This window comes from Coregonus lavaretus (assembly GCF_964263955.1).
Source record: "Coregonus lavaretus genome assembly, chromosome: 26".
NCBI classification, from domain to species: domain Eukaryota; kingdom Metazoa; phylum Chordata; class Actinopteri; order Salmoniformes; family Salmonidae; genus Coregonus; species Coregonus lavaretus.
In genome coordinates, this window is record NC_140013.1 from 12,478,686 (window position 1) to 12,550,774 (window position 72,089).

Consider the following 72,089-nt stretch of genomic DNA (forward strand, 5'->3'; position numbering starts at 1 on the left):
GGTCAATTTGACATATTGTTCTGAGGATTTTACAGTCTTTACTCTGCAGCTGACTAAATATTGAGTAAAAAATGGCTGCTTTATGTTTGGGTAATTCCAAATACTCAGCTATTGGGTTCTTTCCTGGATTTTGTTGATAGCCGGTTAACAAACATTCTCTCAAACATGAAGTTTTTATGTTATTGACACATTTATTATCAACAGTTGCCACATAATTTTTGCATTGCATATACTGTAGGTGTCGCAAATATACTGTCGGTGTCACTTTAATAGAGACATTTCTTATCAGTTGTGGCTTCATGGGCTTCAATTTCACATACATATTAGCCTGGTATTTCATTTACAGGAGCTATATTTTTACTACTTTTATGAAACACATTAGAATAAGTAGCCATGTAATTACTCTAGAAATTGGCCATGCCAAATGTGATACCAGAGCTGACATTTTCCCCAAAAAGCTGGCAAACAAAGATTTTGTCAGCTTCTACGACACCTTTCAGCGCTATACTACAGGCTTCCTAATTTATTTTTGGCAGGGAATTCAGTCGTCTGGTTCTTTCCACTTATCACCCTAGAATGTGTGAAATCCAGGAAAGAACCCAATAGCTGAGTATTTGGAATTACCCAAACATAAAGCAGTCATTTTTTACTCAATAGTTAGTCAGCTGCAGAGTAAAGACTGTAAAAACCTCAGAACAATATGGCAAATTGACCTTAAGTGTGAAATTGAGGTTGATACTGGTTGAAGATCTTGTCCAGCTCAGGGAGGAACATAAGGGAAGCCAGGGGGAAACTTACTCAATAATAGATACTACATAGGTTTTATTGGACCCCAACAAGGCTTCATAAGATGGGTCTGACCATCAATTCTCTGTGTTGGAAATGCCAAAAATACTTTCTGGAAGGATGTTTTGAAATATCTGGAGGAATGGTTGGGGTTAACAAATCCAGTTTCACAGAGAATATGTCTCCTGGGCGATAGAACAGAGTTACCTAATGTAACACGAGGAATCTGCACTGATCACTGTTGGTATCGTTACAGCAGCTAGAGTAATCTTTAGAATTTGGAAGGGTCATTCCACTCCTACTCTGAAACAGTGGATATAATCAATGTTGGAGGTAGCATCTTATGAACAAATGTTTGCTAGGATCACTGGTAGAAACGACAATTCTAGAAGCTGGTTGCAATTTATTTGTCATGTTTCTAAAATTGGGAGGTAATTACTTATGCTTGTGAACCCATTTAGTTCTGTATTTTAGCTTGTGAGATAGTATTTGACTGTGTATGTGTGCTATGTTGGAGGATATGTCTGGATGTCATGCTCAATGTTTTTATGCTGTACAATGTTTTATTTTTTATTTGTTTGTTTGTGGAACAAATGAAAAATTAAATACAACTTTAATAACATTTATATTTTATTTTTTATGAACGTCTTTCAACAGAGTCGGCAGAAGAATACACCCCTGATCACTCGCAAACACAGTTCACTTTCATAGCAGCCACATACAAACAGCATGATCACTTTGCTCGTTGTAATTTCTTCTCGCGTCTATGAACTCTCCTCCTCTCTCACCTTTTCCCTTCGCTTGTTGATTTTAGTGCATAACACATCAGCTGTCTGTGACCAGGCAATTTTTTTTTATATCACAACCGCTAAACCGCTACACAGGCTACTTCGTTGTCACCATGTTATCTAACGTCATAGTCAACATAGCTAATAGAACTAACACATTAGTAAACCTGCTATAATCATGCAGTGCAGTCAGCAAGCAGTTTAACAGTTACACCGGCGGGCCCCGGTGGGAATAAATTAATAAAACCAAAAGCTTACCTTGACTTGGAAGAGTTCCAGTGTTGGATAGCCATAGCCTGCTAGCTAACATAGCATCACTCTCTGTTTGAGCCGGGTCTTTGAGTTGGCTAAACTAGCTAGCTAAGTAAGTGAAAATGAAAAAAAATACTACGAAAGATAGCTAGCTCTCTCTCTCTCTCTTGCTTCTCCTTCATTTTTTAAGAAATGTATTAGTTCAAAACTGTTCAACTATTGTCTTTCTCTTAGTGTCATCTACTCACCACAATTTATGCACTGCAGTGCTAGCTAGCTGTAGCTTATGCTTTCAAAACTAGATTCATTTTCTGATCCTTTGATTGGGTTAACAAAATATCAGCTCATGCTGCAAAAGCTCTGATAGGTTGGAGGACGTCCTCCGGAAGTAGTTGTAATTATTGTGTAAGTCTATGGAAAGGGGTGAGAACCATGTGCCTCAAAGGTTTTGTATTGTAGTCAATGTACCCAGAGGAGTACGGAAACTAGCTTTCCTCTGGCTACACCATGGTGCTACCCTACAGAGTACTGTTGAGGCTACTGTAGAACTTCATTGCAAAACAGTTTATTTTAATCAATTATTTGGTGGTGTGAATATATTTAGTATAGTTTCATAAAAAATGATAGCTGTTTTAATGTTTCACTAACTTCATTTTTATGAAATTCACTGAGGAGGATGGTCCTCCCCTTCCTCCTCTGAGGACACTCCACTGATGTACAGTGTATATTCGGATTAAATTAGTTTTACTCCGATTCAAATCACTTTTTACTGATTTATGTGTTCACCCAATGTTTTCGCATGGAGCACATCTCTATCAACATTCCAGAGAGTGCCAAGGAAGCCCAAAACGTGTCTGTTGCAGAGGGATAAGACAAAAAGCCATACTGTTAGAACGAGTTTTGATCAGTCAGAATGTTGATTTTTGTAAACATATAATGTTGGATCGCCATTTGAAGAAGTTATCAAATAGAGAACAAGCTATTTTCCGACTAGTGCTAGCTAATGTTAGCAATCATGGCTACTTAGCTACAAAACATATAGAGTACCAGTCAAAAGTTTTGCACACCTACTCATTCCAGGGTTTTTATTTATTTATTGTTAAATTGTGGAATTTCTTTCCTTCTTAATGTGTTTGAGCCAATCAGTTGTGTTGGGACAAGGTAGGGGTGGTATACAGAAGATAGCCCTATTTGGTAAAAGACCAAGTCCATATTATGGCAATTTCAAGAACTTTGAAAGCTTCTTCAAGTGCAGTCGTAAAAACCATCAAGTGCTCTCATGAGAACCGCCACAGGAAAGGAAGACCCAGAGTTACCTCTGCTGCAGAGGATAAGTTCATTAGAGTTAACTGCACCTCAGATTGCAGCCCAAATAAATGCTTCACAGAGTTCAAGTAACACATCTCAACATCAACTGTTCAGAGGAGACTGCGTGAATCAGGCATTCATGGTCAAATTGCTGCAAAGAAACCACTACCAAAGGACACCAATAATAAGAAGAGACTTGCTTGGGCCAAGAAACACAACCAATGTCAAAATTGGAGATTTTTGGTTCCAACCGCTGTGTCTTTGTGAGACACAGAGTAGGTGAACGGATGATCTCCGCATGTGTGGTTCCCACCGTGAAGCAATGAGGAGGAGGTGTGATGGTGTGGGGGCGCTTTGCTGGTGACACTGTCTGTGATTTATTTAGAATTCAAGGCACACTTAACCAGCATGGCTACCACAGCATTCTGCAGCGATACGCAAAACACACCTCCAGGCTGTGTAAGGGCTATTTGACCAAGAAGGAGAGTGATGGAGTGCTGCATCAGATGACCTGGCCTCCACAAATCACCCAACCTCAACCCAATTGAGATGGTTTGGGATGAGTTGGACTGAAGAGTGAAGGAAAAGCAGCCAACAAGTGCTCAGCATATGTGGGAACTCCTTCAAGACTGTTGGAAAAGCATTCCTCAAGAAGCATCAAGGTAAAGGGTGGCAACTTTGAAGAATATAAAATATATTTAGATTTGTTTAACACTTTTTTGGTTACTAAATGTGCTATTTCATAGTTTTGATGTCTTCACTATTATTCTAAAATGTAGAAAATAGTAAAAATAAAGAAAAACCCTTGAATGAGTAGGTTTGTCCAAACTTTTGACTGGTACTGTATATATTTTACATATTTGCAGAATAGTTCAATATTAGTTTCGAAATGACGGTTCTGATTCCAATCTTACATGTTGATTGGGGGACAGTGTACGGTGTTACTCTCTCTGACATATGCCTGTTTACTTTTGGTATTGTATCCAGCATGCATACTGATGTTTTTAAAGGTGCATAATGATGATTACTTTTCTCATTATACTTTAAGCAGTGGGAATACTTTCCCAGCATTATAATCTACATGCAGCTGTTTGTAGCTGGTTGTTTATATTTCATATGACTAAATTTGATTCACTGTTTTTAATTAGCTTCCGATACACTTTTGCAGAGGATAGAATGATCTGGTTATTAATTGGTTAACTATATGTTTATTTATAATTGATTAAATTAGCTGCTAATGAATGACTGGGCAAACAACAAATTAAAATAATAATAATACTATTACATTTCTCTGAATTACTCTTAATTCATTGTACCAGGGGAAACACAAGAGCCTTTTATGAATGATAACTTGAGGACAAAACTTTTCTTCTCCTTTTTTTGAAGGGAACTTTTCTGTTTGCCTTCTTGGCAGCTGTTACAGCAGCTTTTGTTTTCTAGGTCACTGAGACACTACAGCAGGATGCCAATCTCTAGTGACATCTCCCATGCACTCTGAAGGTGACCATGCGCATGAAAAATTCCCAAATCTCCACATGACCAAAAACAAACTCTTTCTCTGACAGTGAGTTTAAAGCCAGTGTACAGTATGTTGAAATGAAATGGACAATCAGGAATGCATACAATGAAGAAATCTTGGCAGGAAAAAAGGATATTGTTTAAAAAGCATAGTATGCATTCCTGATTGTCCATGTCACTTCAACACTGACAAAATCTTGGCAGGAAAATACATACTGTTCAAAAAGCAGTGTGGGTTTGAACTGTTTTCATTGTAGCAAATTCTGTGCCTTTCTGATTATTTGAGTACAGGTCACTGAGCTTTGTTATACTGATGCTGTTAAATTCATGGAACGGCTGTTGAATTCTTATAACATGCATACAGTGGGGAGAACAAGTATTTGATACACTGCCGATTTTGCAGGTTTTCCTACTTACAAAGCATGTAGAGGTCTGCAATTTTTATCATAGGTACACTTCAACTGTGAGAGACGGAATCTAAAACAAAAATCCAGAAAATCACATTGTTTGATTTTTAAGTAATTCATTTGCATTTTATTGCATGACATAAGTATTTGATCACCTACCAACCAGTAAGAATTCCGGCTCTCACAGACCTGTTAGTTTTTCTTTAAGAAGCCCTCCTGTTCTCCACTCATTACCTGTATTAACTGCACCTGTTTGAACTCGTTACCTGTATAAAAGACACCTGTCCACACACTCAATCAAACAGACTCCAACCTCTCCACAATGGCCAAGACCAGAGAGCTGTGTAAGGACATCAGGGATAAAATTGTAGACCTGCACAAGGCTGGGATGGACTACAGGACAATAGGCAAGCAGCTTGGTGAGAAGGCAACAACTGTTGGCGCAATTATTAGAAAATGGAAGAAGTTCAAGATGACGGTCAATCACCCTCGGTCTGGGGCTCCATGCAAGATCTAACGTCTTGGGGCATCAATGATCATGAGGAAGGTGAGGGATCAGCCCAGAACTACACGGCAGGACCTGGTCAATGACCTGAAGAGAGCTGGGACCACAGTCTCAAAGAAAACCATTAGTAACACACTACGCCGTCATGGATTAAAATCCTGCAGCGCACGCAAGGTCCCCCTGCTCAAGCCAGTGCATGTCCAGGCCCGTCTGAAGTTTGCCAATGACCATCTGGATGATCCAGAGGAGGAACGGGAGAAGGTCATGTGGTCTGATGAGACAAAAATAGAGCTTTTTGGTCTAAACTCCACTCGCTGTGTTTGGTGGAAGAAGGATGAGTACAACCCTAAGAACACCATCCCACCCGTGAAGCATGGAGGTGGAAACATCATTCTTTGGGGATGCTTTTCTGCAAAGGGGACAGGACGACTGCACCGTATTGAGGGGAGGATGGATGGTGCCATGTATCGCGAGATCTTGGCCAACAACCTCTTTCCCTCAGTAAGAGCATTGAAGATGGGTCGTGGCTGGGTCTTCCAGCATGACAACGACCCGAAACACACAGCCAGGGCAACTAAGGAGTGGCTCCGTAAGAAGCATCTCATGGTCCTGGAGTGGCCTAGCCAGTCTCCAGACCTGAACCCAATAGAACATCTTTGGAGGGAATGAAAGTCTGTATTGCCCAGCGACAGCCCCGAAACCTGAAGGATCTGGAGAAGGTCTGTATGGAGGAGTGGGCCAAAATCCCTGCTGCAGTGTGTGCAAACCTGGTCAAGACCTACAGGAAACGTATGATCTCTGTAATTGCAATCAAAGGTTTCTGTACCAAATATTAATTTCTGCTTTTCTGATGTATCAAATACTTATGTCATGCAATAAAATGCAAATTAATTACTTAAAAATCATAAAATGTGATTTTCTGGATTTTTGTTTTAGATTCCGTCTCTCACAGTTGAAGTGTACCTATGATAAAAACTACAGACTTCTACATGCTTTGTAAGTAGAAAAACCTGCAAAATCGGCAGTGTATCAAATACTCAAAAAAATCCAGTTTTCTGTGTACAAATTCAAGGACGAGGTAGCAAACATGATTTTTCAACATCCACCAATATTTATTTGCATTTATATTTCACTCCCCACTGTACACCACCTACTCCCTATGACAACAGTCTCTATTGAGGTCAGCCTTTATATACATACATTTGATTTGTACATTGACGTGTTCTATCCACGATAAGCTCCACAACACATTGTGAGTAACGATGAGTCATGAGCAGCAGTGGCTGTGGCCCAGTCCCTGGAAAGCAGACACAGTCTTCTAACCATCTTGGCCCCACCACTAGCTGTGTTCTAGTGGTGAGCGAGGACATAATTGCATGCTGGGAACTTGGCATTAAGAGAGTGGGGATATTAAGCTGAATGTGAGACACTGAACAAGTTGTCTGTCCAAAAATGCCTTTGTTCCTCACAGTGTGTCCTTGCTGGGTTGGAGACAGTCACACAAACATACTGCTTGTCATTCCCTAGCTCTGCAGCCAGTACATTTGTGTAGCAGAGGAGACTTGAGGTATTAAAACTAAATGGCTCAGAGAGAATGTGTCTGATGCCACAGAATGTCTGTTGTCTCCTTGACCAACAGATTCACTTTTAGGTGTAGGCCCGTCTAAGTACTTTGCTTGTGGAAAGATTTTGCCTCCCTCAGGGAAAGGCTAATTCTGCTTGTGTCAGCAGGCGGCCATCAGAATACAATTCTAAGTTGTACTGTAGTTAACCAAATTTAATTTACAAATGAATTCATACAGTGGGGGAAAAAAGTATTTAGTCAGCCACCAATTGTGCAAGTTCTCCCACTTAAAAAGATGAGAGAGGCCTGTAATTTTCATCATAGGTACACGTCAACTATGACAGACAAAATTAGAATTTTTTTTCCAGAAAATCACATTGTAAGATTTTTTATGAATTTATTTGCAAATAATGGTGGAAAATAAGTATTTGGTCAATAACAAAAGTTTCTCAATACTTTGTTATATACCCTTTGTTGGCAATGACACAGGTCAAACGTTTTCTGTAAGTCTTCACAAGGTTTTCACACACTGTTGCTGGTATTTTGGCCCATTCCTCCATGCAGATCTCCTCTAGAGCAGTGATGTTTTGGGGCTGTCGCTGGGCAACACAGACTTTCAACTCCCTCCAAATATTTTCTAGGGGGTTGAGATCTGGAGACTGGCTAGGCCACTCCAGGACCTTGAAATGCTTCTTACGAAGCCACTCCTTCGTTGCCCGGGCGGTGTGTTTGGGATCATTGTCATGCTGAAAGACCCAGCCACGTTTTATCTTCAATGCCCTTGCTGATGGAAGGAGGTTTTCACTCAAAATCTCACAATACATGGCCCCATTCATTCTTTCCTTTACACGGATCAGTCGTCCTGGTCCCTTTGCAGAAAAACAGCCCCAAAGCATGATGTTTCCACCCACATGCTTCACAGTAGGTATGGTGTTCTTTGGATGCAAGTCAGCATTCTTTGTCCTCCAAACACGACGAGTTGAGTTTTTACCAAAATGTTATATTTTGGTTTCATCTGACCATATGACATTCTCCCAATCCTCTTCTGGATCATCCAAATGCACTCTAGCAAACTTCAGACGGGCCTGGACATGTACTGGCTTAAGCAGGGGGACACGTCTCGCACTGCAGGATTTGAGTCCCTGGCGGCGTAGTGTGTTACTGATGGTAGGCTTTGTTACTTTGGTCCCAGCTCTCTGCAGGTCATTCACTAGGTCCCCCCGTGTGGTTTTGGGATTTCTGCTCACCGTTCTTGTGATAATTTTGACCCAACGGGGTGAGATCTTGCGTGGAGCTCCAAATGGAGGGAGATTATCAGTGGTCTTGTATGTCTTCCATTTCCTAATAATTGCTCCCACAGTTGATTTCTTCAAACCAAGCTGCTTACCTATTGCAGATTCAGTCTTCCCAGCCTGGTGCTGGTCTACAATTTTGTTTCTGGTGTCCTTTGACAGCTCTTTGGTCTTGGCCATAGTGGAGTTTGGAGTGTGACTGTTTGAGGTTGTGGACAGGTGTCTTTTATACTGATAACAAGTTCAAACAGGTGCCATTAATACAGTTAACAAGTGGAGGACAGAGGAGCCTCTTAAAGAAGAAGTTACAGGTCTGTGAGAGCCAGAAATCTTGCTTGTTTGTAGGTGACCAAATACTTATTTTCCACCATAATTTGCAAATAAATTCATTAAAAATCCTACAATGTGATTTTCTGGAAAAAAAAATCTCAATTTGTCTGTCATAGTTGACGTGTACCTATGATGAAAATTACAGGCCTCTCTCATCTTTTTAAGTGGGAGAACTTGCACAATTGGTGGCTGACTAAATACTTTTTTCCCCCACTGTACATAGGCCTGCAGTATTCTCTGGACCTATAACCAATCAGGTGTCAGACCTGAGCTTTCTCAACAAGTCAAGGCTGTGAAGCCTTTGACCTCCTCATACACTGTAACCTCAGCAGAAGATAGAAATCAGCTGTGTCATTTAAGTCATGGCACCAATGTAACCAAATGGGTATCAAACCTGGGTGTTTATTGCACCTCAAGACGACAGTGTTAGCTTGCTGGTCTAAACCCCTATTGTTGTTGATATTGTTATTGTTGATACTGTTTTGACGTGCAATATGAAGAAAAAAAACTGACTAGAAAAGTCTATTCAAAAGCACCCGATTATTGTGAAGGCACTAAAATTAGATAGCGTAGGGAATGCATCAAGTATAATACATTCATCAATCCAACAGTTCTCTATTTATTTCCTTCTGTTAATCTATAATAAATTAACATTAAATCATGTTGAAGCATAATGGCTGCCGTGGAGCCATATAGAATTCTTCATCTATTGCCAGGACAGGGGATAATAAAGTTGGTTGTTTCCACGAGGAAGCTGCAACAGAACCAGGAAGTCCCTGTAGAGACTGTGATGTCATCACAGAGTGACAGACAGGCTTCTTTTAAACAGGGAGATAAGGGGCAACTGGGCCTGTCCCCAACGCCACCACCTGGCCCCAGGCCTGTGTGACAGACAGAGTTACAGGCGTCTCTCAGCAGCTCGAAGGTGACGGCTAGAGGCCTAATGGTCTCCTATCCTCCATTTTCCTCCACACAGCCTCATCTTGCTGGGGAATACAGACACAGCAACTCAAAGACATGTTGTGCTGTGCAACGCGTGTAACTGCCATGGGTAGGGATTAGGGAATGGGAATGTTTCTAAGATGCATCATTATTACAGTGCATTCCATCTGTATTCGACCCAAGGCCTCATTGCCTGCGTCTGTAATGGGTCCGCGGTCAAACTACCACCCCTCATCACTGTCAAACGCTCCCTAAAACACTTCAGCAAGCAGGCCTTTCTAATTGACCTGGCCCTGGTATCCTGGATGGATATTGACCTCATTCCGTCAGTAGAGGATGCCTGGATGTTCTTCAAATGTGCTTTCCTCTCCATCTTAAATAAGCATGCCCCATTCAAAAAATGCAGAACTAAGAACAGATATAGCCCCTGGTTCACCCCAGACTTGACTGCCCTTGACCAGCACAAAAACATCCTGTGGGTACTGCATTAGCATCAAACAGCCCCCGCGATATGCAACTTTTCAGGGAAGTCAGGAACCAATATACACAATCAGTTAGGAAAGCAAAGGCTAGCTTTTTCAAACAGAAATGTGCATCCTGTAGCACTAACTCCCAAAAGCTTTGGGACACTAAAGTCCATGGAGAATAAAATCACCTCCTCCCAGCCACCCACTGCACTGAGGCTAGGAAACACTGTCACCACCGATAAATCTACGATAATCGAGAATTTCAATAAGCATTTTGCTACGGCTGGCCATGCTTTCCACCTGGCTACCCCTACCCCGGCCACCAGCTCTGCACCCTCCGCTGCAACTTGCCATTGCCCCCCTCCGCTTCTCCTTCACCCAAATTCAGATAGCTGATGTCCTGAAAGAGCTGGACCCCTACAAATCAGCTGGGCTAGACAATCTGGACCCTTTCTTTCTAAAATTAGCTGCCGAAATTGTCGCAACCCCTATTACTAGCCTGTTCAAACTCTCTTTCGTATCGTCTGAGATCCCCAGAGATTGGAAAGCTGCCGCGGTCATCCCCCTCTTCAAAGGGGGTGACACTCTAGATCCAAACTGTTACAGACCTATATCCATCCTGCCCTGCCTTTCGATAGTATTTGAAATCCAAGTTAACAAACAGATCACCGACCATTTCCAATCCCACCGTACCTTCTCCGCTATGCAATCTGGTTTCCGAGCTGGTCATGGGTGCACCTCAGCCACACTCAAGGTCCTAAACGATATAATAACCTCAATCGATAAAAGACATTACTGTGCAGCCGTCTTCATCGACCTGGCCAAGGCTTTCGACTCTGTCAATCACCGCATTCTTATTGGCAGACTAAATAGCCTTGGTTTCTCAAATGTCTGCCTCGCCTGTTTCACCATCTACTTCTCAAATAGAGTTCAATGTGTCAAATCGGAGAGCCTGTTGTCTGGACCTCTGGCAGTCTCTATGGGGGTGCCACAGGGTTCAATTCTCGGGCCGACTCTATTCTCTGTGTATATCAATGATGTCGCTCTTGCTGCTGGTGACTCTCAGATCCACCTCTATGCAGACAACACCATTTTGTATACATCTGGCCCTTCATTGGACACTGTTAACAAACCTCCAAAGGAGTTTCAATGCCATACAACACTCCTTCCGTGGCCTCCAACTGCTCTTAAACGCTAGTAAAACTAAATGCATGCTCTTCAATCGAATGCTGCTTGTACTCGCCCGACTAGAATCACTACTCTCGGCGGGTCTGACTTAGAATATGTGGACAACTACAAATACCTAGGTGGCTGGTTAGACCGTAAACTCTCCTTCCAGACTCACATTAAGCATCTCCAATCCAAAGTTAAATCTAGAATCGGCTTCCTATTTCGCAACAAAGCCTCCTTCACTCATGCTGCTAAACATGCCCTTGTAAAACTGACTATCTTATGATCCTTGACTTCGGCGATGTCATTTACAAAATAGCCTCCAACATTCTACTCAGCAAATTGGATGTAGTCTATCACAGTGCCATCCGTTTTGTCACCAAAGCCCCATATACTACCCACCATTGTGAGCTGTACGTTCTCGTTGGCTGGCCCTCACTACATATTCGTTGCCAAACCCACTGGCTCCAGGTCATCTATAAATCACTTCTAGGCAAATCCCCGCCTTATCTTAGCTCATTGGTCACCATAGCAACACCCACCCGTAGTATGCATTCCAGCAGGTATATATCACTGGTCATCCCCAAAGCCAACACCTCCTTTGGCCGCCATTCCTTCCAGTTCTCTGCTGCAAATGACTGGAACGAACTGCAAAAATCTCTGAAGCTGGAGACACTTATCTCCCTTACTAACTTTAAGCATCAGTTGTCAGAGCAGCTTACCGATCACTGCACCTGTACACAGCCCATCTGTAATTAGCCCACCCAACTACCTCATCCACATATTATTTACATCGTTATTTATTTTGCTCATTTGCACTCCAGTATCTCTATTTGCACATCATCTTCTGCACATCTATCACTCCAGTGTAATACTAAATTGTAATTATTTTTGCACTATGGCCTATTTATTGCCTTACCTCCATAACTTACTACATTTGCACACACTGTATATAGATGTTCTACTGTGTTATTGACTAAGTTTTTGTTTATTCAATATGTAACTGTGTTGTTGTTTTTATCGCACTACTTTGCTTTATCTTGGCCAGGTCGCAGTTGTAAATGAGAACTTGTTTTCAACTGGCTTACCTGGTTAAATAAAGGTGAAATAAAAATAAAAAGGCAGTGCTTTGATTTGATATTGGCCTCAGTGGTTTGGATGAGAGCAGATTTTGTATTTGCCTTTTGACTGATATTTTCCCATTGCAATCTAAATTGTATTTCCCAATTTAGATTGCATAATGCACTGACAGCTCTGCATTGATCAGTCTTTTGTGCTGACGTCCACAGTCAAGAAATTCAATGTAGTCTACAAATCTGAGCCCATAATGTTCACCAAGTGAGTAAAACATTAAAAACACAAGTCCCAATGGAATTGAGAAGTCTAATTTGCCACTCAGACTGACCTGAATGGTATCACTGTTAGACAACTAATAACTGAACATGTCTGCCCCTCTCTTTTCTGTTCCCCTCTTCAACGCGTAACCACACATTCTGATTAGGTGCAATGAACGATTATATATATATTTTTTTATTGCATAAAATGGTGCATTTAGTTATTTGTGATAGAAGGAAGATCAGCTTGTGTTAATTAAGTCCCGATTATTGTTTATCATTACCATTAGATATGTAAATCGGCAAGCTTATTAATGGCCCTTCAAATTACACAGCACGGCTAAATCCATCACATGAAAAAGGAAAGGGATCTCAAATGAGCAGCGCTTTAATTTGATTGTAATGGTTTTAATTGAGAGAATCTTAATAACCCCCTTCTACCTCTCGCTGCATCGGGAGGCTAAATTAGAAATTGTGCTGTTGTTGGAGGAAGACAAATCTGAGTGTTTAATTGTTGCAGGGAGAGAGTGGTACCTGCCTGAGACCCACAGCTAATTTACAAGACATGAGGAACACTACAGCTCCCAGAGTCTCTCCCAATCTGCCGGCTGGGGCTGGGAGGCAGAAGACAATCGTTTGTGTCAAGCTGTCTTTGGCTTGCAACTGTTTTTTCAGGCGAACGTGTGTGGAACCTACACATGTACATCTCCTTGATGCTCCTGAAGTTAGACGGTTAATTCCCCAACTTGGAGATGTCGGAGCTAGGGCTGCTTAAAGATGCTAACAGTGTTAGCACTGTTTGTATTTCAAAAGTGTCCAGCATTGATTGCTAACGTATTAGGTGTTGTAATACAACTTTTGAAAGACATACAACTCAAACAGCATTGATAAGTGTTGTGTAAGGTAAATTATAGGAGGGTACTAATGTGTAGCCTATATTTAGTGTGTATATTTCTGGATTGCCAAATGAATCGTAACCGTAGAAAGCTTAATCTATATTTAATGCAGTTAGATGCCTCTGCACTGTCATGGCTATAGTAAATCACCCGAAACGTGGCCTTTTGGCCCTCCAGCATAGCGTTCATGACTTATTTGTATTCCTTTTGGGCTGACATAATCGTGTTGCCTATAGCATTTGCATCAACACACTTGTTGTTATTGAGTAATCCTGATGAATTACTACAATCCATCTCTTCATTACCCAGATAGGGCCTCTCCAATATGGCCGACCATCGCCCTGGCTCTCATTCTCATATTCAAAGGGAAATAATTTTTTCATTCAACTCAAGCGGAATTATGTATCTTCATTAGCATTTATAAGTGAAGCATCTGTATTTTAATATACTTCCATGGCCTTTCAAAAATGTCATTATAGCGTATTATTCTCCCTTGAAATGATTGCCCTTATAAAGATATTAGCTTCGGTGATTAAAGTGGTTTGGTAAGGGGTGATGTTCTCTCTGGATTTGTAAAGAAGTTGTGTTATTCCCAGCTCCAGACTTGGGTGTTTGTGTCTCATGGTTCAAGCCTAAATTGTTTCACCATTGATTATTGTTGCAGATAGCATATGAAAATTGTTCAGTTCTTACATTATCATCACACCAGCATGCTAACTTAATTAGTTTAATGAAAAGAGGTGGAGACGTAATCTCTCATGAGCCCTTTTCTAACCAGAAAGATTTATATTGACCAAAGATGGCTCTTTATAATTGGAAACCCTAGAAGAGTATTATTCCTAAAGCAACACATTCATTGCTATGCTTATTTTCATGGGTCCATAACTTTGCATTCCACACCTTTTGTTAGCATAAAGTAAAGTAATTGGACTGAATTAAATCACTATTTTAGTTTACATGCTCTGCATCATTTCTGTTGCGATAGTATTTGCCAATGTGGTGAATAAAGAAATCAAACACTGTTTGCAACAATTATAAGTGCCTCATGAAAACATTTATCTTGCAGACGTTCCCAATCAATACACTCAATAGAGGTCATTTGTATTTAGAGCAGAAAACCTATCACATGCACTTTCTCTCCACAATGGGATTTTCAACAGAAGCTCAGGTGTATAAAGTGCAATCATTGTAACACTAGGGAATTATATTTTTAAACCACTGATTTCAAACTACAGCTCTGCTACTCTCAAAAAAAGGTTTCAGAAATCCTTGTCAGTAGTAATCCTTTAGATGTTCAAAGAACATGCTGAAAGAGTCGCACTGTTCTCTTAAAAGGCCAGGGTGCATTTTGGCATACAGTACATTTGCAGTTTGATGATTTAATACAATAAAACCTTTTACCATTTAATAGTATCATAAACCAAAACCAAAAACTCTTTGTAGATGAGAAAGACACAGATCTCCTTCAGTTTCAATAAACACAAAGATATAATACAGTATAGGCTAACCATGGTCCATTGGAAAAGGCCTGAGAAACTAAGATGGCCTCTGGCTCTAGTGAGCAAATCATGAAAATAAGAAAAGAAATGCAAACTGTCTGGTAACACAGAAAAATACATTAATTGTATAGTTTTGTATTCCTTTTATAACATCAGCTCAATCAAATGTAACTTCTTAGTGGGAGTCAGTCGAGGTATGGTAAATGGCCATCTGACTAGCGAGGATAGCTCTTTGGCTCTTCAGATGGGGATATGGCTGAAATTGCCTCTGGGAAATATTTCAGTGTAGATGTACTGGAAAGGTACTCGAGCATAAAAAGACATGATGGAAGAATCTATTCAATCATTATACCTCCTCTGTGCATATTCTGTTCAAATGCATTCACATAATGGTTCCTACAAAAACATATTCATGTTATGTATTTGTGTTTTATGACACACCCAGCATTCTCACATATAATACAGTAGCCCACTATTCCATTCACATTTCTGCCCACTCAAGCTCACTTTGTTGTTGTATATTCAAATACATTTTAAAGCATAATACAGCATTCATTTATTTCTGACATTTGTCAAAAAACACAGTTCCTACTGTAAGACTTTTATATCCAAACAAGAAGAAGTTAAATTAAACCCGTTTCTATGTACCCATTCTGAAGTGCATTTCAGTCCATAGTTTATGTCTCTCAGACTTATCTGTTGAGGTCAAAATTCCTTCAACCCACACATCTAGTTCTGACAAACACAGAGTGCCCCTCTCCTCTCTCACACACATTACAAATATACACACACACACACACACACACACACACAGTGGACGGCCCCTGCACCTCGCGCCTTGACACTAAATGTTTCTTCCCAGGAGTTGACCTCCTAAAAAACATGTCCTGTCTCATAGCTGTCTGATTTTTAATCCCAGAGGACACGTTGTCATTTCGTCAGTTTAGTGGGCAAGGGGTGATAGCCACTCAAGCCCAAATGTCTGTTGCCTCCATCATGGAAAGTAATGGTTGCCAGCGTGATCTGGATTAAAGCACGAATTACACGAGGCGTTTGCTTACATTTGTGCATTCAGGGCCTGCTAAAATAATAGGGTCCTTTCTAATACATATGAATTGGAGCCAAAGTACTCAGCCTGGCTTCTAAGATTCAAATTGGTTGAATTCTGCGAAAATACACCTGCAACGAGGTCACGCCTGATGTCATTACTTTTTCTATGTGATCAGTACATCAAAGAACAGTTGGTGATTAAGATAGAGAAACAAGTGCTTAAATCAATCACATTGAGGTTTTAAAGAGATACAGCCCTACTGTATTATAACTTAAGTGGTGGATGAGAATACACTCCGTGTTTAGAAGAATGCATGTATGAAAGGATGACATTTACCTCATTAAGTTTGCTACACAGAGCAATTAGCAGAAAACCCACAGGATCAGTCTGAAATACATATTGCACATGAAATGTTTGAGATGACAACGTTTCTAAATAATTGTCCTCTGTGTTCCACAGTCTATGTTGAGGGGGTCTAATGACTGTCAAATTTTACGGGAATAATTTTTTTTTAAATACATTTTTGTTTCTGTTTTTTTGTGTGCATTAATAGACATTAATTGGAGCCAAAGTACTCAGCCTTGCTTCTAAGATTGAAATGGATTGGATTCTGTGAAAATATACAGTACCAGTCAAAGGTTTGGACACACCTACTCATTCTAGGGTTTGTCTTTATTTTTACTATGTTCTACATTGTAGAATAATAGTGAAGACATCAAAACTATGAAATAACACATGGAATCATGTAGTAACCAAAAAAGTGTTTAAAAAATTGAAATATATTTTATATTTGAGATTCTTCAAATAGCCACCCTTTGCCTTGATGACAGCTTTGCACACTCTTGGCATTATTAGGATATTAGGATATTTCTTCAAATTACTATTAGGATATTTCTTCAAATTATAAGCGCAGCAATGCGCACATGGCAGTAGGCTATAAGCATGAATGTTCCATTAGCAGGAAAACACCATTCTCAAAAGTGACCACAAATGTGATTATGCATTTAATGCTTTTATTAAAAAGGTGCTTTTATGGTGAAAATTATCTTCCCTAAACTTGACACTCACGCGCTGTGTATGTATGCCAGTTAGGCTCTACACCCGTTATAAAGCAGATTAATGTGCTTCATTTTAAGAAGTTATTTGGCCACTTTTATTCTAACATATAGGCCTATGGGCTAGGCTACATGAGGTGTGCGACTATGATTTGAAAAAGTCGCAAAAAAAGTAATGCGCTGTTTCTTGCCTTAAGCTGGGCATCATTCACAAGTGATAAGCTATTATCTTGTCACCCATCACACTATTCTTGATTTAATCTTGTCTTTACATATACTAAATCATATTTGTGTGAAATTTGATTTGATTTAGAATGGACCATTATCATGCACCTGTCTCGAAAATGTCATCTATGCACTTAAATAGCAAATGGAGGATGCTTTTTCCCTGGTTCATTTTCATGCCAGCCAGGTAGGCTATACACCTGTTGTGAAGAGAAGCAATGTGCTTAATATTATGAAAGTTGAGAAATAAATATAGTAGGCCTAGCCTATAGAAAGCTGATGGGATCCTCCTCTTTTTAGTAGAGGCCATCACTCTGTTCTCGCGTAATTGCATAGCCTATAGAAATGTTGCGCAACATGAGCTCATGGGCTCTCATGAAGTGTTTGATTAGATTTTCGATTACATTGCATTGATGTCAGAGTGATTAGAGGGACAATAAAGTGCTGAGTACCAGGCAGTTCGCAAGTTTGGTAGGCTACTAATGACCATCAGCAGCATCAGAGCTTGGAGAAGCCTAATTAATGTGACTAAACGGTCACATGGAATTTGACTGCCATCATGACTCATGACCGCTGGTGTGGCGGTAATACGGTCCCCGCAACAGCCCTAATCATGCCTGATGTCAACATTACGTATTCTATGTGATCAGTACATCAAAGAGCAGAAGGTGATTAAGATAGAGAAACAAGTGCTTAAATCAATCACATTGAGGTTTTAAAGAGATACAGCCCTACTGTATTATAACTTAAGTGGTGGATGAGAATACACTCCGTGTTTAGAAGAATGCATGTATGAAAGGACGACATTTACCTCATTAAGTTTGCTACACAGAGCAATTAGCAGCAGTGGTGAGCGCATGTAGGCCCTCTCAGGCAGGGAGTCTGTATTACTTTCTCTTTGAAAACCTGTATAAAGCCTACAGAGAGCTCAGAGATCGACTTAATGGGCTCTGGTCAGAAAACCCACAGGATCAGTCTGGAAGACATATTGCACATGGAATGTTTGAGATTACAATGTTTCTGAATAATTGTTGTCTGTGTTCTGCAGTCTATGTTGAGGGGTCAATGCCCCCCTTCTAATGACTGTCATATTTTACGTATGTTTGTTTCTGTCTTTTTTTGTTGCATTTCTTAGATCAAATGGGGCCTCAGTAGCCTGAAGCTAAGTTGAAGAGGAGTGATGTATCTTAGACACAGTATTATGAAATGCACTTTGAAAGGGACTTGTCATTCTCTAGCCATGTGCTGTACTGAGACAAAGACCTACCGACTAGAGATGTAAAACAGAACAGCAAAATGAACAGTCGTTTGTAGCTTGGCAGGTGTCTGTAGTAACGACAATGTCAACAAACAACCCATTTTCTTTCCTAATGTACTGTATTCCTCTGTGACATCACTCCTCGATATATTATTTATTCTACTGTGAATTCTATTTTATTTGTTACAATACTATGTTTAAAATGGAATCTAGGCTTTGAGGACCCACACCAAGTTGATCAGGAATAGAGCTACAGTCGAAACCCCTCCAACCTTACCATACCAAATAATTGCATATTGAAGTGCACTTTCTTCTTCATAGTGCACCGGTCTCTATGGCAGCAGCCGTGTAGTTTAGAGCCGAGCTATGGCCTCTTTTTCAGACGGAGGTCCAACTCTACGAATTACGTGCAGAAGGAGGATCTGCTGCTTTCGGCTTTCAAACAGCTCTACTCTAGTCCTGGGTATCTAGACAGACTTCAGTATTATTAGGTGTGCAGGGTTGGATAGACCATCTGGATAAGGCATGTTGGACAATCAGTGCTGAGAGAAGGGCTGAGTGGTTAGAACTGGATCTTACTGTATGGTATCCAGATGTATAATATGTCCTAGTATAGTATGGTAGGGCCTATAGTCTGTGCATAATGAAAGCATCCAGTGTCTGACTAATCTTGCATAAGAAAAGCAATTGTGTTTATTTCAATAGGAAATGGGTGGACATGTTACCCCAGATCTAGTCCTCTTCTCCTCTACCAGGGCAGTCATACTCTAAGTAAACTTGGGGAGGCCACTGCTGCTTTCTGAAGTTAAGAGTGATGTATTAGGGCTGTTATAGGCTTAGTTAAATGATGGAATTCTCTATTCCACCCAGTTGCATCTGAATAGCAATTAGCTGAAGTTCATTGAATAACGTAAGGGGTGTTTATCATCTCAATTGGTTACGTAAGGATTAATCTAGGCGGGTTCATAGAATTTGACGGTGCAATGGTTAAATTCTGCTCTCTTACACAAACATGCCAGTATCCAGTTCTGTGAATGTTTATAATAACAGGTTGATAATGCAATCAAATGCTAATAGCCGTGTTCAATTGCAGCTGAATAATTGTCATAAATTTGAGATATTTAATTATTGGTACGGACCCGATAATGGCCGTTTGATGAAAAGCCACTCGGTGGGGCTACGACAGGAAGCGATTCAGAGCATCGGTGATTGATCATTCTGGCCAATGGAATAAAAGCAGGAGTTGGTATTTGGGATTGCCGAGGGTAAATGTGTGGGGAGAAGCACCTGATTCAGCATGGAGAGAGAACGTGTGTCTGAAATGGCACCCTATTCCATACATAGTGCTCGACTTTTTACCAGGGGCCATAGAGATCTGGCCAAAATTAGTGCACTATATAGGGAATAGGGTGCCATTTCAGACACAGCCAGAGAGAGTGAGGCCTGGTACAGGAGTGCGCCTTATCCATCACTGCCATACGGTGTAGCTTCGTCTCTGCAATGCCTGGAAGTGACTGTGCTTCCAATCAATAGCCCTCCTAAAAGTGACGATTACTCCATCACAGCGCTCCCGGACGCTTCATAGATTCACATATTATGTGTCAGTCCATGACCTGCCACTCACCTGTCCGTTTTACAGACTCCTGACTCACAGCTCTCTCTCTCTCCATGGAATTGAGGGAGAACTTCAAGTGGAGTGTGTGTGCGTGTTTGTGCGAGTGTGGTGGGGGGTGAAAATGACATGTTTGGAAAGTGAAAATGACAGAGGTGTACTGAAAAGTATTTACAGTATGTATGGGCATACCACAGTTCCCTCATGTTGAAATCCAGATGGTGGTCTTGTCTTGTTAAATTTCCCTCCACTTTATCACCCTCTAAATCCACAGCACACTGAGCGCAATCCTAATGTGAGATCAGCGCCTGATTTATGCCAAGTTCTAATTACACATGCAGTTTTCAAGTTAGGACTTGGCCCATTGTTTGGATTAATTAAAAATGATAAATCCCACACAGTGCTTTCTGGCTCAGCTGGTAGAGCCCGGCGCTTGTAACGCCAAGGTAGTGGGTTCGATCCCCGGGACCACCCATACACAAAAATGTATGCACGCATGACTGTAAGTCGCTTTGGATAAAAGCGTCTGCTAAATGGCATATTATATTATATATTATATTATTATTATTATATTATATTATATATTATATTATATATTATATTATATTATAGCTTGTTATATATATATATATATCTTTTTTGTGTAGTTTGAGGCCACAATGTTGTATGTTTGTGACCTGTCATGGCTTGTTTCCTTACATAACCTACTTTATTTGTGCTCTGAGCTCTGCCTTACTGTGCTGAGTTTATAGAAATAGCACACATAGTATTAGCTAATTACTGTATGTCTGAAACACACTTCCATCACATTATCATGACCATGTAATTACCTTTGAACAGGAGATGAGTATGCATACATCCTCATCCATGGTGGTAAATGGAGGCAGGATGTGCAGAGGTGCCCGTCTCTTCCTCAGTGGTAAAATTGCTTCAACACTTGCTTTCCCTGTCCTTCCAAGTACAGGAGAAGGACTGTATGTCCTGTCCTGAAATTAAAATGTGTCCTTGTGTCCTAATGTATGTCTGGAACACACTTCTTGATCACATGACCAAGACCACCCATATGGCAAGGGACTTCCTAATATGGATGCTGTATACCCACCAAGCTGGCTAACAGAAGGTAGTTCTGAGTTTTGAAAGTGTGCATTGTCTCCAGAAAGGAATGCCACACACTGGTGATCAAAGTCCCTCTTCTCACTAACAGACCACCTAGTAGAAGGGGTCTGCTCTGCATTGTTGAGCAAGGGTGGTGCACTTCACAGGAGTTTAGGATGCTGGAAATAATGTCCCGATTTGAGCTGCAATTACAAAGCCATTATGCCTGCCTGACACAGAACACCTACACTGGGGCTTCGTCTCTGGGAATAGCGGGCCTAAATTAGCATAGTGAATTAATTTAAAGTACAGCTTTAGCCCGTCTCCTCACTCCAAAGCGGCAACTTTCTTTCTTTAATATGTCACCTGATTTCAAAATTAGCATGGACCACAAATCCTTATAGGATGATAATTCATCATGGCATCGTTTTCACACATGATTATTTCATTTAGGCATACTGCATCTTCGGTAGGGCTGGGCGGTAAACCCTATTTTACGATATACCGGTATTGATGCACAGACCGGTTTGGGTTTTTACTATACCTTCTATAACAGTGTTTGGTTTGTTAAATGTGATATGTCTTGTGTAACGTCCATTTTTATAGTTTACTTCACTACTTGAGTCATCTCTATCCGCTCTCTCTCACTCCATGCAGCTTTCCACAGACCTAGCCCTGCACCCTGTCACACAAGAAGCACATTATTATTATTATTGTTCCTCAACCAGGAGACACTTGCGTTCAGTCTGCATGGTCAATGCAGCACATGCAACTATCTTGATGACAACAATGCTGTTTTCACTTTGCTTCTTAATATAAATCCAGTTGTGTTCTATAATAACACTATTAGTTTGTGATTCTTACATCAGCAAACAGCTAGTTTGTCTTTTCTTAGCAAGTTGGGCATAAATCCTGTTAGCCACTAATTGTTAGCCGCTAATGCTAATCGCTAATGCTAATGGCTAATGATAAATCGGTAGCTAGCTAATAAATGTACTGAGTCAGAGCAAACGTAATTAGCTAATCAGCCTAATAATACCAGTATTGGTGTAGACCTAAATCAGCATTGTTCTTTGTGCAACAGTGTCTTCTAAATCAAATAAGAACATTTTGCTACATGAAGTAGCTAAGAGAAAACATTCAATGTAGCTAAAGATTATAGGGTCCTCTAAGAAACTTGTCTTTTTTTTTTTTTTTTTTTTTTTTAACTAGGCAAGTCAGTTAAGAACAAATTCTTATTTACAATGACGGCCTACACTGGGCAAACCCGAACGACGCTGGGCCAATTGTGCACCGCCCTATGGGACTCCCAATCACGGCCGGTTATGATACAGCCTGGAATGGAACCAGGGGGTCTATAGTGACACCTCAAGCACTGAGAAGCAGTGCCTTAGACCGCTGCGCCACTTGGGAGCCACTCGGGAGCACTTTAGTTCCTAGTTTCTATGCTATCACAATAATTCCTGAATGGCATTTTCATTCGTCGTCATGTCAAACAACACTGAATTCAAAGTGCACACTATTATATTCTAACTATAGAATTAGAATAATCCTTCTATTTCCATGATTACAACAGTTCACCCAAGTGTTTTGCTCGGCAATGCATTCGGAAAGTATTCAGACCTCTTGGCTTTTTCCAAGTTTTGTTACGTTACAGCCTTATTCTAAAATGGATTCAATAAACGTTTTTCCTCATCAATCTACAGACAATACCCCATAATGACAAAGAAACAGGTTTAGAAATGTTGGCAAATTTATTAAAAATAAAAAACTAAAATTGTGTTTGTCACATGCACCGAATACAACAGGTACAATCTTACAGTGAAATGCTTACTTACAAGCCCTTAACCAACAATGCAGTTTTAAGAAAAATAAGTGTTATGTAAACAATAGATAAGTAAAAAATAAAAGCAGTAAAAATAACAGTAGCGAGGCTATATACAGGGGGTACCGGTACAGAGTCAATGTGCGGGGGCACCGTTTAGTCGAGGTAATTGAGGTAATATGTACATGTAGGTATAGTTAGTGACTATGCATAGATAATAAACAGAGAGTAGCAGCAGCGTAAAAGAGGGAGGGTTCGGGGGGGGCACACACACACACACACACACACAATGCAAATAGTCCGGGGAGCCATTTGATTAGCTGTTCAGGAGTCTTATGGCTTGGTGGTAGAAGCTGTTAAGAAGCCTTTTGGACTTAGACTTGGTGCTCCGGTACTGCTTGCCGTGCGGTAGCAGAGAGAACAGTCTATGATTAGGGTGGCTGGAGTCTTTGACAATTTATAGGGCTTTCCTCTGACACCGCCTTGTGGTCCTGGATGGCAGGAAGCTTGGTTCAAGTGATGTACTGGGCCGTACGCTTTACCCTCTGTAGTGCCTTGCGGTCGGAGGCTGAGCAGTTGCCATACCAGGCAGTGATGCAACCAGTCAGGATGCTCTCGATGGTGCAGCTGTAGAACTTTTTGAGGATCTGAGGACCCATGCCAAATCTTTTCAGTCTTCTGAGGGGGAATAGGCTTTGTCGTGCCCTCTTCACGACTGTCTTGGTGTGTTTGGACCATGATAGGTTGTTGGTGATGTGGACACCAAGGAACTTGAAGCTCTCAACCTGCTCCACTACAGCCCCGTCGATGAGAATGGGGGCGTGCTCGGCCCTTTTCCTGTAGTCCACGATCATCTCCTTTGTCTTGATTAACGTTGAGGGAGAGGTTGTTATCCTGGCAGAAACTGAGGGGGAGAAGGGCCTTGGTCAGGGAGGTGACCAAGAACCCGATGGTCACTCTGACAGAGCTCCAGAGTTCTTCTGTGGAGATGGAAGAACCTTCCAGAAGGACAACCATCTCTGCAGCACTCCACTGATCAGGGCTTTATGGTAGAGTGGCCAGATGGAAGCCATTCCTCAGTAAAAAGCAAAATACATCCCTCTTGGAGTTTGCCAAAATGCATCTAAAGGACTCTCAGACCATGAGAAACAAGATTCTCTGGTCTGATGAAACCAAGACTGAACTCTTTGGCCTGAATGCCAAGAGTCACACCTGGTGAAACCTTGCACCATTCCTACGGTGAAGCATGGTGGTGGCAGCATCATGCTGTGGGGATGTTTTTCAGCAGCAGGGACTGGGAGACTAGTCAGGATTGAGGGAAAGATGAAGGGAGCAAAGTACAGAGAGATCCTTGATCAAAACCTGCTCCAGAGCGCTCAGGACCTCAGAATGGGGCGAAGGTTCACCTTCCAACAGGACAACGACTCTAAGCACACAGCCAATACAATGCAGGAATGGGTTCGGGACAAGTCTCCTTGAGTGGCCCAGCCAGAGCCTGGACTTAAAGCCGATCGAACAACTCTGGAGAGACCTGAAAATAGCTGTGCAGCAACACTCCCCATCCAACCTGACAGAGCTTGAGAGAATCTGCAGAGAAGAATGGGAGAAACTCCCGAAATACGGGTGTGCCTATCTCTTAGAGTCATAACCAAGAAGACGCAAGGCTGTAATTGCTTTTAAAGGTGTTTCAACAAAGTACTGAGTGAAGGATCTTAATACTTATGTAAATGTGATATTTCCAGTTTTTTTTAGTTTTTTTATACATTAGCAAAAGTGTCTAAAAACCAGTTTTTGGGGTATTGTGTGTAGATTGATGAGGGGGGAAAAACAATTGAATCCATTTTAGAATAAGGCTGTAATGTAACAAAATGTGGAAAAAGTCAAGGGGTCTGAATACTTTCTGAATCGCAATTGCAACATTTGGTTAAAAAAAAGGCCTAGATTGTCAACAAATGCAGAAATGGATGAAAATACAGAATTATTTGGGGATGGAAGTTTAATTGAACAGTATAAAACAATCAGAATGTTTTGAAATCACTTAGAATGTATGTTTTGCCACCCTAGTGTCACGTACTACTCATGAAGAAAATGTTAAACTTGTATTATTCCAAAACATAAAATACTGTCTCATACGTCATTAAAAAAAAATGATATACCGTGATATGCTATTTTCGCCATATCGGCCAGCCCTAATCTTAGGTACAGCATATATATTCAAGCAATTATGCCCATATCCATATGCTTGAATAACCTCAAGGTAAACAGAAGTTAATTGCAGTGTGTATAAGATGGATTTGATGCACCCTCATGGTAATAGACTTGTGAGTTACATACTGTATATCGACTATACTATACCATAGCCTCATACCTCATGGACACAATATTATGTGTTTGTAATGTTATTACTTGTATTACTGGTAAGAAATTACCAGTAAGAAGTCTTCATCTCCTTTTAGTTATACATTATTCAAAATGTATGCATCTGGTATTTAGGTATCGGCAGTATAGGAGTGAGTCAGTGTTTCTGTATGGTGTTTAGAATGTATTGTTTTAGATTAGGACATGTAACATTTACGTCATTTAGCAGACGCTCTTATCCAGAGCAACTTACAGTTAGTGACTGCATAATTTTTTTAATACTGGCCCCCCCGTGGGAATCGAACCCACAATCCTGGCGTTGCAAGTGCCATGCTCTACCAACTGAGCTACAGGAGGCCCTAAAGGACCAAGTGAAAGGGCATCCAAGGAGATTATGAGACCTTGGAGACTTGATTTAGCTTCTGTAACGCTCTCTCTCACAGGCATAGTAATCAGAACACTGTCTCCCCCACTAGTGCAATTATATAATTAACATGTACTTTTTACCCATTGGGATTTTGGCAATGACATTTCTGTACCTCCTATGATATACTGTGTGTTTGTTCATCTTGCAGCCCCACTGTAGTATTTTATTTCATCCACTGAATAATTGAATTTTAAGAAGAACAATAAGATTAACGTTTCATTTTGTTTTTGATGTTACACTCTGATAATGAGCACTTTGCAACGCAGATGATCACAATGTTATAGTTTTTATCAAATACATTTTTGTAATACAGTATTGTCTTCTATTTTAGGATTCGTGTTTTTCACCCCCTTTCTCCTTCATTACTATTACTTTGTTATTAACATTCCTTTGGAAATGTGTGATTTGGATAAGCCAGTGGGTGGATGGCAACCCCATCAGGTTTCAGTCTAACTTTCCACCTACTCAAATCAATTAGGAAACTACCCCTAACAGCTGGTCCAATAATGTTTGCCAGAGCCAAACTGTAACAGAACATATTGTATGCTTCAAAACAGAGCTTTTCTTGGCACAATATACAGTGACTACCTGTTCTATCTCTACAAGTTCACCTCATCTTCTTCGGTTTCCCTGTTTGAACCAAAGTGACATTCAGATTGCGCTCCAGGCTAGAAGATATTAGCTATGTGTTTTGTTTACGAGAACTCAAGGCAAATTCCCCAAAGTGTTCATGTTGTTTGGATATCTGAATTTCTCTTGAGGTCTCTGACCTCATACATAGATTTATTTTACCAGGACAGTTCATTGTTCTTCACACGCTATATAGCTTGTCTATCTTTGCTTGTTTTGTTCCTTAATGAGAATAGAGCATGTACTGTAGAAGGGGTCATATACTTCCAGGATATTTTCCTTGTCTGTGTCTTGCTGCCATTGAAGGTAAGGTCATGGACAAATTTCATTGATTTGTTGTGCAAGAGTGAACTTCTTGTAGAATGTGAGTGAACATGACACCGCTGTCTATGGACTGTGAAGTACTTACAGTATTACCTCTCAAGCCAAGTTCTCCTCCCTCTCCTCTGTTGCCAAGATGAACTTCATGTCATCCCACAAACACTGAAAACAATTATTTCGTAAGATATGAAAACAATTATAATAATAACATTCCACCATTTATAACCCTATTAGATTGTCACTGGTGTATTATAAACAAAATGTCCCTGAGTGCACTTTGAGAAATTAATTTGTGAAATCCTAAAACTATTGTGGAAGAAATTAGGCTTTTTTCACATGATCTCATTACAAAGAGGAAGTGAAATGAAAAGTAGTAAGTCTTTAAAGAACGCTGGGTTCATTTCTCTGTGTTGTGTCTAGATAATCTTTGTATGGCAACTGGCAAGGGCCTTTTGTTCTATGCATGGAGCGCAACGTTTTTTTTCAATGGCAGAGAGATACAAATGCTCTCTCTCCCCCATCCGTCTCAACCCATTTCTACGCTAACTAATTACCACGAGGGTTTCTCATCTTTCTTCTCTCCTTTAAACAAGTTGGCTTACAAAAGACAATCAGAATAAATGAGAAAAGCCTTGACAAATGATTGTGAGCCTGAAGGAAGTAATGAAGGTGTGCATTCATTTATCATCTGAGATACAATAACAGATTTAACTCTGAACCTGGCGCTGGAGCTGTCTAATTTCGTAGGCACATAAATTACCAGGCAGGGGACTTTCACTTTGGAAACGAGAGACGAGAGTTATGCTAATACATCACATGGTCTGCTTGGAGTCCAGCGTGGCAGCATATTGATGATCCCAATACACTTTCCACTGATGTGGGTTAAAGCACTAGGAGCCCTGAATTTATTCTGACTATTGCTAATACTGCTACCTGTAATGCCGTAGTGGGATAAGATTAAATAAACATGACTGGCCCTGAGGACAAAATTGCCTTGTAGGCCTACATACAAGGCTACTATCTCAAAATTATTAATACCTTCAATTAACATTTTACTCACTACATATGTACACCATAGACACCGCAATACAGTCTGTGAATCAGGAGCTTGTTGGTATATTTTTTTATTCATATTCACATTAAAATGTTTGACAAAGGCACAGAATAATGTGTGTATCTGTTCAACAACCTGCTCTTTGAGAGCCATAGTTGCCTAAGGGCATAAGCTAGTTTTCATAATCAAGTGCTCAGAATTGGAGGGGTATGCAATATATAAAAAAAAATTGGAATAGCCTGAAAAGTTGCCCGTAGCAAAAGCTGTCTCATACCCATCAATTTCATTGTGGTTGGTATCAGATGGGCAATTTAAGGTCTTAACTCAACTGAAGTTACCAAGCCAAACAAACATTGCGTCATGTTTACCGTGTCTGCATCTTTACCATGTCTGCAAGTACATTGGAAAGGGTCCAGCAAGTTGTTTACATCTGAACAGAGATCACTCAAGGTAGGTCATAACTATTGAAGTCAGTGCAACAGGTCTACAAGTTTTTCAGGAACCAGTATAATGATGACCTTTTCCATTGGGATGAGACAATACAGTATGTAAATATTCAGACATCTGGTAAAAGGGCACCAGGCATCAGGGTTGTGGCCGTATCTATACTTAAACTTGATTGACATATTTTTTAATCAGTTTCCAATCAACTTCACAGTCATCAGCATGTCAACTGAATTGCAAAGGTTTCAGTGACCATCTGTCGTATCTGCTGGTATGTTCGTGGTATTCATGTTGGTGAATGCTTTCATTGAGTCCCACAGTCTCTGAGTTCATTGTTGGGAAATAAGTCTGCATTCTCTTATGGTGTTTCTTTATTGCAGTATCACCAGGTGAAGGGTTGCAACCGTAAAGTTAACACGAATTTACCAGATGTTTTATTCATAACTAAATCTAGCTACTACTGCTACACCACTGCTGTTACTACAGTATTTACACTTTTAATAATAGTCATAATAATGATGCAGGAAACATATATAATTTATTCCCAACCCAACCTGCTGTAAAGGCTCCCTACTAAGATCATTACAAAGTGCATGTGAGGAGTTGAAATCGGCACTTCTCTCCTCTGCAATGGCAGTTCTGTGTACAGTATAATGGTGGGTTGATGTATTCACCCAAACCGGCTCAGCTTGCCTTCAAGGAAAACTCCACTTAAAAAGTATATTTTGGTATTTGTTTCATTAGTCCATTGTTCATATAGTCCCAAAATGTTTTGTCATGTCAGCAATCAAATTTTTAAGATATGTAACTTTCAAAATACAGAAATTTGGCCCTTATATGATGCATTTTGCATTATATGATCCAAATGCATCATACGGGCCAGAATTCTGTATTTTGAAAGTTACATATCTTGAAAACTTCATTGCTGACAGGCAAAACATTTTGGGACTATGAGTTTTCCTTTAACTGTGTACAACCTCAACAGGGATTTTTCTCCCTCTTCATTAGTTTTCCCCACATGAAGCGTAGATTAGAGTGGAGCTGGCTGGAACAGGGGCTGAGGTCCAGACTACACTACTCTCCTATGGTATGATAAAGAGCCTGTATGGCAAACAGATTACAATAGTCCTAGAATGGGCCCGTGCTAATCTCCAGGAGGTAGATGAGTTGTAGTTCCAGTGTCAGGACTGCATGGCAAAACCATGACAAAATAACGTTTGAGCAGAAGGCGACCACTGGTTATAGAAAATGAACCATAAAGTACAGTAATTATAGAAGGATAGATAACGGCGGACAGAATGGTTGTAATAAAGCCAGTAACAACAGCGCATCTGTCTGTTGGCAGCATACATTTCATGTAGCATATGGACACAAATACTTCGGTATACATATTTCCAGGCAATAGGGCTGATGCCAAGTAAATAAGGTTTATTCAAGCTTTCCGTAAAAATGTGTATGATTAGTCCCCAGGCAATGCAGAGTAGCATGGAAAATGTATTTTTTTTAAAATTGAGAATTAATCAATTGTTGTAAGCTAGTGTGTTGGTCAACATCCATGACTGTTATCAAATGACCAGCCTCTCCTGCATGTAACCAATGAGCCTGCTTTTAATATAATTGGTGAAGTTGCTAATTAATTTATTCACAAAAACTTTTAATAGGGTCCCCTAACAGGCATGCATAAATTATCAATTATTTAGTATTTAATTGCCCAACTGATAGTGGTGTCAACACATCTGCAAAAGCCTTTCAGTGTTGGGACATCAGTGACAGAATAACATTAACATAACAGATTAGTTTGGCTCCATGTTTTCTTGACTGCCTCATTTCTTCAGGTTCTGGATGAGGCGGCTTCCTTTTCTGTGAGCCTTTAAGTTATTTACTCTTGTGAAATACAAGTTAACCCTTTAAGCCAGCCCACCTGGCTATGGGAGTGTGTAATCGATAAGGCTATTACACCAGAAAATAGTACAACGTTATTAAATTAACCAGCTCGATCTGTGTTCTCTTTTCTGGGCCACAGAGCTTTATGTATGGGCTCTGTCCCCTTGCCTTTTCTCTAAATCATAAACTACTCACTTCCCAGGCTCCCTGATGAACACATCCTGGGCGAACGCTGTTTTGCTCAGCAACTCACCAGGAAGTACAAATGTGTCAGCTGCCAAACTCGGGCTCGCATGGGTGACTGAGGTGGCACCATTCTTGTTGAGCAGTCATGTAAGCCATGATGTCTTTGGTCCCATGACCTCAGTCAGTCATGAAACTTGCAGAAGAACATCTTTACCAATGCAGGTGTTGATTCCTTTTGAAATCCTATCAAGCTGGCGGTCGTATTTGCAGCGCTTGCCCCAGATTACCCTATTCGTTCATTTGGTGTGTGTCCTTTATTGTTATTGCAGAAATTAATGTCTCAGAAATGTAGGGATTCACAGGGTCTTGTGCACCACTAAATGTCAGAATGGTTTATAGAGAATAGTGTCAAAATGAATGCAGCTAATGTGATTGTTAATCTCCCAATGCGCCGAGGGCATCAATGTAACGAAGGTAGAAATGTCAGGGAAACCCTGATCACAGGCAGACAGGTTATACACAGTGCATTCGGAAAGTATTCAGACGCCTTCCCTTTATCCACATTGTTACGTTACAGCCTTATTCTAAAATGGATTAAATTAAATGTTTTCCTCATCAATCTACACAGAAGACCCCGTAGTGACAAAGTGAAAACAGGTTTTAAAATAATCTTGCAAATGTATTAAAAAAACAAAAAAAACAGAAATACCTTATTTACATAAGTATTCGGACCTGTTTCTATGAGACTCGAAATTGAGCTCAGATGCATCCTGTTTCCATTGATCATCCTTGAGATGTTTCTACAACTTGATTGGAGTCCACCTCTTGTCAATTCAATTGATTGGACATGATTTGGAAAGAAACACATGTCTATATCAGGTCCCACAGTAGACAGTGCATGTCAGAACAAAAACCAAGGTCGAAGGAATTGTCCATAGAGCTCCAAGACAGGATTGTGTCGAGGCACAGATCTGGGGAAGGGTACCACAACTTTTTTGCAGCATTGAAGGTCCCCAAGAACACAGTGGCCTCCATCATTCTTAAATGGAATAAATTTGGACTCACCAACACTCTGCCTAGAGCTTGCCGCCCGGCCAAACTGAGCAATCAGGGGAGAAGGGCCTTGGTCAGGGAGGTGACCAAGAACCCGATGGTCACTCTGACAGAGCTCCAGTTCCTCTGTGGAGATGGGAGAACCTTCCAGAAGGACAACCATCTCTGCAGCACTCAACCAATTAGGCCTTAATGGGAGAGTGGCCAGACAGAAGCCATTCCTCAGTAAAAAGGCACATGACAGCCCGCTTGGAGTTTGCCAAAAAGCACCTAAAGGACTCTCAGACCATGAGAAAGAAGATTCTCTGGTCTGATGAAACCAAGATTGAACTCTTTGGCCTGAATGCCAAGTGTCAAGTCTGGAGGAAACCTTCCACCATCCCTACGGTGAAGCATGGTGGTGGGTGCATCATGCTGTGGGGAGGTTTTTCAGCGGCAGGGACTGGGAGACTAGTCAGGATCGAGGGAAAGATGAACGGCACAAAGTACAGAGAGATCTTTGATGAAAACCTGCTCCAGAGCGCTCAGGACCTCAGACTTGGGGCGAAGGTTCACCTTTCAACAGGACAACGACCTTAAGCACACAGCCAATACAATTCAGGAGTGGCTTCGGGACAGGTCTCTGAATGCCCTTGAGTTGTCCAGCCAGAGCCCAGTCTTGAACCTGATGTTGACATCTCTGGAGAGACCTGAAAATAGCTGTGCAGAGCTTGAGAGGATCTGCAGAGAAGAATGGGAGAAACTCCCCAAATACAGGTGTGCCATGCTTGTAGCGTCATACCCAAGAAGAATGTAGGCTGTAATCACTGCCAAAGGTGCTTCAACTAAGTACTGAGTAAAGGGTCTGAATACTTATGTAAATGTAATATCACATTAGCTGCATTCTACCTTTTTTAAATGTGGCATTTTTCCACATTCCTTCAAGTACCCTTAAGCCTGTGGATGTAGAGCAATATTGTTTTGAAAATGCATGGTGAGCTATTGTCTTGTGAATTGCAGACGCGTAGGTCTGCACACCTTGATGTATTCTATATGGTGATTTACATGCTGATGGTAGTGTAGTAGGGTTTTTTCACAACTCAGTCTTCAACCGTGTTTCCACAACAATGGTCACGTGAATATATTGTATTTAACCTTTATTTTGACAGGGAGTCATGCTGAGACAGCCCTGTATACATATCAATACACATCAATATACACATCATTGTACACATCAATATTATATCAATATGTGTATTGAAACACAAATGCCTATTTCAGAAGCTGTCAGAAGCCCTCCTGTACTCCCTGTTCACCCACGACTGCGTGGCCAATCACGACTCCAACACCATTATTAAGTTTGCTGACGACACAGCGGTGGTAGACCTGATCACCGACAACGATGAGACAGCCTATAGAGAGGAGGTCAGAGACCTGGCAGTGTGGTGCCAGGACAACAACATCTCCCTCTACGTGAGCAAGACAAAGGAGATGATCGTGGACTACAGGAAAAGGAGGGCCGAAGACACCCCCATTGACAGGGCTGTAGTGGAGCTGGTCGAGAGTTTCAAGTTCCTTGGTGTCCACATCACCAACAAACTATCATGGTATCATGGTGAATTTTTTTGTTGTTATTCTGTCTCTCACTGTTCAAATACACCTACCATTAAAATTATAAACTGATAATTTCTTTGTCAGTGGGAAAACGTACAAAATCAACAGGGGATCAAATACTTTTTTCCCTCACTGTATTTCTATTTCCTATGGTCAGTCCCCTTGGCCTTTTACAGACCCACACTATATAGTCTCATTGCTGGTAAATAGTGTTCATTAAGCTGAAGGAAAAAGAATAGCGCTTTGGGCCCTGTAAACAAATGTTGTTTCCTCCATCTGTCCTAGCCTTCCAAAGACAAGGAATCACAAACCTGCTGCCCTTTTGTAAATTGCTTCCTCCATCTGCAGACTCATTTCCCTATGACTATAAATCAGACCAGTCAGCTCGCCCTATTTACACCAATGGTTAACTAGAAATGTAAAAACAAGTTAGAGCGAATGCAGGGAAGTGAACATCTGAGATCTGTCTGTCAAATAACCTAGCTGCCTGCCTCGTAATTTCACAGTAATTGAATGTCATTGTTTTGAAGAGTTCTCCTCTGATTTCCGTTTGTTAAATGGAAGGGACATTTCCTTTTGAAATACTCTCTCCTCAGCAGAGAATTTCCATTTAAATAGCTCTGCATCACCGTCTGTGATAAACTGTATTTTTAGTATTAGATTATGTCCATGAACAGGCTCACTGTATGGATGTATACATTGACTCAGCCACCTTGACTCTACCCGATCAATACATCAATCTCAATATATAAGGTATGTTGAGATAAACAATGCAGGCTATACTGTTGGAGTAGAGACCATAATGCTAAATCGATTACAATTAGTCAGTCACTTCTTGAAGTAATCTCGTCTCCAAAGAGATATTCAGAGGCTAATTCCTTATTATGATTGGCTGCTTTTAACCTTGTTGACATAACTAGCATCACACAATTTATGAACATTATTATACACAAGCAGGAATCAATACATTACATCAGGGGGGTCAGGTCAACCATGCAAAGTGTTCTTACAGTATAGTAAACATTTCATATCGAACCATTAAAATGCAAAGAAGGGGCCTTCCCACTACAATGAACAGGTGTGCCTTCTTAAAAGTTAATTTGTGGAATTTCGTCCTTCTTAATGCGTTTGAGCCAATCAGTTGTGTTGTGACAAAGTAGGGGGGGGGGTATACAGAAGATAGTCCTATTTGGTAAAAGACCAAGTCCATATTATGGCAAGAACAGCTCAAATAAGCAAAGAGAAACGACAGTCCATCATTACTTTAAGACATAAAGGTCAGTCAATACGGAACATTTCAAGAACTTTGAACGTTTCTTTAAGTGCAGTCGCAAAAACCATCAAGCGCTATGATGAAACTGGCTTTCATGAGGACCACCACAGGAATGGAAGACCCAGAGTGACCTCTGCTGCAGAGGATAAGTTCATTAGAGTTACCAGCCTCAGAAATTGCAGCCCAAATAAATGCTTCACAGAGTTCAAGTCACAGACACATCTCAACATCAACTGTTCAGAGGGGACTGTGTAAATCAGGCCTTCATGGTCGAATTGCTGCAAAGAAACCACTACTAAAGGACACCAATAAGAAGAAGAGACCTGTTTGGGCCAAGAAACACGAGCAATGGACATTAGTCCGGTGGAAATGTGTCCTTTGGTCTGGAGTCCAAATTGGAGATTTTTGGTTCCAACCGCCGTGTCTTTGTGAGATGCGGTGTGGGTGAACGGATGATCTCTGCATGTGTAGTTCCCACTGTAAAGCATGGAGAAGGAGGTGTTATGGTGTGGGGGTGCTTTGCTGGAGACACTGGCTGTGATTTATTTAGAATTCAAGGCACACTTAACCAGCATGGCTACCACAGCATTCTGCAGCAATACGCCATCCCATCTGGTTTGGGCTTAGTGGGACTATCATTTGTTTTTCAACAGGACAATGACCCAACACACCTCCAGGCTGTGTAACAGCTATTTGACCAAGAAGGAGAGTGATGGAGTGTTGCATCAGATGACCTGGTCTCCACAATTCCTCGACCTCAACCCAATTGAGATGGTTTGGGATGAGTTGGATGGCAGAGTGAAGGAAAAGCAGCCAACAAGTGCTCAGCATATGTGGGAACTCCTTCAAGACTGTTGGAAAAGCATTCCAGGTGAAGCTGTTTGAGAGAATGCCAAGAGTGTGCAAAGCTGTCATCAAGGCAAAGGGTGGCTATTTGAAGAATCTCAAATATAAAATATATTTTGATTTATTTAACACTTTTTTGGTTACTACATGATTCCATATGTGTTATTTCATAGTTTTGATGTGTTCACTATTATTCTACAATGTAGAAAATAGTAAAAATAAAGAAAAGCCCTTGAATGAGTAGGTCTGTCCAAACTTTTTACAGGTACTGTATACACTGAGTGTACAAAACATTAGAAACACCTGCTCTTTCCATGACATACAGTAGACTGACCAGGTGAATCCAGGTGAAATGATCCCTTGTTGATATCACCTGTTAAGTCATCTTCAAACAATGTAGATGAAGGGGAGGAGACAGGTTAAAGGAGGATTTTTAAGCCTTCAGACAATTGAGACATAAATTGTGTATGTGTGCCTTTGAACAGGGTATGGTAGTTGGTGCCAGTCGCACCGGTTTGAGTGTGTCAAGAACTTTCACACGCAACAGTTTTCCATGTATATCAAGAATGGTCCACCACCCAAAGGACATCCAGTCAACTTGGCACAACTGTGGGAAGCATTGGAGTCAACATGGGCCAGCATCCCTGTTGGACGCTTTCGACACCTTGTAGAGTCCCTGCCCCGACGAATTGAGGCTGTGTGGAAAAAAGGGGGTGCATCTGTGTTCATAATGGTTTGTACACTCAGTGTATATACCATATATACTCACCGGGTCGGCCCTCCTTTGCTCCAGAACAGCCTGAATTATTTTGGGCATTCTACAAGGTGTCGGAAACGTTCCACAGGGATGTTTGTCCATGCTGACACGATGGCATCTCGCAGTTGCTGCAGATTGGACGGCGGTACATCAATGCTAACAGCCCGTTCCAGCTCATCCCAAAGATGCTCATATGGTTGAGGTCTGGGGACTGAGCAGGCCACTCAAGTAAACTGAATTCACTGTCATGTTCCAGGCAATGTTTTTCCACTCCTCAATTGTCCAGGGTTGGTGATTGCATGCCCACTGGCGCTGCTGCTTCTTGTTTTTAGCTGTTAGGAGTGGAAACAGGTGTGGTCGTCTGCTGCAATAGCACATCCGTAACAAGGATCGACAAGTTGTGCGTTCCGAGATGCCGTTCTGCAAACCATTGTTGTACTGCGCCGTTATTTGTCTGTTTGTGGCGCTCCTGTTATCTTGCACAATTCTTGCCATTCTCCTTCGACCTCTCTCATCAATGAGCTATTTTGGCCCACAGGACTGCCGCTGACTGGATGTTTTTTGTCTGTCGCACTATTCTTGGAAAACACGTAGACACTGTTGTGCGTGAAAACCCAAGTAGGGCGGCCGTTTCTGAGATACTGGATCCGGCGCGCCTGGCACCGACGATCATATCACGTTCAAAGTCGCTTAGGTCACTCGTTTTGCCCATTCTAACGTTCAATCAAACAGTAACTGAATGCCTCAATGCCTGTCTGCCTGATTGATATAGCAACTCACGACCACATGACTCACAGTCTGTAGGAGTGATCCATTTTCGTGAACAGGGAGGTGTATTTTTTAACAATTCCTCATTACAACTCCAACTGCTCATCCAACATACAGTTCAGTGGCCATGGGCTCCTCTAGAATCCAAGCAGACCTCCTGCATTACAGGAACCGCTTTCCATGTAATTGAAAGTGCTACAGTGAAGGGGCAGAAAAATTGCATATTACTTATTTGGAAACTGATGAGGAGTTTGACTTTGGCGGAGCATGACTCAGCTAAAGGAAGTGCGTGTCAGCAAATGGGAATGCTCATTTGATTGGATGGCATATTGTATAGTTGAGTTTTCCTAGTGATGCAGTCTCCACTCATAGGGAAAGAATGGGGAAGCACAGGCAAGCTGGGCACTCAAATCCTCAGTGATCATCATCACTAGCACCTTTGGGAGAGAGAATATATTTAGCTTATTTTGTATTCAGAGGCAGCTAGGTTGTTGAGTAGTACATTTTCTCCGCTCTGCTGACAAGTATTTCTCTCTGCTCATACAGGAGTAATAAAAGCCTTGTGCTCTAATTTGGTCATTTGTAATTTGTGTTTTTACTAAAAAGAAAAAATCTCAGGGGGTGCTGCAGCGCTCTCATCACCCCTACTTCCTGCGGATAGGCTTAACAACTTATTTGAGAGGTCTGTTTGCTCTCTAGGGTGTACTGAATATGACATCGTGCTACATCACTCTCTCACTTCTAAGTTGAAATATTTTTCAATCCGGCATTAACATTTGTAGCATGGCCCCTGAGATACATAATATACGACTCTGCTTTTGTTTGGGTACATTTATGCTATTTTCTGTTATCAAACTTTAAATTGCTGTGGAACTCCTTTGCTTTCTTGATAGGTGGATAATAAGCCACCAAATGCAGCACTTCCAGGTTGTCATTGTTGTGGTCTCATAGAAAATCACAGATCTTAATGGAATATTAAAGTGCAAAATACAAATAGAACATTTCAAATAGAAGGGTTTGTTCTGCCACACGATTTGCATTTGATTTACAGAGGCTTAATTATGTATTCCTGTCAGGAGAAAGGGATCTGTAGTCATGTTGTGAAAAGAGTGCAGTTGGGATATAGTCACTCCACTCAATTTGTTCCCGGCGACCTCATTTACATTTGGCTCCCCATGCTTTGAGTAGAGAGTTTTAATGCATTTCACTGACAGGCTTAAAAAACAGGAGCTTGAGCATGAAGAGGAAGACGGCGCCGAAGAACAAATATATTAATCAGCACAAACTTTGAGGAGGAGCTGGCGTTTTGGCAGCGGATCAGTCTCTGTGTGTTGTTGCTTTTTTACATTCGTTCGGGTTTCGGAAGTGTTTCAGACATCCCAGGTCACTGTCGCCTGTGTGTGTTCCTATTAGCAGTCATTACGTCAACCCTCTTTCTAACAATGGATAGATGAAAATGGAAGGGAGGGAGAAGAAATGTCCAGGATACCTGCCAGCCAAAGTCATTTGAAATCCAAATGAAGGTCAAAAACAAAGATGCCTTCTGGAAATGATTGATTTCTGCCTAAGATTGACAAAGAATCAATGCTGGGTTTGAATAATGGAATGGCTTGAAATGGATAGGGGATGCTCCAGCTCTCTTACAAATGTAGATTATGTCGCTCACATATAGAGGCACTCTCTCATTGAACTCTATAGTCCTCAAAGGACTCCACATACATTTTGGAGGAGAGCTTGGTCAATAGCTTGGGTTTAGAGGCTTGTGTATATCTGAACATACATTATTTGAGTTTCAAAGAGACAATTATCCTATGCTTCCCTTCCTGTTATATTGTAGTTGTTTGGTTTACATTTTTCATCTCCCTGTGTCTGGTGCATCTCCCTCCACAATTCTATTAGATTTGGGGTAGAATTTTGAACAGTATGTGTTCTTCAAACCTACACGCTAGTGTAGTCATGTTATACACATGTGTATGTATTATTTGCGTGTTGTTAAACACTTTTAGACTCTGTCCTCTGTAAGAGCTGCTTGAGGCCAAGGTCCCCAGAAACGTATTGTTTTTAATGGATTACATTCTGGGCTTTTAGCATTTTTCTTGAGATAAAGCTGTTCAATACAGGCACATCTAATCTTAATTAGAATAAAAGCGTTTGTGCCTGAATCAATTTGTCAAAAGGTTTACGGCCTCCTCTGGGGCTCTAATTTATTATAAAGCCCCTCCATGCTGCTGCTTACATGCGACTCTAAATTGGGGGCTATAAATTCATATGGGCTCACTACATTGACAAAAGCATTTTGTAAATGACTGATACCTTTGCTCTCCTACTTTATCTGTGTAAAGGTTACACCTTCAATGGTGTTACTGCTGTACTGCGTATTGGGCTGACTTTATATTGGGCTGACTGATTTCAGGTTGTAAGGTTGACTTTTTGAAGGGGGTTGGCAATATCGGATTAAATATGAAGTATTTTTTCACTCTTTTGTCAACGTGCTTGCCAAACTGCTATTGAAAACCACAGTGACATGTATTCTTTGCCTTTCACTGAAGCAATGAAGGTTAAAGTTGAATTCAATGCCTCAATGTCACACTGTTTTGTAAGTCTTTGAACTTGAAATATACAGGTTTTGTAAGTCGTTGAATACACATACTCTATTTACGAAATGTATATGCAAGTAAATGTATATTATTGGAGAAACAAAATGTGTAGATATATTTTTCTCTTTTAAGTGTCTTTCTAATATTTACTCAGTGAGACCTTCTCCCGTTGTTCAATTGCCTTTTAAATGCACATAACTACTAAATGTACAATGTTATTTTGTTGTATATTCTACTGTAATAAAAACTGTTCGTAGCATTCTGATGTATTTTAACATTTACAACCGGAACACATAATTCAGGTTGATGTTCAGATTACATCCTTGTTTTAAGGTTTTAGTCCTTATTTAGTACAGTGACAACATTTACAGTTCCTAGTATTTCACATTGTAAATTACTGCATCGCCTCCAGTGTACCTATAGTGTGACAAACTCAGATCAGATTTTTCTTTACTACAAATATTTACTTGATTCACTGTTTCAGTGCAGCATCATTTATGTTTCCTACCTTTTTCTTGTTCTAGGTAAGTGGAAGAGCTCTTTAAACCTGTGTGTGTGCCAGAGGGGGAATGGAGGCACATTATCCTCCTGGGTGTTCAGGGACTTCAGCAAAGACACAGTAAGACAACAGCTCCTCACTGTACTCAGCACTCAGCATTACATGATGTTCCTGCTCTTTGATTTCTACTTCTCTCTCCTGTGTACCTCACACAACGAGGAACATTTTCTTTAAGTGTTGCATTTCAAGCTGTTTAATTGGGACTTTGAGTCACATTTGGGAAAATCAAACATGCTATTCATAGTCATGTTTGATGGGGTACTAGGGCCAGAGACTTAGTTTGAGATCCTATTATTGGGAGATTGATGATATGTTACCTTTGATGATAGGGTTAACATTACCTAAAGTGCATATATACAGTACTATAGTTACTCATGCATATTATATCACTCTTAACTTGTAGTTAACTTGAACCAGAAACTTTTAGTTTAAACCAGGACATTTTATTTTGGTCAATGTCCAAGGAGTACTCAAGGCGATTTTATGCAGAGGAGAACCTTTCCTTATTCCAGGCTCTGTGGTGGTCATAGTATGCACGGGATTCCAGAGGATGGCTCACTTTTGCTAAGTAGACCTTCTTTAGCAGGATTGCCTGGGCCTCAGACATCAGGGATTTGTGTTAAATAAAATGGCTCTAGGCCTCGTCTTTGACACCGGTGTCCGCTTCTATGTCACCGTACAAGGATGTAGGACGTGTGGCTCAGGACAATGAGGCTGGCCTCTTTTCCCCAGGAATGTTTGCTAAAAGCAGTTGACACATGGACATGCACTAGCCTCTGAGGCACAGCAGTGACAGGTTGAAGGTAGAGGATGTGACTGAAATGTCAATTCTGAGATGAAGACATACCTCTAGTGACCGAGTAAGGAAACAGTTGTGAAATGGTGCCTGTTAGTTTTCATTGTAACTTAGGCATCATCAATATGTAGCCAACAACAGTCGTAAAGCTGACATAGGCTATAACTAATACATTATGTCAGTCAAGGTGACATACAGTGCTTTCAGAAAGTATTCACACCCCTTGACTTTTTCCACATTTTGTTGTGTTAGAGCCTGAATTTAAAAGGGATTAAATTGAGATATTATGCCACTGGCCTACAAACAATACCGCATAATCTCAAAGTGAAATAATTTTTACAAATTAATTAAAGATGAAAAGCTGAAGTGTCTTGAGTCAATAAGTATTCAACCCTGTTGTTATGGCAAGCATAAATAAGTTCAGGTGTAAAAATGTGCTTAACTAGTCACATAATAAGTTGCATGGACTCACTTTCTGTGCAATAATAGTGTATAACATGATTTTTGAATGACTACCTCATCTCTGTACCCCACAGAACTGTAAGGTCCCTCAGTCAAGTAGTCAATTTCAAACACAGATTCAACCACAAAGACCAGGGAGGTTTTCCAATGCCTCGCAAAGAAGGGAACCTATTGGTAGATGGGTAAAAAAAGAAAAAGCAGACATTGAATATCTCCTTGAGCACTATTAATTACACTGCGGATGGTGTATAAATACACCTAGTCACTGCAAAGATACAGGCGTTCCTCTTAAGTCAGTTGCCGCAGAGTAAGGAAACCGCTCAGGGATTTCACAATGAGGCCAATGGTGACTTTAAAACAGTTACAGAGTTTAATGGCTGTGATAGGAGAAAACTGAGGATGGATCAATTGCATTGTAGTTACTCCACAATACTAACCTAAATTAACAAGTGAAAAGAAGGAAGCCTATACAGAATATAAATATTCCAAAACTTGCATCCTGTTTGCAATAAGGCACTAAAGTAAAACTGCAAAAAATGTGGATAATGAAATAAAATGTATGTCCTGAATACGAAGCGTTATGTTTGGGGCAAATCCAACACAACACATCACTGAGTACCACTCTTCATATTTTCATGGCTGCTTCATGTTATGGGTATGCTTGTCATTGGCAAGGGAGCTTTTTTTTGTAAAAGAAACGGAATAGAGCTAAGCGCAGGCAAAATCTAGAGGAAAACCTGGTTCATTCTGCTTTCCAACACACTAGGAGACAAATTCACCTTTCAGCAGGTCAATAACCTAAAACGCAAGGCCAAATATACACTGGAGTTGCTTACCAAGATGACATTGAATGTTCCTGAGTGGCCTACTTACAGTGTTGACTTAAATCGGCTTGAATATCTATGGCAAGACTTGAAAATGGCTGTCTAGCAATGATCAATAACCAACTTGACAGAGCATGAAGAATTAAATATATAATGTGCAAATATTGTACAATCCAGGTGTGCAAAGCTCTTAGAGACGTGCCCAGAAAGACTCACAGCTGTAATCACTGCCAAAGGTGATTCTAACATATATTGACATAGGGGGTTGAATACTTATCTAATCAAGTTATATTAGTGTTTTATTTTTCATGATTTTTACAAAAGCTAGAATTGTTTATCCACTTTGACATTATAGAGTATTTTGTGTAGATCGTTGACATAAAATTACAATTAATCCCACTTTGTAACACACCAAAATGTGGAAAAAGTCAAGGGGTGTGAATACTTTCTGAAGGCACTGTATAAATGCAATGTTTAAATGTCACTTTTGTCATGTTTTAATGACACCATGTTGCACCACCTAAAGATTACACTAAAACTGCAATGCAATAATGCCCCTGTATGGCCTGTTGTGATGTGTTGCTGTCTGTTGAAACGATCCATGCATTTCATTTGACCCGCTCCCATAAAGCTGGACCAATTACTATACCTAATTTAATCCTTTAGAAGTTACTTAATCCTAAAACTTTAATAAACAAACTGGTACCATGTGACCATCTATCAAAAAAATTATTGATTTGTTTCATATTCATAAGGATGATGACTATATTTATCACTTTGATCAAAGTTCACTTAAAGTTGTTTTGTCAGGTAAATTGTGGTGGGATGGTCAAGTTATCATTCCCTTGGTGACATCTTCTGTTTGCTAAAAATATGTTTCCCAAAATAACGCAATTTGACATAGATAGAAGGGTAATTTATATGAAACAATTTTGTAGGAATACAGCAGCGTGCAGTTGCATTACGTGCATTGCATTCATCCAATGATCCAATGCACCAATTTCATGCAGTTTAATGCAGATCTAAAGTAAACAATTGCTGCCATCTCATGGACTTTATTGCTAAAAAGACAGGTTTCCTGCTGCAAGTATTATACTATGCCTATTTTGTGCAAGTCAGCGGAGTGTAGTGGACGGAAGATGTCACCCCAGCTGTTTAATTCACAGTAAGCATGTAGTTAGGATGAAGGACACTTATTCCTCTAAGGTTTTCCTGGCTGGTGTATTATGGCTCCATGGCTCCCTGTGGCTAGAGTCTCTGAGCCTACTCTTTTTTTTTTCTTTCTTTTTTTCAAAACTGCACATTTTAGAGTGGCCTTTTTTTGTCCCCAGCACAAGGTGCACCTGTGTAATGATCATGCTGTTTTATCAGCTTCTTGATATGCCACACCTGTCAGGTGGATGGATTACCTTGGCAATGGAGAAATGCTCACTAACAGGGATGTAAACAAATTTGTGCACAACATTTGAGAGAAATAAGCTTTTTGTGCATATGGAAAATGTCTGTGATCTTTGGTTTCAGCTCATGAAACATGGGACCAACACTTTACATGTTGCGTTTATATTTTTGTTCAGTATATACAGTATGTTGATTAGGTAACTAAACCTCACCCTGGTTTCCTCTCTGACTAAGTCTGTGTGTTGCCGTCTGTTGTGTGGGAGCTAGCCATCTCATCACACAGAGTGACTGTAAGCCTTGCAGGTGCCCATCAATCTTGGCTGACTGCAGAGCTTGTCCTACTAATCATCCTCCCTCCCTGTGCCTGGTATGACAGTGGGCTATGTGCTGATGGTGCTAGTCTCCCCCACTCTAGACTCCCTCGCTGGGCCTGAGACAGCTGTAGTTTACCACCTGAATCAGAGATGAACCAGCCATACCCATCTGTCGCTAGCGACCCGAGCCCAGCCCTCCCCTACACCACCTGGGGGATTGAGAAGACTAGACAGGGTCCCTGGTTTTCTGGAGGGTTGCCCCACTCAGGCTCCATCTGCAGCGCTCTACGACCTGGCTCACACAATCATATCAAGGGTTGGAGAGGCAGCCCAGCACCTGTCCTCCATGGACCCTAGCTAGCTACAATCCCATGCTGGACAATGGAACGAACATATAACGAAGACTGTTGTGGTCCTAACTCAGCCATGTTAGGACAATCAGAGCGTGTCTCCTCTATTATCAGCTATGGAGAAGGTGACCAGGTGGACGGTGGACTCAGTGCCTGTCAACAAAAAAAAGCTCCATAACAGTAAATGTGTGTTTGGCCCAGACTCTAATTATCCCCCCTGATTTGAAAGAGAAAATACAACCCTGGTGGTGTGAGTCAACAGTTCTCTGAGCAAGGTGGCCACTATAACCTTGTTTAAGCTGGTTTTGCTGATGTGTTTTTATGTTGTTTCATTAATACTCTTATACCGACTCCTGACCAGAGAGAAATCCATGCACCAAAGCCAGAGAAATGTTGTTTCAAGGTGAACTGCTATGTCTATAGCAATTGCTATTCCAAGGTGGACTGTTTTACTTTCTCTAAAGACATGTTGCTTTGTGCGTGTCCTTATCGCTAATGAAATGGATCCCAAGCCACACCAGGTAATTCAATATCTCAAATGATGTTAGTCCCTGTCAGGTCTACAGAGACACAGAGAGAGAGCTTTGGGCAGTAGTCCTCATGAAAATATCAACAGGAAAGGAAATGTCTCATGATGTTCAAATCAAACCAGGGGTACAGGGACAAAGCCATGGGAATACATCTATTCAGTTGTCTGAATAATTTTCATTAATTAACTCTCTATAAATGTATTTTGTGCAGTATATTCATTAGGGTTTAGCTTTAATGTCTGGAGATACTGTAGTTCTGCTTCCAATTTGTCACTGTCAGAATTGAAGTGTCTTAAAGCAAAATAATTGTGTTAGACAAGTTGCAACAATATGTTTTTGAATTACTGTACTTTACTGTTTACCAGGAAATACCCAGTTTAACCATGTAATTGATTATCTAGTTTAGATTTCTCCTTATTATATTCACCTCCAATACTTTGAGATGTTGTTTAAAATTTGATCAACTGGACAAAACTGTGGTGTTGAAAATCTGCTTCGATTGATACTTGGCCTTGCATTATTTAAAAGCTCTTTCAATAATTTACCAACTCAGCAAATGATATATGCACTATACATTAACTTACTTATGAGAGGTGTCCGTTCGATGGCTACCTCAGGATTGATCACTGATTCTGTATTGCAATAGGGTGCAGAAAGCAGTGGGCCTTTTACTGTTGGCAGGGCCGTATTGAATATTCATGAGGGTGAGGCAGTCATCCTCGCTGAGCACTAGCATGAATATTCATGAGGGAAATCATTCGCTGTTCAGATTAAACAATTACATCTTTGAAAATGGGTAACGAATGCATTTTGTAAACTAGAACTCAGGTCCCTATTTATCATATTTGGCAACCGATGCAGATTCTGGTTTTGCTTTTTATGGCGGTACTTTTGTTTTTGAGAACATTTTATGGCTTTTTAATATCACAACATTGAAAATCAAACATGATACTAACATGAAATCAACTCATGTTTTTACAAGCTATTACTGTAGCCTTACTACTTCACTATATGCCACAGTACATTACCAATGTGTTTGATATTCGGTATTCATAGTTGTCCATATTGTTGAAAGTTCAGTGGTACTGTAATATTCAAATGTGTCAACATACTGAATTGTAATTGGTTGCATTCTGCCGTTGTATCATACTGCGCTATGATTGGTTAAGACCACCTAGGTCGTGAGGTCATTTTCAGTTGATCATGGCCGGAGACACGTGAACATGCCAATTATAACTAGCTAATAAAGAGCTACATTCAGAAAGATCCTATCGTACTGCATTTAATTATTTTGTACAAAGCGTGCAAAACAAGACAGGTACTACTGAAATTGTATGGTGCCATGAATGTGAATTCAACAATGATGCAGTTATAGTCTAAGAAAATAACAAATCCCTCTCCCTACACAGTAAAGATGTTAAGGTTTCTAGCTCCCTACACAGTAAAGAGGTTAAGGTTTCTAGCAGAGTGCTTTTCCCATTCTTCTCAGCTACCTACTGAGGTCATATATGTGGTGATGTATGAATAATCTTGTTTGAAGTATTTTTGCGTTGGTAAGGGCCTCGACAGACTACCATGGGTTTTCACAGCCTCAATGTGGGCAAACACTTGAGGCTGTGAGGCATTAGTTGACACTTCCCAGTGTCAACTAATGTACACTTTTGTGCTTGTTGCAGGTGAAAGCGACTGCAACACGTTCACCATCGTACTAATGCTAAAATGACATTCATGAGCACTTAGACCTAAGGGAAAATATTTTTGGTATCTCAGATTGTTCTGGCAATTCTCACATATAAACTTTTTACATGCTTGATGTTTGACATGCTTTTTACATTTGTATCACAAACAAAAACAATTATCATGATGAAAGTGGCCATTTTGGCCCTTTTTAGACCTTATGATCCGTGAACCGTACATGATACACACAACATCTTGGTGTCATTATACTCCTTATATTGTGCTCCAACATGGAGTATGTCTAGATTCTGAAATGCAAATGTTCACATTAATTTCTTCAACATTATTAATATGAATATCTCAAAACTACCCTTTTTGAATTTGCTTATTTTTAGACATTGTTTGGAACAATATACTCTTCAAACACATCACATTTCCAGAGTCGGCTCTCTGGTACTTTTAATTATATGACAATTTTTTTACATAGAAATTGAATTGTTAAGTCATTAACCAATCACTGCCCTCATTTAGGATTGCACATTCAGCAAATCACCTGCAGAGGGAGTTCCCTTTAAATCCATTTTCCGATTCACTGTCCATTCACTGTGTTGGTAGTTCCTACACGTCACCTTCTATATTCAAACAAAATAGGCCTTTTATTGGCTAAGTTTATGAGCAAATGGGCAGTATCATACTAATTTCAGCCCTCTAGAACGCAAATGTAGTCTTCCTTGTAGGACTCTGAAATAATGTGGCGTGTACGTGTGTGCGCATCCGTTTCAGAGTGTTTTGGGAGTCGAGCAAGGGTCGACTCCAACCACAGGAGTCAGTGTCGACTCCAAAAATCCTGGAGTCGTGCACCACTACCTAGGACTGACTGATGGTTTGGCTAGCTAAACTAGCAAGTCTGTTTGTTTGGTTACCATGGCAACCACTGTAGCTCTCTAGTAAACTTGCTAGCTACAGTGAGGGAAAAAAGTATTTGATCCCCTGCTGATTTTGTACGTTTGCCCACTTCAAAGACATGATCAGTCTATAATTTTAATGGTAGGTTTATTTGAACAGTGAGAGACAGAATAACAACAAACAAATCCAGAAAAATGATTGTCAAAAATGTTATAAGTTGATTTGCATTTTAATGAGGGAAATAAGTATTTGACCCCTCTGCAAAACATGACTTAGTACTTGGTGGCAAAACCCTTGTTGGCAATCACAGAGGTCAGACGTTTCTTGTAGTTGGCCACCAGGTTTGCACACATTTCAGGAGGGATTTTGTCCCACTCCTCTTTGCAGATCTTCTCCAAGTCATTAAGGTTTCGAGCCTGACGTTTGGCAACTCGAACCTTCAGCTCCCTCCACAGATTTTCTATGGGATTAAGGTCTGGAGACTGCCTTGGCCACTCCAGGACCTTAATGTGCTTCTTCTTGAGCCACTCCTTTGTTGCCTTGGCCGTGTGTTTTGGGTCATTGTCATGCTGGAATACCCATCCACGACCCATTTTCAATGCCCTGGCTGAGGGAAGGAGGTTCTCACCCAAGATTTTACAGTACATGGCCCCGTCCATCGTCCCTTTGATGCGGTGAAGTTGTCCTGTCCCCTTAGCAGAAAAACACACCCAAAGCATAATGTTTCCACTTCCATGTTTGACGGTGGGGATGGTGTTCTTGGGGTCATAGGCAGCATTCCTCCTCCTCCAAACACGGCAAGTTGAGTTGATGCCAAAGAGCTCGATTTTGGTCTCATCTGACCACAACACTTTCACCCAGTTCTCCTCTGAATCATTCAAATGTTAATTGGCAAACTTCAGACGGGCCTGTATATGTGCTTTCTTGAGCAGGGGGACCTTGCGGGCGCTGCAGGATTTCAGTCCTTCACGGAGTAGTGTGCTACCAATAGTTTTCTTGGTGACTATGGTCCCAGCTGCCTTGAGATCATTGACAAGATCCTCCTGTGTAGTTCTGGGCTGATTCCTCACCGTTCTCATGATCATTGCAACTCCACAAGGTGAGATCTTGCATGGAGCCCCAGGCCGAGGGAGATTGACAGTTATTTTGTGTTTCTTCCATTTGCGAATAATCGCACCAACTGTTGTCACCTTCTCACCAAGCTGCTTGGCAATGGTCTTGTAGCCCATTCCAGCCTTGTGTGGGTCTACAATCTTGTCCCTGACATCCTTGGAGAGCTCTTTGGTCTTGGCCATGGTGGAGAGTTTGGAATCTGATTGATTGATTGCTTCTGTGGACAGGTGTCTTTTATACAGGTAACAAGCTGAGATTAGGAGCACTCCCTTTAAGAGTGTGCTCCTAATCTCAGCTCGTTACCTGTATAAAAGACACCTGGGAGTCAGAAATCTTTCTGATTGAGAGGGGGTCAAATACTTATTTCCCTCATTAAAATGCAAATCAATTTATAACATTTTTGACATGCGTTTTTCTGGATTTTTGTTGTTGTTATTCTGTCTCTCACTGTTCAAATAAACCTACCATTAAAATTATAGACTGATCATTTCTTTGTCAGTGGGCAAATGTACAAAATCAGCAGGGGATCAAATACTTTTTTCCCTCACTGTACTTTAGTGGATGTTGAACGCAAATGAACACATTTCTGGCGGCAAATGTGTTAATTTGTAGCCATAGTATAAAAGGGATGATCAACTCGGGGCTCTATGCGTTCTCTTGAAAATAATGCAATTGTGCATTGCTTTAAATATGGTTTTGTTGGGTAACATGGGAATTGGGGAACTTTGTGGCTTACCTACAGTAGTTAAGCAGGCTTTCTCGTCATGACTTTCTGCCCCTTACAGAGGAATCATATCTACTGTATCTTTGCCAATGTCTGACTCACACATGCCAATGCAGCTTCTACCCCTCAAAGTCATGGCAGTCTTTTGTATGATGAGGTGTACACAACACAAGCCAGAGTAAACAACACAGACCGTCCGGCTGTGCGTCCGTCCGTGACAAGGTAGCACGTCCGGTGAACAGGTCAGGGTTGCCTAGTCGCAGGCAGAAACTGGAGCAGCATCACGACCAGGTGGACTGGGGATGGGGACAGCCAGGAGTCGTCAGGCAAGGTAGTCCTGAAGCATGGTCCTAGGGCTCAGGTCCTCCAGGAGGGGAGAGAGAGAGATGGGAGAATTAGAGGGAGCATACTTAAGATCACACAGGACACCAGATAAGACAGGAGAATTACACCAGATAGGACAGACTGACCCTAGCCCCCCGGCACATAGACTATTGCAGCATAGATACTGGAGACTGAAACGGGGGGTTCGGGGGACACTGTGGTCCTATCTGACGATACAGCCCCCACATGCCCAGAGGGATATTAACAGAGATCTTCCCCACCGCACGAGCCCGACGGCGCACAAAACCGGACAGGGAGATCACGTCAGTGACTCAACCCACTCAAGTCGAATAAAGTGAAAAAAGCCTGGCACAATGTGATCGCATGTGAGAGCACTAGCAAGCCAGTGACTCAGCCTCTGTAATAGGGTCAGAGGCAGAGAATCCCAGTGGAGAGAGGGGTGCCGGCCCGGCAGAGACAGCAAGGGTGGTTCGTCATTCCAGTGCCTTGCCATTTACCTTCGCACTCCTGGGCCAGACTACACTCAATCGTAGGACCGTGTCACACCCTGGCCTACAGAACTCTAGCTAGTTTGGTCAGGGTGTGAATATTCTAGATTTGTATTTCTATGTTGGCCGGTGTGGTTCCCAATCAGAGGCAGCTGTCGCTCGTTGTCTCTGATTGGGAATCATACTTAGGCAGCCTTTTGGCACTGTCTAGTTGTGGGTTCTTGTTCCGTTTAAGGTTTGTTGTGTTATACCTTTGGACTTCACGTTTCGTTTTGTCGTGTGTTTATCGTTAAATAAACATGTACGCATATTGGGCTGCGCCTTGGTCTGACCCTTCTTTAAACGAATGTGACAGACCTACTGAAGAGATGAGTCTTCAGTAAAGACTTAAAGGTGAGTGACTTATCTTTTCCTATCCTATTTTCTGATTGCTGATTTTGTTATATTTTCGGCGCATTATTTAGTCTTTTGTCCATAGTTTGTGTCATTTGAATACCACAACATCCCAATGTTAGGTGGCAATGGTCCAGAAAAAGACAATAATGCAACAATAATGTCCATAGAAAACAAATGTTCTGTTCTTTTCGATACAGTGAGGGGAATAACGTTTTTGATCCCCTGCTGATTTTGTATGTTTGCCCACTGACAAAGAAATGATCAGTCTATAGTTTTAATGGTAGATTTATTTGAACAGTGAGAGACAGAATAACAACAAAAAAATCCAGAAAAACGCATGTCAAAAATGTTATAAATTGATTTGCATTTTAATGAGGGAAATAAGTATTTGACCCCCTCTCAATCAGAAAGATTTCTGACTCCCAGGTGTCTTTTATACAGGTAACGAGCTGAGATTAGGAGCACACTCTTAAAGGGAGTGCTCCTAATCTCAGTTTGTTACCTGTATAAAAGACACCTGTCCACAGAAGCAATCAATCAATCAGATTCCAAACTCTCCACCATGGCCAAGACCAAAGAGCTCTCCAAGGATGTCAGGGACAAGATTGTAGACCCACACAAGGCTGGAATGGGCTACAAGACCATTGCCAAGCAGCTTGGTGAGAAGGTGACAACAGTTGGTGCGATTATTCGCAAATGGAAGAAACACAAAATAACTGTCAATCTCCCTCGGCCTGGGGCTCCATGCAATATCTCACCTCGTGGAGTTGCAATGATCATGAGAACGGTGAGGAATCAGCCCAGAACTACACGGGAGGATCTTGTCAATGATCTCAAGGCAGCTGGGACCATAGTCACCAAGAAAACAATTGGTAGCACACTACGCCGTGAAGGACTGAAATCCTGCAGCGCCCGCAAGGTCCCCCTGCTCAAGAAAGCACATATACAGGCCCGTCTGAAGTTTGCCAATTAACATTTGAATGATTCAGAGGAGAACTGGGTGAAAGTGTTGTGGTCAGATGAAACCAAAATCGAGCTCTTTGACATCAACTCAACTTGCCGTGTTTGGAGGAGGAAACATTATGCTTTGGGTGTGTTTTTCTGCTAAGGGGACAGGACAACTTCACCGCATCAAAGGGACGATGGACGGGGCCATGTACTGTCAAATCTTGGGTGAGAACCTCCTTCCCTCAGCCAGGGCATTGAAAATGGGTCGTGGATGGGTATTCCAGCATGACAATGACCCAAAACACACGGCCAAGGCAACAAAGGAGTGGCTCAAGAAGAAGCACATTAAGGTCCTGGAGTGGCCTAGGCAGTCTCCAGACCTTAATCCCATTGAATATCTGTGGCGGGAGCTGAAGGTTCGAGTTGCCAAACGTCAGGCTCGAAACCTTAATGACTTGGAGAAGATCTGCAAAGAAGAGTGGGACAAAATCCCTCCTGAGATGTGTGCAAACCTGGTGGCCAACTACAAGAAACGTCTGACCTCTGTGATTGCCAACAAGGGTTTTGCCACCAAGTACTAAGTCATGTTTTGCAGAGGGGTCAAATACTTATTTCCTTCATTAAAATGCAAATCAATTTATAACAGTTTTGACATGCGTTTTTTTCCGGATTTTTTTGTTTTTATTCTGTCTCTCACTGTTAAAATAAACCTACCATTAAAATTATAGACTGATCATGTCTTTGTCAGTGGGCAAACGTACAAAATCAGCAGGGGATCAAATACTTTTTTCCCTCTCTGCAGTGTCTGAGTGATTACTAGGTGACATTTACAGTGGGGGAAAAAAGTATTTAGTCAGCCACCAATTGTGCAAGTTCTCCCACTTAAAAAGATGAGATGCCTGTAATTTTCATCATAAGTACACGTCAACTATGACGGACAAATTGAGAAAAAAATTTCCAGAAAATCACATTGTAAGATTTTTAATGAATTTATTTGCAAATTATGGTGGAAAATAAGTATTTGGTCACCTACAAACAAGCAAGATTTCTGGCTCTCACAGACCTGTAACTTCTTCTTTAAGAGGCTCCTCTGTCCTCCACTCGTTACCTGTATTAATGGCACCTGTTTGAACTTGTTATCAGTATAAAAGACACCTGTCCACAACCTCAAACAGTCACACTCCAAACTCCACTATGGCCAAGACCAAAGAGCTGTCAAAGGACACCAGAAACAAAATTGTAGACATGCACCAGGCTGGGAAGACTGCATCTGCAATAGGTAAGCAGCTTAGTTTGAAGAAATCAACTGTGGGAGCAATTATTAGGAAATGGAAGACATACAAGACCACTGATAATCTCCCTCGATCTGGGGCTCCACGCAAGATCTCACCCCGTGGGGTCAAAATGATCACAAGAACGGTGAGCAACAATCCCAGAACCACACGGGGAGACCTAGTGAATGACCTGCAGAGAGCTGTGACCAAAGTAACAAAGCCTACCATCAGTAACACACTACGCCGCCAGGGACTCAAATCCTGCAGTGCCAGACGTGTCCCCCTGCTTAAGCCAGTACATGTCCAGGCCCGTCTGAAGTTTGCTAGAGTGCATTTGGATGATCCAGAAGAGGATTGGGAGAATGTCATATGGTCAGATGAAACCAAAATATAACTTTTTGGTAAAAACTCAACTCGTCGTGTTTGGAGGACAAAGAATGCTGAGTTGCATCCAAAGAACACCATACCTACTGTGAAGCATGGGGGTGGAAACATCATGCTTTGGGGCTGTTTTTCTGCAATGGGACCAGGACGACTGATCCGTGTAAAGGAAAGAATGAATGGGGCCATGTATCATGAGATTTTGAGTGAAAACCTCCTTCCATCAGCAAGGGCATTGAAGATGAAACGTGGCTGGGTCTTTCAGCATGACAATGATCCCAAACACACCGCCCGGGCAACGAAGGAGTGGCTTCATAAGAAGCATTTCAAGGTCCTGGAGTGGCCTAGCCAGTCTCCAGATCTCAAACCCATAGAAAATCTTTGGAGGGAGTTGAAAGTCTGTGTTGCCCAGCGACAGCCCCAAAACATCACTGCTCTAGAGGAGATCTGCATGGAGGAATGGGCCAAAATACCAGCAACAGTGTGTGAAAACCTTGTGAAGACTTACAGAAAACATTTGACCTGTGTCATTGCCAACAAAGGGTATATAACAAAGTATTGAGAAACTTTTGTTATTGACCAAATACTTACTTTCCACCATAATTTGCAAATAAATTAATTAAAAATCCTACAATGTGATTTTCTGGATTTTTTTTTTCTCATTTTGTCTGTCATAGTTGACGTGTACATATGATGAAAATTACAGGCCTCTCTCATATTTTTAAGTGGGAGAACTTGCACAGTTGGTGGCTGACTAAATACTTTTTTCCCCACTGTATATACAGTTAGATTGAGGTGATAAATATGACATGATTATGTGACATGTTACCATCCGTCCTTGTCATGTGACATCAATAAACCAAACTGTTTATATATTTAAATTGCTGTGTTTATTGTCCTTGTCAGTTTATGTAGCGTTTAACAGAGATATGAGTTGTTCTGAATGCTTAGGCCTATAGCATATGAGATAATTGTATTATGTTTTCATGTACCCCACATGAGTCTAACGTTAGCCTACTAAACTATACCCCCTTAGATCTAAGTATTTACTCTAGGTTAGCTGTGCCCCTGAAAAAAGTCCTGAATATGTAAGTCTGTGATTGGATGCAAATCCACCTTGATACTTTTCCATCTTACAATCTCACAAGTCTTACAAGCTCACTCTTCTACGTAGCCCTTTCCTGCAGTCAAATGACCTAGTGGCCTCATGGGTGGAATGTTATTAATAGTTTTAATATTTGCATAATAAAAATCTGGTGTTTCTATGTCAAACAGTTTTGTTATTTTCAGTCTTTTGTGACTTATATAAAGTGTAATATTGGGATGCAAATTCAAAATTGAATACATTAAAACTCTATATCTGACATGGAACAGATGTCTTATTTTTTGTTTGCCCATAACCATGAGTATGAGGTGTATACTTTTGGTTCGAAGTAGATTGTTTTAAGACTACCAAGAAACACTCTGTGTGACCCTGATTTAGCCCACTGCAGTAAAATATTAATTAATCAGTATTGACTGCTTGTTGAACCCACCGCTACAAGGGGTTGCACTTTCTGTGGCCCCACTGGCCCTTACATCATCAAATGGTGAGTGTGAATTTAATTCAACTTGAAAAGTCAACTTCAAAAAACGTTTTTTAAGAAAATTTAGTTCGCTGAACTACAGAAAATGTTTTGGCAATTTGTACATTGCCTTAATTAACGAAATAATATAAAACCGGACATTTAAATACACCATGCACTGTATATTTGATACACAAACATAATATAGCCTAAAGCTTACCAGACAACAACACATACAAATATTATGCAATCTAATTGCATGCTTAGAATTTCAAAAGTGCACCAATTTGTTTGTATTTATATCATTTGATTTCCCTAAGGAGCACGAGCAGATGTGTTGAACCTGTAGCCAGTAGTACATTATATCTGTCAGCCTCCTAAATTCTTCATAGTAATATTAATCTCTAGGGTGACTGTGAACAGTGGTTGGAGCTGATGGATTACTGTGAGGATTAAATCCAAGTCATATTTCACAAAAAGAGAAGTGTGAAATGTTCATCTCACCAAATACAGTTTTTCCATAAATCATCCTCGCTAGAGGTGGAGTAAGATATGGCACGATAGCGACCTGGCCGTCAGAATGATCCATTTGCGGTGTCAAAGGATGGTACACTGAACTCCAGATTAATAGCGGTGACATCAGCTTTAACTCCCCCTTCATTGTGGAACATTGGATGTCCACTTGAAGTGGTTTTAGCAGAACCACTGCTTCTGTACGTAGCCCTGCTCATGAATTTCTCTGTAATCTAGAATGAGCTGGTTTATCTGGTGGAGTGATTTAGCGTCATGGGATTTAGATTTACAGTTGGATTCTTTATGGCTGAGATGAGATAAAATATCCCCCGAGCTACATGCCTGAGAGTGGTACTGTGGCTAATTGTTGATCATGAACTGTGATTTCCAGTTAATGATTTTCTCAACAACGTGTTGATAATGATATGATTGCTGTTCCCTTAAACTGTATTGCACATTGTGTTGTGCTTCATATTTCAGATAGGGGAGTAAATGTAGAGAGAAATCACCAAGACTTTATGTTAGCAATATTTAATACATCCTCAAAGCAGCAGTGTACATCTGTATCATCCATGACTGTTTGATAATGCTCTCTCTCTGCCATCTTGGTAAATGCTACCAGTCAGTAGTGGATGAGTGAGAGAGAGACTCTCAGTAATAGGCTACATCATTAGCCTACGAGAGTAAGGCCCATCGTTTTCACTTCAGGAGGTTTTTCCACTGAAAACTAGTGGTGAGTATGTGCTCTAATAAGGAAGTGAAACAGGCACCACTGGCCAGCTGTATTAAAAATCCACTTCAGTTTTTAGAGATTTTTCGCTTTCATTTATTACTTGCATTGGTTGCCCAGCATCAACATGCAATCATTGGATAATAAACTGGATAAGCTCCGATCAAGACTATCCTACCAACGGGACATTAAAAACTGTAATATCTTATGTTTCACTCAGTAGTGGCTGAACGATGACATGGATAACATACAGCTGGCTGGGTTTTCCATGCATCGGCAAGATAGAACAGCTGCCTCCGGTAAGACAAGGTGTGGCGATCTGTGTCTATTTCTCAATAACAGCTGGTGCACAAAATCTAATATTAATGAGATCTCAAGGTTTTGCTCGCCTGAGGTAGAGTATCTCATGATAAGCTGTAGACCACACTATTTACCAAGAGAGTTTTCATCTATATTTTTTGTAGCTGTCTATTTACCACCACAAACCGATGCTGGCACTAAGACCGCAGTGAACGAGCTGTATAAGACCATAAGCAAACAAGAAAATGCTCACCAAGAGGCGGCGCTCCTAGTGGCCAGGGACTTTAATGCAGGGAAACTGAAATCCGTTTTACCTCATTTCTACCAGCATGTTACATGTGCAACCAGAGGAAAAAAACTCTAGACCACCTTTACTCCACACACAGAGACTCGTACAAAGCTCTCCCTCGCCATTCATTTGGCAAATCTGACCATAACTCTATCCTCCTGATTCCTTTTTACAAGCAAAAACTTAAGCAGGAAGTACCAGTGACTCGCTCAATACGGAAGTGGTCAGATGACGCAGATGCTACGCTACAGGACTGTTTTGCTAGCACATACTGAAATATTTGTTCGGGGATTCTTCCGATGGCATTGAGGAGTACACCACATCAGTCACTGGCTTCATCAATAAGTGCATCGATGACGTCGTCCCCACAGTGACCGTACATACCCCAACCAGAAGACATGGATTACAGGCAACATCCGCACTGTGCTAAAGGGTAGAGCTGCCGCTTTCAAGGAGCGGGACTCTAACCCGGACGCTTATAAGAAATCCCGCTATACCCTCCGACGAACCATCAAACAGGCAAAGCGTCAATACAGGACTAAGATTGAATCCTACAACACCGGCTCTGATGCTCGTCGGATGTGGCAGGGCTTGCAAACTATTACGGACTACAAAGGGAAGCACAGCCGCAAGCTGCCCAGTGACACAAGCCTACCAGACGAGCTAAATGACTTCTATACGTGCTTCGAGGCAAGCAACACTGATGCATGCATGAGAGCACCAGATGTTCCAGACGACAGTGTGATCACGCGCTCTGTAGCCGATGTGAGTAAGACCTTTAAACAGGTCAACATTCACAAGGCCGCAGGGCTAGACGGATTACCAGGACATGTACTCCGAGCATGCGCTGACCAACTGGCAAGTGTCTTCACTGACAATTCAACCTGTCCCTGACCGAGTCTGTAATACCAACATGTTTCAAGCAGACCACTATAGTCTCTGTGGCCAAGAACACCAAGTTAACCTGCCTAAATGACTACCGACCCGTAGCACTCACGTACAGTGGGGAAAAAAAGTATTTAGTCAGCCACCAATTGTGCAAGTTCTCCCACTTAAAAAGATGAGAGAGGCCTGTAATTTTCATCATAGGTACACGTCAACTATGACAGACAAATTGAGAAAATTATCCAGAAAATCACATTGTAGGATTTTTTATGAATTTTTTTGCAAATTATGGTGGAAAATAAGTATTTGGTCACCTACAAACAAGCAAGATTTCTGTCTCTCACAGACCTGTAACTTCTTCTTTAAGAGGCTCCTCTGTCATCCACTCGTTACCTGTATTAATGGCACCTGTTTGAACTTGTTATCAGTATAAAAGACACCTGTCCACAACCTCAAACAGTCACACTCCAAACTCCACTATGGCCAAGACCAAAGAGCTGTCAAAGGACACCAGAAACAAAATTGTAGACCTGCACCAGGCTGGGAAGACTGAATCTGCAATAGGTAAGCAGCTTGGTTTGAAGAAATCAACTGTGGGAGCACTTATTAGGAAATGGAAGACATACAAGACCACTGATAATCTCCCTCGATCTGGGGTTCCACGCAAGATCTCACCCCGTGGGGTCAAAATGATCACAAGAACGGTGAGCAAAAATCCCAGAACCACACGGGGGGACCTAGTGAATGACCTGCAGAGAGCTGGGACCAAAGTAACAAAGCCTACCATCAGTAACACACTACGCCGCCAGGGTCTCAAATCCTGCTGTGCCAGACGTGTCCCCCTGCTTAAGCCAGTACATGTCCAGGCCCGTCTGAAGTTTGCTAGAGTGCATTTGGATGATCCAGAAGAGGATTGGGAGAATGTCATATGGTCAGATGAAACCAAAATAGAACTTTTTGGTAAAAACTCAACTCGTCGTGTTTGGAGGACGAAGAATGCTGAGTTGCATCCAAAGAACACCATACCTACTGTGAAGCATGGGGGTGGAAACATCATGCTTTGGGGCTGTTTTTCTGCAAAGGGACCAGGACGACTGATCCGTGTAAAGGAAAGAATGAATGGGGCCATGTATTGTGAGATTTTGAGTGAAAACCTCCTTCCATCAGCAAGGGCATTGAAGATGAAACGTGGCTGGGTCTTTCAGCATGACAATGATCCCAAACACACCGCCCGGGCAACGAAGGAGTGGCTTCGTAAGAAGCATTTCAAGGTCCTGGAGTGGCCTAGCCAGTCTCCAGATCTCAACCCCATAGAAAATCTTTGGAGGGAGTTGAAAGTCTGTGTTGCCCAGCGACAGCCCCAAAACATCACGGCTCTAGAGGAGATCTGCATGGAGGAATGGGCCAAAATACCAGCAACAGTGTGTGAAAACCTTGTGAAGACTTACAGAAAACGTTTGACCTGTGTCATTGCCAACAAAGGGTATATAACAAAGTATTGAGAAACTTTTGTTATTGACCAAATACTTATTTTCCACCATAATTTGCAAATAAATTCATAAAAAATCCTACAATGTGATTTTCTGGAGAAGGAAAATCTCATTTTGTCTGTCATAGTTGACGGGTACCTATGATGAAAATTACAGGCCTCTCTCATCTTTTTAAGTGGGAGAACTTGCACAATTGTTGGCTGACTAAATACTTTTTTTCCCCACTGTATGTAGCCATGAAGTGCTTTGAAAGGCTGGTCATCGCTCACATGAACACCACTATCCCAGAAACGCTAGACCCACTCCAATTTGCATACCGCCCCAACACATCCACAGATGACGCAATCTCACCTACGTGAGAATGCTATTCATTGAATACAGCTCGGCGTTCAACACCATAGTGACCTCAAAGCTCATCACTAAGCTGACCCTTGGACTAAACACCTCCCTCTGCAACTGGATCCTGGACTTCTTGACGGGCCGCCCCCAGGTAGTAAGGGTAGGTAACAACACATCTGCCACACTGATCCTCAACATGGGGGCCCCTCAGGGGTGCGTGCATAGTCCCCTCCTGTACTCCCTGTTCACCCATGACTGCGTGGCCAAGCACGACTCCAACACCATCAATAAGTTTGCAGACGACACAATAGTGGTAGGCCTGATCACTGACAACGATGAGACAGCCTATAGGGTGGAGGTCAGAGACTGGAAGTGTGGTGCCAGGATAACAACCTCTCCCTCAACGTGATCAAGACAAAGGAGATGATCGTGGACTACAGGGAAAGGAGGGCCAAGCACGCCCCCATTCTCAACGACGGGGCTGTAGTGGAGCAGGTTGAGAGCTTCAAGTTCAATCGTGAAGAGGGCACGACAATGCCTATTCCCTCTCAGGAGACTGAAAAGATTTGGTTGGGTCCTCAGATCCTCAAAAATGTCTACAGCTGCACCATCGAGAGCATCCTGACTGTTTGCATCACTGCCTGGTATGGCAACTGCTCGGCCTCCAACCGCAAGGCACTACAGAGGGTAGCTTCCTGCCATCCAGGACCTCTATACCAGGCGGTGTCAAAGGAAGGCCCTAAAAATGGTAAAAGACTCCAACCACCCTAGTCATATACTGTTCTCTCTGCTACCGCACGGCAAGCGGTACCGGAGCGCCAAGTCTAGGTCCAAAAGGCTTCTTAACAGCTTCTACCCTCAAGCCATAATACTCCTGAACAGCTAACCAAATGGCTACCCGGACTATTTGCATTGACCTGCTGTTTTGACACTCTCCCTCTTGCTCCTCCTCTCTCTCTCTCTCTCTCTCTACCGCACCTGCTGTCTCAACCTTTTACTCCTGAGGTGCTGATCTGTTGCACCCTCTATAATCATTGTGAGTATTATTTAACCTTGCTGGTCATCTATGAACGTTTGAACATCTTGAAGAACGATCTGGCCTTAATGACCATGTACTCTTATTATCTCCACCCGGCACAGCCAGAAGAGGACTGGCCACCCCTCAGAGCCTGGTTTCCCTCTAGGTTTCTTCCTTGTTTCCTGCCTTTCTAGGGAGTTTTTCCAAGACACTGTGCTTCTACATCTGTATTGCTTGCTCTCTAGGGTTTTAGGTTGGGTTTCTGAATAACCACTTTGTGACAACTGCTGATGTACAATAAAAAGGTCTTTATACGTACATTTATAAATAAATAAAAAATATGATTATACTTTTGTGTTCCTAAGTGAATATATAGTATGCTACATCTGACGTTTATTTAGTGACACAAGGATGTATGGACTGACCATCCATGAGATCAAAATCAAATGTTTAAGCGTGTTTTGAAGCTAACCAGTATGGATTGTTTACGAACAATGTAGTTAAACAAGCTTATGGGTTTTGATGGGATACAACTTATATTCAACAATGTTCAATCGGTGTATATATAATTAATTTAAAAGTCCAAAAGTTGATGTGCCAACTCCAGATTGCCCGTTTAAATATTTTACAAATATCGATTAGCTTTAGATTATCCACCATTGTCAACAGGGTAACTGTTGAATAAAGAAACGATAAACAATGCCAGCAGTATTTTGATTTTGTGTATGTGCTGTACATTCGGAAAGTATTCAGATCCCTTGACTTTTTCCACATTTTGTTACGTTACAGCCTTATTCTAAAATGTATGAAATTGTTTTTGTTTTTCTGTCAATCTACACACGATACAGCATAATGACAAAGCAATAACTCGTTTTTAGGAACTGAAATATTACATTTACATAAGAATTCAGACCCTTTACTCAGTGCTTTGTTGAAGCACCTTGGGCAGCGATTACAGCCTCGAGTCTTCTTGGGTATGAAGCTACAAGCTTGACACACCTGTATTTGGGCAGTTTCTCCCATTCTTCTCTGCAGATCCTCTCAAGCTCTGTCAGGTTGGATGGGGAGCGTCGCTGCACAGCTATTTTCAAGTCACTCCAGAGATGTTCCATCGGGTTCAAGTCCGGGCTCTGGCTGGGCCACTTAAGGACTTTCAGAGACTTGTCCCGAAGCCACTCATGCGTTGTCTTTGCTGTGTGCTTAGGGTCATTGTCCTGTTGGAAGGTGAACCTTCGCCCAGTATGAGGTCCTGAGCGCTCTGGAGCAGGTTTTCATCAAGGATCTCTCTGTACTTTGCTACGTTCATCTTTCCCTCGATCCTGACTAGTCTCCCAGTCCCTGCCACTGAAAAACATCCCCACAGCATGATGTTGCCACCACCATGCTTCACCGTAGGGATGGTGCCAGGTTTCCTCTAGACGTGACGCTTGGCATTCAGGCCAAAGAGTTCAATCTTGGTTTCATCAGACCAGATAATCTTGTTTCTCATGGTCTGAGGGTCCTTTAGGTGCCTTTTGGCAAACTCCAAGCAGGCTGTCATGTGCCTTTTACTGAGGAGTGGCTTCCTTCTGGCCACTCTACCATAAAGGCCTGATTTTGTGGAGTGCTGCAGCGATGGTTGTCCTTCTGGAAGGTTCTCCCATCTCCACAGAGGAACTCTGGAGCTCTGTCAGAGTGATCATCGGGTTCTTAGTCACCTCCCTGACCAAGGCCCTTCTCCCCCGATTGCTCAGTTTGGCCGGGCGGCCAGCTCTATGAAGAGTCTTGGTGGTTCTAAACTTCTTCTATTTAAGAATATTTGAACCCAGGTCTGCATTCAATGATATCTATAATGTAGGTTATAGCTCTTTGTCATAGCAAGGGACTTCCATTTGCAATGAAGCCTCAAAACCCTGTATGTGTGCTTTCTGTTGTATTTCTGTTGTAAATCACACTGCATAATTAGCTGTTATTTTGAGAGGGTGGAATGTTCACTTCAAGAGGAGTGAATTTGGCTTTGGGTTACAATTTAATATGTTGCATATAAAACATATGCTTCCAATGCTTCAACTGAATTGCCTTAGTCTGACAGTGTCTCTGAAAGTGTCATGCATTTGTGATGGGCATATCTCCATTGTTGTTTATGGAGAACGGGTAGAAACAGTCCAGTGGGGAGCCTTTGATATTTCAGCTGATGCCACCACAGGCAGTACATTGAATGCAAAGAGGACTGCTGGACTGACTACAGGGGTTCCACTGACTATTATTTGCTAACTAAAACAACAGTTCAGAGAATATGTTTCATAGTAAGAGTTGAATAATATTTGCTGAACTACACTACCGTTCAAAAGTTTAGGGTCACTTAGAAATGTCCTTGTTTTCGAAAGAAAAGCAATTTTTTTGTCCATTAAAATAACATCAAATTGATCAGAAATACAGTGTAGACATTGTTAATGTTGTAAATGGCTATTGTAGCTGGAAACGGCTGATTTTTTTAAATGGAATATTTACATAGGTGTACAGAGGCCCATTATCAGCAACCATCAGTCCTGTGTTCCAATGGCACGTTGTGTTTGCTAATCCAAGTTTATAATTTTAAAAGGCTAAAAGAGGAGTGGGGCCTCCCACTCCTCTTTCCATTCTGGTTAGAGCCAGTTTGCGCTGTTCTGTGAAGGGAGTAGTACACAGCGTTGTACGAGATCAAACTTTTGAACGGTAGTGTACATGAAGTGAATAATTGTCACGGATGCCGCCGAGGCTGCTCCTCCTCCTTGCTCGGGCAGGCTTCGGCATTCGTCGTCCCCGGAGTACTAGCTACTGCCGCTCGATGTTTGTCTTGTATTGTCTAGTTGGTACACCTGTTTCGTATTCTGTCTTGATTATGTACCATATAAGTTCCCTTGTTTTATGTTTGCCTTTGTGTGTTATTGTCCGCGTCTCTTGTATGTATGTTCGGCATTGACCATCTTGTTTATTACGCACTCCGCGTACATTTCTCCTCTTGTGTTTGGAGGCTTTTGTTTTGTGCGTATTTTACTTTGGAAAGTAAAGTAGTCGTTACTGATCCTCTGTGTCCTGCGCCTGACTTCACCGCCGCATACACCTCAGCATTGACAATAATAGTGTTTCTATATACACTGCTCAAAAAAATAAAGGGAACACTTAAAGAACACAATGCAACTCCAAGTCAATCACACTTCTGTGAAATCAAACTGTCCACTTAGGAAGCAAAACTGATTGACAATACATTTCACATGCTGTTGTGCAAATGGAATAGACAACAGATGGAAATTATAGGCAATTAGCAAGACACCCCCAATAAAGAAGTGGTTCTGCAGGTGGTGACCACAGACCACTTCTCAGTTCCTATGCGTCCTGGCTGATGTTTTGGTCACTTTTGAATGCTGGCGGTGCTTTCACTCTAGTGGTAGCATGAGACGGAGTCTACAACCCACACAAGTGGCTCAGGTAGTGCAGCTCATCCAGGATGGCACATCAATGCGAGCTGTAGCAAGAAGGTTTGCTGTGTCTGTCAGCGTAGTGTCCAGAGCATGGAGGCGCTACCAGGAGACAGGCCAGTACATCAGGAGACATGGAGGAGGCCGTAGGAGGGCAACAACCCAGCAGCAGGACCGCTACCTCCGCCTTTCTGCAAGGAGGAGCAGGAGGAGCACTGCCAGAGCCCTGCAAAATGACCTCCAGCAGGCCACAAATGTGCATGTGTCTGCTCAAACGGTCAGAAACAAACTCCATGAGGGTGGTATGAGGGCCCGACGTCCACAGGTGGGGGTTGTGCTTACAGCCCAACACCGTGCAGGACGTTTGGCATTTGCCAGAGAACACCAAGATTGGCAAATTCGCCACTGGCGCCCTGTGCTCTTCACAGATGAAAGCAGGTTCACACTGAGCACATGTGACAGACGTGACAGGAGTCTGGAGAACGTTCTGCTGCCTGCAACATCCTCCAGCATGACCGGTTTGGCGGTGGGTCAGTCATGGTGTGGGGTGACATTTCTTTGGGGGGCCGCACAGCCCTCCATGTGCTCGCCAGAGGTAGCCTGACTGCCATTAGGTACCGAGATGAGATCCTCAGACCCCTTGTGAGACCATATGCTGGTGCGGTTGGCCCTGGGTTCCTCCTAATGCTAGACCTCATGTGGCTGGAGTGTGTCAGCAGTTCCTGCAAGAGGAAGGCATTGATGCTATGGACTGGCCCGCCCGTTCCCCAGACCTGAATCCAATTGAGCACATCTGGGACATCATGTCTCGCTCCATCCACCAACGCCACGTTGCACCACAGACTGTCCAGGAGTTGGCGGATGCTTTAGTCCAGGTCTGGGAGGAGATCCCTCAGGAGACCATCCGCCACCTCATCAGGAGCATGCCCAGGCGTTGTAGGGAGGTCATACAGGCACGTGGAGGCCACACACACTACTGAGCCTCATTTTGACTTGTTTTGAGGACATTACATCAAAGTTGGATCAGTCTGTAGTGTGGTTTTCCACTTTAATTTTGAGGGTGACTCCAAATCCAGACCTCCATGGGTTGATCAATTTGATTTCCATTGATCATTTTTGTGTGATTTTGTTGTCAGCACATTCAACTATGTAAAGAAAAAAAGTATTTAATAAGATTATTTCATTCATTCAGATCTAGGATGTGTTGTTTAAGTGTTCCCTTTATTTTTTTGAGCAGTGTATGTCCTAAATAAGTTCACACAGGTTCTTTAGTCATATTGTCATATGTTGTTATTTTCCTGATTAGGGTAATGAGCCTACATCGGCGAGGATGGCAAAATGATTGAGCAGACGGATCAAACAGATGACAAGTAGGAGGGTCAGCTGAGTAATTAAAAACATTAGATTTATTTTCATTTTTAAAGGCATAATTCACTTTTCAAGCTAGGGTGTGGATGAAACGACAACACCATAGGTAAATCGAAAATAAGCTCAAACTTAATACAAGTGAACTTTGCCTAAAAGCTTGTTTTAATGAGTATAAGCAGTGAAGACAAGAGCATGACTAGTGTGCAGGGCGAGGTGTATCCTCTATGATGAACTCTTCATTTACATTGACATTTTAGTCTCTTATCCAGAGCGACTTACAGTTGAAGGGGAGAGTGCACCCTCTGATTTTCTCCTTCCCTAGAGTGTGCATAACACCACCATGCTACAGCAGATTCAAGTAATCATCAAGCACAAGGCAGAAAATGTTCACTCTAAAATTATTAAATATTTAATGGTACTCCAGATTCCTTCAAATGTAATAGCTCAGCTGGGTCTCAACATGCATCCATGTTCTTGACTGGCGTGCTTGTATCAGACTTTTGTAAAGAAGGTCTTAGACACAGTTGCTAACCATGGTCCTTACTGTGATATGAATGTAGAATGAAATATGTCTGGGAAAAGGAAATGATAGGTTGTGGCCAAAGCTACTTGACAGCTTCGTAAAAATATTTAGCACTTTAGCACTTTGGTAACACTTTATTTAGGGGGATACAGTATATAAGTATTAATGTACACAAAACAATCATACAAGAGCATTGATTCAACTTATGCAGTGATGACATGGGTCCCATTATGCCTGGCGAAAACCGAACACTGCATTCCACAGCAAGAACCTTATACCAATGGTCAAGCATGGTGGTGGTAGTGTGATGGTTTGGGGATGCTTTGCTGCTTCTGGACCTGGACGACTTGCCTTAATAGAAGGAACCACAAATTCTGCTCTGTATCAGATAATTCTACAGGAGAATGTCTGGCCATTCGGCTGTGAGCTGGAGCTGAAGCTGAAGCGCAGCTGGGTCATGCAGCAAGACAATTATCCAAAACACACAATCAAGTCTACATGAAAATGGCTAAAAAGCAACCAATTTGAAATTTTGGAATGGCCTAGTCAAAGCCCAGACCTAATCCCAATTGAGATGTTGTGGCAGGACTTGAAACGAGCAGTTCATGCTTGAAAACCCACAAATGTCGCTGAGTTAAAGCAGTTCTGCATGGAAGAGTGGGCCAAAATTCCTCCACAGCGACGTGAGAGGCTGATCAACAACTACAGTAAGCGTTTGGTTTGAGTCATTGCAGCTAAATCTGGCACAACCAGTTATTGAGTGTAAGGGGGCAATTACTTTTTCACAGAGGGGCATTGGGTGTTGCATTACTGTTTACGAATAAATGAAATAAGTATGTCATTTTTATTATTTGTTCACTCAGGTTCCCTTTATCTAATATTAGATTTTGTTGAAAATATGATAACATTCAGTGTCAAAAATATGCAAAAGTAGAGAAAATTAGAAAGGGGGCAAATACTTTTTCACAGCACTGTATTTAATTCACTGCACTCCTGTGGAATCACATGCAATTTACTTAATTCAAGATTATCACATGGAAACCATTTTTCTAACTCAACATGCATTTTATTTTCCCAACCAGATCTCTCTATTATACACCACCAAACACTTTGTAGGGAGAAATGCATTGCCAGGAACAAAACCTTGAATATAATAGATGGTTGGGGAAACTACTACTGACTACTACCACTTCAGATCCTTCTTTATTTTACCTGTTATGACCATTAATTCAACACATTTTGTTGTCAACCATAGGAATGTTTTCTCATTCACTAAATCATGTCTATGAAAAGGGCCAAAAGCCTGAACAACATTAATGAAGAGATACATGTATGACAAGTGTAATTCCTCAGGACAACATAAAATAGGTGACTGTGACGAGGCTTCAGTCCTTGAAATGGAACTGTTTGAATGTAAGGAGGGTCAGGTAATGCCATCTTGAGGCATTTATTTGTGCTAGCACAATGCACAATGTTTACATTCCCTCTCAGCTATCACATATCCACTGGATAAAGAACGCTTTCTATTTGTCGGCCCAGGAAAAGCCATGTCACTAGATAAGGCTGTGTAGAGAGGAGGGTGGGCCGCCACATTTTGCAGTCCACTGCATAAAAGACAGGCGCTCTTCTCCTGACAAGGCATAAGTCTCCCCCAAATGTAGCATAAGTCTCTCCCAAATTTAGCTGTCTGTGAAAATTATTTCCGCTTCACAAAGCTGTTTTTCTTGAGGATGCAATAATTCTTGGGCACAATTGTGTCAGCAGATCTGACAGTGTGGCCGTGGTTTATTGCGGCGAAACATTGCAAAGGGAACCAATACGCTTTGCTACCCACATCCACTCAACAATTACACTCAATGTATTACTCTGACAATTACTCTGGTGATTATAATAATTACAAGAGACAGAAACCTTATACTTTGTGCCTCCTAAATGGACTCAATAACCATTCAGACCAAGCTGTTTTATTGCTGCAGAACTCCTGTAGAACTTGTTTTTTCACACATGTTTCTATAATTGTTTCCTACATGTCATTATTTAAATTACGCTTACTTTCTTGTTGGAAAAAAACGTGTATCTCTTCCAATACTGTTACATACTGTTGAGGCCAGAGAGTCAAACTGAGATGTACAGTACTTACATGGTCCTGGCTGTTGTAATGTAATGGATGATTATTTTTCTCTTGGAAGAACAAGAAATTGAATTGCGGGCAGTAGTAGCTGTAATGATTGTGGCTTATAAGAGGCTCATAGTGTGAATATTGCATATTCATTTGCGTGACCTGCTGGATTATCTCACGATTACCCATGGATTGATAAACAATTTGTGGTGTCTATTTGAGTTAATCCCTAAGCCATGTAAACACCAGAGATTCATTCAGATGTACTAATATTACTCTCAGCCTCAAAATAATTGCAGATAGTGTAGAACACTCCTACTCTTCTGTTTTAGGTATTCTGAACTATACACAATGCACATTTTCGCTGTTCGGTGAAGCATGAAGCCCAGATATTATGTATTTAAGAAGAGATGCACATGTTTGCATGTGGATGGCAAAGTCCTACAAACTATGAATTATTGTTTTCCACTTCATATCCTAAATGCACAATAATACAATCATTGTAATGAATGTTGAATTCAGTAAATTAAATGTGATATTGCATTATACCTAGTTCCTCCTCCCATATGGTAAATCGTCGTAAACACAAATTAAATGTGAATTGAGTGAAATTAGACTGGTTGTATCCTCATGTATTTAGAAAATGGCTCATAATGATAAACAAATTTATAAACGAAAATGTTTTAGTTCGACACATTTTGTTGAAGTCACCTCTTTGTTAGCCTGGTCCCAGATCTGTAGGTATGTCCTTTAGCCAAATCCTATGACTATCGTTGTCATGCCAAACGGATATCATCCATTTGCTGTTGTTTATAGTTAATGACCACTGCTGAGATTGTAGCGAGGCCAAACTGAACACCATGACAACAATAGTTAAAGGTCTTCTCCTTTGGTTACTTGATATCAGCCCTGAAGTCTCTACAGTTTATGGTCTTCACCAACCCTTTCCTCAATTGTCCATTGCTCCCTCCATCTATCTATAGTGGTCTATGGTTGATAATCCCAGCACTGCTAGTCTCCTTTTACACCATAATAATGAGCTCTCCTGTGAACCTTTTTTGCTGTGACTCTGGTTCTCTTCAGTAGCACTGCAAAGCAACCCCTTGACCTTCTTAGATCTCACACCAGGGGAAACTATCTTAACCAAACAGTCATCCAACCTGTTGTTTGTTTCCTGATCTACTGCCTATTTCTTCTGGGCAGCTCAAGGAGGGGTTTTCAGACTAGTGATTATATTACAACGATAGCAAACGTGTCTACCGTGTCCACAGTGTGTCTGGATTCCCTTTTCCCATTCTACATTCAAATGCCAGAATGCATTCTACAAATGGTGGAATAGGCTAAATATGATAATAACACAACATCAACTGATGTCAGTAGCTAACTACTGTAGCTAACTAGCCAGATAACCTCTCTAGCTAGCCTGCAATCTTGCAAGCAATGCTAAAGGGATTGCAAACGGGTCAGCATAACTATTAGCTAGCTGGCTAGCGTTTATGAGGCCAGCAAACATGTTCCTCACACACTAGGAACATATTTCCTCCAACGTTATAATGAAAAGGTGCCTTTCTGGAGACTTGTGGGAGGAGTGCTGATGACGTCGCCCACTGTATGCGCTTTGAGTAGCCTGATTGTGTCCAGACTGAGGAGAAATCTGCACACATCTGGTCAGCGAGATCAGAACACAATCAGACCACAAAGCGACTTTTGTGCACCTAGACCCGTCTTTTCAATGCAATCTTTGTTTTCTGATAGCAGAAGTCGCATGCTAGTGTCAATTGTAGACACGACCTCAGTTTGCGATATTACAACATCAAAAAGTTAACGCAAACAACGAACACAGTTTACCCCCCTTGTACATCATTGCAAGCGTGATAGAAGAGGACAATATGTACTGCAATTATTTTTCAACCATGCTGCGCAACGTCTCCTCAGCTCGGCAGCAAAAAACAACAACGGTGGTGGGTGCGGCCGTGGCGCAGTTTCCGCCTACTGCAGATTCCATCTTTAACTACTTGTCTTGCATGAACGTACTCAAGGATCTGAAGTACTATAGTTTCACACATGAGAACAGCCTTGACATTCATGGCTTGTAATGGAACAACGGTATGAAATGTGTCCCGTTTCAAGAAGCTAGGCGGATGTCGCACGTCACTACTTCACAGGAGAGGCATTTGAACATTGGCAGGAACGTGAACTTTCATGTGCCTTAATAACAAACTTGTATGCCATCTGTAAATAAAAACATGTAATTAAATTACGAGCCTAGTTGGTTTAGCCACGGAAAAAGACAGTAACCTTCCCGCTAGCCATGATTGGCTGAGATAATGGATGGGCTGGACATGCCAAGAGATGAGTTCGGATTGGTCTGTCATGTAGCACGCTTCTGTCTACAGTGCATTCGGAAAGTATTCAGACCCCTTCCCTTTTTCCACATTTTGTTACGTTACAGCCTCATTCTAAAATAGATTACATAAAAAAAAATCCTCATCAAAATACACACAATAACCCATAATGACAAAGCGAAAACAGAAATACCTTATTTTCAGTAAGTACTCAGACCCTTTGCTATGAGACTCGAAACTGAGCTCAGGTGCATCCTGTTTCCATTGATCATCCTTGAGATGTTTCTACAACTTGATTGGAGTCCACCTGTGGTAAATTCAATTTATTGGACATGATTTGGAAAGGCACACACCTGTCTACAGAAGGTCCCACAGTTGACAGTGCATGTCAGAGCAAAGACCAAGCCATGAGGTCGAAGGAATAGAGCTCCGAGACAGGATTGTCTCGAGGCACAGACCTGGGAAAGGGTACCAAAAAATGTCTGCAGCATTGAAGGTCCCCAAGAACACAGTGGCCTCCATCACTCTTAAATGGAAGAAGTTTGTAATGACCAAGACTCTTACTAGAGCTGGCCCAACGGCCAAACTGAGGGGGAGAAGGGCCTTGGTCAGGGAGGTGACCAAGAACCCGATGGTCACTCTGACAGAGCTCCAGAGTTCTTCTGTGGAGATGGAAGAACCTTCCAGAAGGACAACCATCTCTGCAGCACTCCACTGATCAGGGCTTTATGGTAGAGTGGCCAGATGGAAGCCATTCCTCAGTAAAAAGCTAAATACATCCCTCTTGGAGTTTGCCAAAATGCATCTAAAGGACTCTCAGACCATGAGAAACAAGATTCTCTGGTCTGATGAAACCAAGATTGAACTCTTTGGCCTGAATGCCAAGCGTCACGTCTGGAGGAAACCTGGCACCATCCCTACGGTGAATCATGGTTGTGGCAACATCATGCTGTGGGGATGTTTTTTAGTGGCAGGGACTGGGAGACTAATCAGGATTGAGGGAAAGATGAACGGAGCAAAGTACAGAGAGATCCTTGATGAAACCTGATCCAGAGCGCTCAGGACCTCAGTATGGGGGCGAAGGTTTACCTTCCAACCGGACAATGCCCCTAAGCAAGACAACGCAGGAGTTACTTCGGGACATGTCTCTGAATGTCCTTGAGTGGCCCTGCCAGAGCCTGGACTTGAACCCGATCGAACATCTCTGGAAAGACCTGAAAATAGCTGTGCAGCGACGCTCCCCATCCAACCTGACAGAACTTGAGAGGATCTGCAGAGGAGAATGGGAGAAACTGCCCAAGTACAGGTGTGCCAACCTTGTAGCGTCACACCCAAGAAGACTCAAGGCTGTAATCGCTGAGTAAGGTGCTTCAACAAATTACTGACTAAAGGGTCTGAATACTTATGGAAATGTGATATTTAAGTTTTTTTTCTACAAAAACTGTTTTTGCTTTGTCATTATGGGGTATTGTGTGTAGATTGATGAGGGAGGAAAACAATGTAATCAATTTTAGAATAAGGCTGTAATGTAACAAAATGTGGAAAAAGTCAAGGGGTCTGAATACTTTCCGAATGCACTTTATAACATGAGCTGCTCAGTATCTGTAGATAATCCTTGCTACCACAGCTTTTTTTTAAAGATATAACGTTAGCCAAGGAGAACTGCAAAAGTGTTGCCACTGCGCTCAACAACATTGCTGACCTGAATTTAGCAGGCGCTGTAGACAAAGATCAGTGGGGAAAAGTTGTGATGGACTACTTTCTCCACACACTCAGTGTGAACTGGAGTGACTTGACACAACGGGCCAAACAAGCTGTAGCTAGCTACAAACAAAATGGAAAAGACATGCTGCCATGAAGCGTTCATCCATTTATATGGGTAAGAGTCTAGCTAAATTTTCAAATATTATACGTTTCAAATTTTGTCAGAAAGTAGTTTTCATTGCAAGTGTACTGTTAACTAGCTAGCGAACATTAGCTTGCTGGCTCACTAGCTAATGTTACGTGTATGATCTGTGTAGTAATATTATTAGTATCTCAGAAATCCTTTCGTATTGCTAGTTATAGCCTAATGTTAGCTAGCTAGCTAACATTGAACCTAGTTGGTTAGCTTTAGCTACCTGCAGATTCATACTACAGCATTTCATGCATGGTGGCTAGCTATGACAATCCATTTGTAGTGTAGCTATAGGTTGGGATTATGGTTAATTGTTTAGCTAGCTAGCTACATGTCTAAACAAAAGACTCCACTTTGCCAGATGAGTTCATGACCCAAAAAATTTGCCAGCCATCTATAACATATTTATTAAATAT